The sequence below is a fragment of the Camellia sinensis genome, chromosome 14 (genome assembly GCF_055761805.1).
Source record: "Camellia sinensis isolate YWXY chromosome 14, ASM5576180v1, whole genome shotgun sequence".
In the NCBI taxonomy this organism is placed as follows: Eukaryota; Viridiplantae; Streptophyta; class Magnoliopsida; order Ericales; family Theaceae; genus Camellia; species Camellia sinensis.
The window spans coordinates 135,588,090-135,660,178 of NC_138974.1; the positions used below are offsets into that span (position 1 = coordinate 135,588,090).

Below are 72,089 nucleotides of genomic sequence, written 5' to 3' on the forward strand. Positions count from 1 at the left end.
TAAGAATCTTTGGCCTTGATACTCCTTGATGTGTACATCAATTAGTTTATTCCTCTTGTGGGGGGGGTACTGTTCAATGATTTTCTGCACACAAAGGGCATACAATGATGTACCAAGTATTTATATCGATGTTTGGTGTTAATGATTTGAATGTTCATCTGCTAATGGGGAGTTATGTTACTGATGTGAATGTTCACATTTCCTAATGGTGAGTGAAACTACTGATGTGAATGTTCACATCTGTTAATGTCAGGGATATTACTGGTGTGAATGTTCCCATTTGCTAATTGTGGGTGATGCTACTGATGTGAATGTTCACATCTGTGAGTGTGAGTGATGTTACTGATGTGAATGTTCACATCTGTTAATGTCAGTGCTATTACTGATGTGAATGTTCCCATTTGCTAATGGTGGGTGATGTTACTGATGTGAATGTTCACATCTGTTAATGTGAGTAAATACTGCTGATGTGAATGTTCACATCTGTTAATGTGAGTAATACTGCTGATGTGAATGTTCACATCTGTTACTATGAGTTATATTACTGATGTGAATGTTCACATGTGTGTATCATTTAAGTTTATCAACATAATAAGCATATAATATTCAATGCGAATGATGTGAATGTTCACATCTGTCAATGTGAATCTTCTCAAAGGTCATTTTATGTTTTTGTTAACATTCACATCTGCCTATTATTTAAATTAACAATGTAAGCATGTAATGCTGAGAATAGCATCCACATGTATTGAAACATAATCAAAATTAAAGTCTAGTGGTTACCAAACATGTGCTTGTAAAGATGAATGATGAATCTTCCAAACTTGGGTTGACTAGCCCTTGTAGTTCAAGTAGAATTTCACCATAAGCATCTATCACCTGCAGAACCGGAGGGGTGGCAGTACATTATTTACAGTGTCTTTACCCTATGTGTATGTGTGTGTGTGTGTGTGTGTGTGTGTGTGTGTTTTGTACACATTTACAGTTGCCATACGTTGTTGGTTATTGATTCTTCCTTGATGAGGTGTATGATGTCATCAAAATACACATGTTTAGTCTTTGAGTCCCCTCGCCACACTAGCAACCTGTGCATTGTGATTACAGAAAATGTTAATGTCAAGATTGCACATTTATGAAATGGTCTAATTCATTAAGTATGTATGTAAACTGAACATGATGGAAAAAAAAACAGTTGGGGATATGTAAGATCACTTACTCATCACCGTCGTTCTTGTGCAAATTTTGAACTTTTTGCTTGTTGAGTTTGTTCATGTTAGCCCAGACCTTTAGTTTGTTGTTCAAGGATAACTTCTTGGACTTTGTTGGCTGCTTTTTTGGTGGTTGCTTGTCTAAATCTTGTGCAATTTGGACTGCATGTGATTTCTGTTGGGCTCCCTCTTTCCCTTTCTTCTGACTAGGCAGGTTGGGGTATTTAAACTCGTCCAACCTGTGTTCTTTCCTTACCTTCTGCTTTATGCGCTTTACCCTTGATGGGGGGCTGATAATGTGTTCCAATGCTGCAGTGGGATTGTTGTTAAGGCTGTCATGAGCCTTTTGTGCTTCAACTTGAGTGATGATGTGTACGGACTGATCATCAAAAAGGTCTTGAAGTATTGTTTTTTCACATTCCAAGTTGATGACCAACTTTGTCAGCCGCTGAATTTCTGTATCTTTCCACTCCATGCAAGTCTTCATGTCCATGTCCACATTGGATGAGCCCGATTGGTCAAATAGTTTGGCTTCAAGGGCAGCAATCACCCTTGCCCTCAACTCCCATGATTCTTCCAACTGTTTGTATTTCGCTTCCCATTGCCGTACAAGAGCCCAAGCTTTTTGGTTTTCTTTCATGAGTACTTCCACAATGTCGGGCTCAGTTGGTTGTGCTATGATGATTCCTTTCTCAGCATTGGGGGTGCTACAGCTGGGGTTGATATAATGTCCAACATCATTCAGGTCCACTGCATCGACAGAAAATGCATCGCTGTCATCACTGCGTTGACTGTCTTTGCTTTGATCCTCATTGCTTTCATCTTTCTTTGCTACTGCACTTGACAAAATCTCAGGTTTTGGCTCCAAATTCAATTTTGTATGACGATATATCTTCGCTTCAGTTGGTGATGCCATTAGCTCGCCGCCATATACCTGCATTTCGAGACAGTATGTTAGTTAGATAGTTCCTCGTCTCACTATGTGAATAAGCACAATATATTTGGTTGTACTTCTACCTCATTTAAACCTAGCTTAGCCAGAGTTATGGACTTCATGTTGCTATGTAAGGCTGTGAGGTCCCATTTTACGCATCGTGGAATGGCATTGGGGTTGCGGGGTTGTAAGATTGTTATATGCTCACACAGCCAATACTGAAACAAATAACAAATATCAGTAATTTGAATGTGGATATGAATTAACATTGATGTGAATGTTTACACCACTGGTGCAGTAATGTGAATGTTCACAGTGCACCACTAGGCCAGTAATGTGAATGTTTACATCACTTAAAACTGATGTGAATGTTCACATCCGTTGATGTGAATGTTTACATCTGCTAATGTGGAGTAATGTTACTGATGTGAATGTTCACATTTTTTAATGTTGAGTGATACTACTGATGTGAGTGTTCACAACTGTTAATGTGAGTGATATTACTGACCTGAATGTTCCCAACTGTTAGTGTCAGTGAATATTACTGATGTGAATGCTCACATTTTGCTAATGGTGAGTGATGTTACTGATGTGAATATTCACATCTGGTAATGTGAGTGGTACAACTGATGTGAATGTTCACATCTGTTAATGTGAATGTTTACACCAGCATCTACTAATGTGTGTTTGTACATTACTGAAACAATAATGCGAATGTTTTCATCAATGTTGTCAACTTCCACACCAAAGCTGAGAAATGTGAACATTCACATCAGAGTGTTCAGAGCCCGTATATGTTCATATTAAACATAGAATAAGTTGTATGAGATTTGATTTACCATTAACAACATCACACATCCGGTGACTCGTCCTGGTTTTCCACAGTTCTGGCCCAATGAACCCATCAAGGTTGCCCGGATGCTCTCAGCCCAATCATACTCGATCATCTTGTGTAATGGGTCCATGTATGAGTAGAAAACCCATCCAATTGTTTCTCCGGATGTAGAAAAGAATAGCTTGACGCATGCATACATGCAAACTAATCTTGCGACCTCCTCATTGTCATGTTTTTTTGTGCCCTTCAATGCTTCCCTCAGAATTTCTCGTATTTTGGTAGCACTTAACCGACTAACATCCTTGCACATTCGGTGTATGATGCCGGTTGTTGGTTTTGCGCCATAAGAGAGGTCCATCGACTTGGTGCCGCAGTCCACCCCAAAAATCAGTGATACGTCGCTTCTAAAAATCTGGATGTTCTTATCCCCAATGTAAAACCTTCCACTAGATTGCTTGAATGTTTGTACTATACGCACAATGACATCATCATATTTCATGCAGTGGTTGAGGTCGATTTCGTTACTGATCAAGCTATCAAATAATGCCCAGAACGGTGTTTTTCTAAGGCACTTCAATTGGCCACTTGTAAATTTCATATCCTTTAACAGTTTGACCAATCCAGTTATATTTGACCGGTGGTTCACTTTTTTCATGTTCACTTCTTCAGGAACAGCTGTTTGATCAGGCTTGGTTTTGAAACGGGATTCCCCTCGCTTTCGCTTGCCATCAACTTTATGGGGAAGATCTGTGTGTTCAAATGAGCACATGTAATTGGTTGAAACACAGAGGATGGAACCCGAAGCACCAAACAACATTCAACAACCAACATTGACAGTAATTGGAACATTCACATCATTATACAGTGATGTGAATGTTCACATCAGTGTTTATTACTGTAAGTTTACACAGTAATCAATAGTAATGTGAATGTTCACATCATCCATGTTGGAAAAATAAATTCGAAAAACGACAACAGTTATTGGGCAATGTGAATGTTTACATGGGTGATCACATTATGTTATAATTTGCTAAAAATCAAAGGGGGGAACCAACAACGCCAAACTACACCCAATAACACAAACAACTTGGGCATTGATGTCACAATGTGAATGTTTACATCATACGCCATCACAGTATTGAGTGAAGTTTGGGGGTTCTGACATTAATGTGAACATTCGCATGATGTGAATGTTCACATCAGTGTGCACTACCCTAAACTTACCCAGTAATCAATAGTAATGTGAATGTTCACATCATCCATGTTTGAGAAATAAATTTCGAACACGACAACAGTTACTGGGCAATGTGAATGCTTACATGGGTGATCACGTTATGTTATAATTTTCTAAAAATCAAAGGAGGGAACCAACAACGCCAAACTACACCCAATAACACAAACAACTTGGGCATTGATGTCACAATGTGAATGTTTACATCATACGCCATCACAGTATTGAGTGAAGTTTGGGGTTTCTGACATTAATGTGAACATTCACATGATGTGAATGTTCACATCAGTGTGCACTACCCTAAACTTACCCAGTAATCAATAGTAATGTGAATGTTCACATCATCTATGTTTGAGAAATAAATTTCGAACACGACAACAGTTATTGGGCAATGTGAATGTTTACATGGGTGATCACATTATGTTATAATTTGCTAAAAATCAAAGGGGGGAACCAACAACGCCAAACTACACCCAATAACACAAACAACTTGGGCATTGATGTCACAATGTGAATGTTTACATCATACGCCATCACAGTATTGAGTGAAGTTTGGGGTTTCTGACATTAATGTGAACATTCACATGATGTGAATGTTCACATCAGTGTGCACTACCCTAAACTTACCCAGTAATCAATAGTAATGTGAATATTCACATCATCCATGTTTGAGAAATAAATTTCGAACACGACAACAGTTACTGGGCAATGTGAATGCTTACATGGGTGATCACGTTATGTTATAATTTTCTAAAAATCAAAGGGGGGAACCAACAACGCCAAACTACACCCAATAACACAAACAACTTGTGCATTGATGTCACAATGTGAATGTTTACATCATACGCCATCACAGTATTGAGTGAAGTTTGGGGGTTCTGACATTAATGTGAACATTCACATGATGTGAATGTTCACATCAGTGTGCACTACTCTAAATTTACCCAGTAATCAATAGTAATGTGAATGTTCACATCATTCATGTGTGCAAAAACAAATCCCGAAAACTACAACAGTTAGAGGCCAATGTGAATGTTTACATATATTTTTACAAAATTAATCCCGAAAACATCTATGTTTGATGACATTATGATTGAGAAGCAGAAGGAGGAATGGTATTCCTTACTTTTGTTCGTCATGGTTGGTGGGTATGGATCACACTCAGTGGATAAAATAAACTCAATGGGGCGACAAGAATCTTCGAACGACGAAGCACCCTCCTTCCGATGTGAAGCTTCGCAGTGGTGAGACGAAGAGGAATCTAGGGTTACTGGATGCAATATCAGTATCGTTTCGTCGATTGAGTTTTTGTTTTGGAAATTTTGTGGATTGAATATTTTGAATAGGAATAGGTTTTGGCAGAATCGGTTTCACGCGGGAGAGGCGGAGAGGGTTATTTCGTCCTTTAACAATTAATAGACCTAATGGAATATTCAGAAACAGTTTGGGTTTTATGGAACAAAACAGTTATAAATAGGACTTATCAAAAAATGGCCCATTTTTAATCTATTTTGTAAATTAAAAATCAATAATTTTAAAAAATTGATTAATTTTTTCTATTAAGTGATTTAAAATTTTGATAGATATGCATAAAAAAATACATAATTATATTATTAAATCATAATTTAAATTTAGATGTTATATCTTTTTGAGATCTATAGCTAAATTCTTATTTTTTTTAAAAAATTTTGTATGTAACTATAATGTATGGGAGAAATTGAAAAGGGTGTTGCAATAATTATGAGAGAAGTCAAAAGGGATTGTGGGTTGGGAGAAGTCAATAAATGCTGAGGTTGGGTTGGGAGAAGTCAATAAATGCTGAGTTTTTTTTTTAAAATCAAAAAATTAGAAAATTAGGATTAGGAGATTGGAACTCCCACAGGCCTTGGGGTTAAAAAACCCCTTTTGCTTAATATATAGTATAGATGTTTTGACTTATATTTTTACTAGTGTATCACTCATACTATTCACGAGATAATTATAAATGTTTATATTTGTTTTAGATTTTTTTTAATATATAAATTATGTTTTTTAAGATTTTTTATAAAAATAATTTAATAATCTTATCACTAACCATAGCGTATGGAAGAAGTTAAAAAGGGTATTGCAGTAACTATACACGGATTGTATCTATAATTATTTGTTTGAGAGGGTTTTAAATGCTGATCAGGAGGCTTTGACCAAATCAATAAATACAGGCATGCGAAAAGTCATGTAGATTGAAGAAAGTTAATAAACGCTGATTAGGGAATTTTGACCAAATCAATAAATGATGAGTTTTTTTTTTTAAATAAAATTTTAAAAAATTCAGATTGAAATATTGAAACTCCCATAAATCTTGAGAGTTAAAAACTCCATTATACTTAATATATAATATAAATTTTTATTTTTTTACTTTACTACGTCACTGAAGTTTATATTAGCTCCAATTTTAGAGCTCTCTGTCACTTTTCGACAATAATTTATCATTTTTATTTCCGGGTAATGCTAGAGACCTCTAATTTAGAGGCTCTAAACACACCTCTAATGAGGTGGAAAAGGCAAAATAAAAAAAAAACAAAAAAAAACCAAGACACAGGACCCACTGTCACATCACTAGTGGTACCTCTAATTAGAGGTCCCAAGCATTTTTCTTTTATTTCCATTAGAAGACGTGGAGACCACCTTGTCTAACAACGCGGACAGTCAAGATCCACTACTATGTCTGACACGTGGATGGTGAAGATCCCATATTACCAAGAGAGAGAATCGGAGCCAAAGCCGTCCACTTCTGCTTGCTTGCCTACAATTTCTTTTGAGAAAAAACTGAGTAGTTTGGTTTGTTTTTAAGAAAAAAAATTTAGAATGGAAATTAATTAGATAAAAAATAAATATTAAATGTTGCTTTATTTTTAAAAATTATTTATTTCTCTTTAAGATATAAATTAATATAAAAATGATAAGGTTTTTTTATTTATTTCACTAAATTAATTTTTAATTTTTAAAAAAATCTAAAAATCAAATAAAACATCTATCTATATGTTATATAAGAAAAATATTATTTTTATTGAGAAGCCTTGTGAGAGTTACAATATTTCATACTAATTTTTTTGATTTTTTTTTATTTTAAATAATTAAAAAAATCTCCATTGACTAACCTTTATTTGATAATCCCACATCGAGAAAAGAATGAAAAAAATGAGTTATTTTATTCATATATGTCACGACCCAAACCCACCCCTATAGGTTTAGTACTATAACCGGCCAGTAATCCGTGATTACCGGAGGCCTGCTTAACAGTAATGACAGTAATATAGAGTAAAGGGGCTGGCGAAAGCCAAAACAGTAAATAAAAGATGTCCAATAAGCTGTGACAGTCTGAATGCAAAAAGACTTTTATGAACCAGTCACATTCGTAACCAAAACACATTTACATATCAGATATACATACATACAAGTTAGGGATTCAATCCCTATGCCATAACTGTACAGTAGTGTAGACACCTCATTTTTGACCGCCTTTAAGACTTGGACGCGACTGATAGTTTTGGAAGTTGTGCAGTGCAAAGGGTCGATTTCTTCGGCAAGAGGAGAGTTCAATCTCAACTTCATACCCCTTTTTGGACCAAAACAATCTTGATCAAAATATTTTAGACCTTAAAACCCTCTATTTCAAAACATTTTTGAAATAAAATTCCTACAATGTTTCGAGGCTCACATTTTGTTAAATGTTGCGCTTTTCGGTAAACCGAGCAAGGATAAAGTAGAAATGAATGAAAGAGAGATGAAATCTTTGAAAAATCTCTCAAAACACCTTACTTAGGGGTTTGGAGTTGAAGAAAAGAAGAGGGAAGAAACTAGTTTGGGAGAAGTTCGGCATAAATCCGGTTAGGAGAGAGTCGAGCAGCCCTCGCTGAATCGGGCTTATTCATTTGCAAACTTGAATTCTAGCCATGAGTCCACCACCATTGGAAAGCTTACTTTCGGGGCTTTATTTTGCACTCAAGAATCTCCTAAAGCCAATTCCGGACGAGGGAGATATGATTGGTTGAAGTAGGGCATTACTCCGGTTGAACCGAATCTGCGCAGCTTCACCAAAACAGGCATAACTTTTTGCATAGGAGGAATTTTGATGCAAGGTTTGCACCATTGGAAAGCTAACTTCTGGGGCTTCAATTTGGACACCTGGTTGACCACTTTTGGACTTCCCAATCACTGGCCAACTACCATTTTTTCAGGAAGACCAATTTTTTGTCCTAAAAAACCAGGAAAAGTAGTAGGCCGACCATAAAAGGTGGTCGGCCGACCACTTATGCCCAGAAAGCTCAAAATTGATAGATATTTTCCCTCCAGCTGTCCTATAATCAGATATTTTCAAGCCAACTCTCTTTTTTGCTATATATGATGATATATCTCCCATTTTTCAAGGAGGAACTTCTTGGAGAAGCTTGGGAGCTTCTCACTCTAAAAAAAGTCTCTCTCTCTCTACAACTTCCAGACCTAAAACCTCTGCCTCTCTCTCATTCTCTTGCCCTTGTGTGCATAACAAGAGCTATACTTGGAGATATACCTCTCCTTTGCCTAGGCACCCTTGATCAAACTCAACTACCATTGGGCTGAGGTTCTTTGAGGATTATTTTGAGCTCCAAAATTTGGTTTTAGCTCAGAGTTTGGACCCCTTTTCCTGCTGTCTTCTTGAGCTTCAAGGGTAAGCACCTATTTCCCTTAAACTTGCATTTGTTTGCTCCACTGATTAGCCTTACTTGCAAGTATTTTTGGACTTTGTCATAAACTAAAAAGTGTCATAGTTTGAGCTCCTATTGAATATTGATTAAGGACACTTTTCTGTTTGAGGTCTCCTACATCCTTGTATGCTTTATCCCTCTTTGTAGGCCTATTTTGCATCATATCTTAATCCTACTTGTGAGCATTTTCGAGATTTGTCACAAACTAGAACAAGTTTCCTTTTGAGCTTATAAACATGTTTACTTAAGGTCACTTCTCTATTTGGGGTCATCTCCCCCCCTTTCATGCTTTATTTCTTCATGTTTTGAGCTATGCATGTGAGTATTTGCATTGGCCTTGGTTTGGCCTCTTAGCCACTGAAATCCAGTAGATTTTTAGTGGCTTGGATGTATTTTTGAGAGCTAAAATCAGAAGGGGGTGACCCCCTCTCTTCTTGTTTTGTTTGTTGGCCTTTTTGACCTTCCAAAAGCCCCCTCACTTGCATGTTGTGAAGTCACTTTTTGGGCCCGATTCGGTGAGTTTCAAGGTCTTCCCTAGCTCTGTTCGGGGCCTCTTTGACCATATTTTGTGTCCATAATGCATGTGTAGAACAATTTCATTCAAGACCTTTTGAAGGGGCCTTTCATTGTATGCTTCATTGACCCATTCCAGGGCCAATTTGGTGAGTTTTAGGCTTGTCATAATTGATTTCCAGAGTTGGTTTTTCCATGTTAAGTGTCCTTGTTGTATGTGTTGAGTAATCCCTTGCATAGCCCTTCAAAGGAGCTCATCATTTTTGCATGCGTTGGATGCATTTCAGTAGTTATTTGGGGCTTATTTGACATATTATGTTCCTATTTTTGGTTGGTTTGAGAACCTCTCTTACGCTTCATATACATGCCATGTAAACCAAGCTTACTAGCCTAGGTTGCGTGTTGTTTTGGCCCTTCATGTTAGCACATTTTGGCCATGTCTTAAACTGATAATGTGCTTATTTTGGACTTCCCTAGCTCTATTTTTGGGTCTCATGGTTGAATGATGTTAGTTTTGCATGCTTGTAGTTCAAGGTCCATGCTTAGCTTTGAGTTTTGAGATCCATTCCATGCATATATTGAGGTATTTTCATGCCTTGGGATCATTTTTCATCAAATTTCAGAGCTTATACGAATGCCATGTTTCCATGTTTTCATCTCTTTAAATGCGTTTGAGAGTCGGGCTTGTATGCCTCATTTACCGACAATTGAATGAGCTCCATTTCGTTGCATTCCGAGCCATCATTTTAGGCCATTTCCCCACTGTTTCAGACCTGCCTAGGGTCTGTTTGGGGTTGGTTTTGCCTTTGGTGCATTGCTTTGGGTACCTCTAGTGTAACGCACTTCACTAGTTTCGGTACCCGGGCCCCCTAGCTTGCATTGTGTGACATGTTTGCATGTTTCGAGACCACCTTTTATCACATTTCAGAGCTGTATCATGTGTCATTTTATGCCATATTTCATCTTTTGCCATGCTTAGTTAGAGTTCCATGTTATGTCTTAGGATCGGTCCTTTGCATCTGTGCATGTTTGCATGTGTTTCGGTTGTCTCATTTCCATCCTATGGCCACTGATGTGAGTGTGGTTGAAGTCCATTCATGTTGGTGTAAGTCCATCGTGCATTGTGTATGCCATTTCATAACATTGCGTATGCTAGGTTGCATGTTAATCGCATTGTGTATTCCATCTCATTTGCATCGTGTTTGGGATAGGAGTTAGCCCAAGCACGGGAAACGAGATACGTTTTGTACTCTGAGTGACGGAACGTGTCTCAATTCCCTGCCGCCGATACTCCGAATTACCCATGATGGAGTTTAGGTCTTATTGTGTTTTCATGTGCATTCATTTCATATTGAGTCGTGCAATTCGACTCCTCGGCCATCATGCATCGATATACGTGATTGGTGGCACGAGGATCGAGGACTACACTCCCTGAAGAGTAGTCATGCATACATATGTGAAAATACTTTGCCATGCCCCTTTGTTGCTCTCTGTTGCAGTAAATCAGAAATCAGCGGCCTTCTGGAGCGTTGCGTAATATTCCAAGAACAATTGCAAACAGAGGCAAACTGGGGCATCGTAATGGATTTCTGCGCAAGGTAACTCAAGCATGCATCATTCATCATTTGGAACAGAGCTGAGGCGGTCCATGGATTTGTGTACTAATTTACCTGCTTTCCTAAAGTAATTTGTTAATTAATTAGGATTTTGTATTTATTCGGACTATACTATTTATTCAGACTGTATATTATTTATTCGGACCCTCCGAGCGAGGGCACAACTGTAATAAGTGTGCGTGCGTGTAATGTATGTCTTCCAACCCCACGTCTTTCTCTCTTTTATTTACCAGCTTATGATGGTTAGATTAGGGCATGTTTCAATTAACATACAGCATGATAGCATGTTTGCATTCATTCATCTGTTTTGCATGCACCGGGCTCGGCGTATCATACTAACTGCATTTGTATTTCAATTCCGAGTTGAATACTTGTTAGTTGTAGCATTTCACATGCCATCTTTAGAATAGCCGAGCCTATCTTAGTTGCATTTTGCATGTATTGCATTATGCAATTCTGTATAGTTAGGACCATGCATGGATTTCTAATTAGCTTCTGTTTTGGCTTGGAGTACTCGGTAAGTGGTTATGCTTTAGCATTCTTGCACGCGTGTGAGTGACTACCATGATAGCATGCTTTACCATGAGGTTATTTGCTTGCATGATATAACTGTCTGAATGCCTGTGGGTGAAGGTTGGATTATCTAAATTGGAATAATGCATTGACTGTGAGTTTTAAGCCCACTAGATAGTGGCAAAACCATGTTTTCTAAGCCCACCCGAGGGTGGCAAAATCTGCATTTTTAGCCTACTTGCGAATAGCAAACCGATTTCAAAAACCAAAATGAAATGTTTTATTCCAATTCAGGCGATCCAGTCTATACTTGTATGTTGTGCGCATCACATAGTAAATCTAGGCTAATAACCGGAATAAGAACGCATAATGTTTTCAAAACTAGATATCATGGTTAGTAGAGGCCAATCTTTGATCGGGCGAGCGGGGGTGCTCACGAAGTGACCTTCCCCAATCGTACCCAAGTTCCCGAGCCGAGGCAACTTTGGTGATGACAGACACGTGGCCTTAGGCAACGAGTCAGGGTTTCCTAAATTCCCCCAAAATAAATATTTAGGTGGCGACTCTGTATCTGGCAAAGCAATCCATGTTTGGCACTTCTTTCTAAAAAATCTGTTTTCCAAAACGATTTGCCGGATTTAGACTCTTTGATGAGTCATCGGTCTTGCATTGCACTCTGCGAGATTAGATACAGGACCGTGACACAAATTGAGTCTGAACTGTAGTGAGGCCCGAGGGCACGTCTACAAGTAGGAGTCTATAACATTTATTACAAAACAGAAACAGAAGGGCGAATCCGAATACCCCAAAACAGCCGTAGCTTGAATGGACTTGGAACCTCGAGGCGAGGCACAAAGGTTGGCTTGACAAAACAAGAGCTAACCCGACGCTCCTAGCTCCGGTCTGGTGCCTAGGCACCTACATATATATATATATATATATATATATATATATATATATATATATATAAAAACAGTGAGCTAAAGCCCAATGAATAACAGTTATGTAAAGAGGTTAAGAATGAATGTCCTTTCAGTAATTAAACAGTCATATCAGTCACTTAGAGACCATAGCAGTTATATGTGGTGCATCCCATAGCAAAACAGTACAGTAGGTCTAAACAGACCGAACAGTCAGTTGACGGCCATCATAACAGTAACAGTAGTGGTTCCAAACATGGGAACCGACAGAGATCTCTGTGTTAGTAGCGGTAACAGTATAGTAACAGTAAATTGTTATGGATGCCACGAATACAGTTTACAAATAGGACAAATATTCATTCATTAAACAATAACGTTTCAATAAGCAGAAAAGTTGATCATTCAAAAAATAATCATAATCGAACATATATTTACAACATTGTTACTCACAGAGCACTAGGCTATAAGCAGCTAGTGGGCGTCCTCAGGTGCCAACCTTACACAGTTACAGAACGAACACACACTAAGTTACACGCTCGGGAATCAATAACTTAGTCCCTATCTTGACTCGGTGTGGTTCTACATTAATATCCTCATTAAGACGCCTTAAACATAGCTTAAGAATGCCTAGGATGGAAAGAGGATGCGAGGATGCAAGGATGCACTTTAAAACACTTTTCAAAATTGCTAAAATAGGGGTCCACGCTCGAGCGTGGCTTCTACGCTCGAGTGGACATGCAGACAAAGGAGTTCCGCTCGAACGTGACTTCCTACGCTCAAGCAGACTGCAAACTTCACGAAAAGTATTGGATGCATGCAATTCACGCTCGACGGACGCTCGACTCTCGCTCGAGCGTGAGACTCAGGTTATCGCTCGAGCATGAACTTTCTCGCTCGAGCGGACTGTAAAACACATGAACTTCTGGGCATATGCATTTCACGCTCGAGCGTGACTTTCCACGCTCGAGCGAAAGTGCATGTACTCAGAATGCACGCTCGAGCGTGAAGTCCTACGCTCGAGCGTGGGTCAAAAATCTGGAATTTCCAGATCGAACCTCAAGCATGAAATTCAACTTTTAAAGCTTCAAATTCGATCCCCTTGGGCTAATTTTCTGGAAAACTCTTGGAAACTCATAGTATAACATGTCTTTGAAGATCAATTTGTAAAATTAAGCCCAAAGGTAAGCCAATTGAACACAAATTCAAAGGAAATTTGAAGAACGATGCAAAAATCATACATGCATGAGTTCCCATGACCTCCAATGTTTCAAAACATGATCCAATGCAAGCTTTAGCTCAAGAACATGATGAATTCATGGACCTCTACTAAAATATACACATGCATGTAAGGATTTCATGCAAAACAATTTCAATTTTCAAGAACATGTACATATATGCATGGATTTACACTCAAATTCAACTTTTTAAACCCATTCTTGACTTAGATCACTAATTTACCATGAACCATGCAAGAAACAACTTAAATACACAATTGAGATGATGAATTCTCTACCTTATGCCTTGAATTCAAGATGTGGAAGCTCAAATATGCAAATTCCCTTCAATTCCTCTAAGTTTCAAGCCAATCTAGGTGAACTCAACTTCTTTCCTCTCGCTCTCCTCTCATCCACGGTTTGGTCTTCAAAAGATGAGCAAATGATATGAAACTAAGCTCTAAACAATGTTTAACAAAGTGGCCCACTAATGGCAATTTGGTAATAACTTAAACTAATATAATTTAATATTATTTAATCCAATTTAGTCATTCCAAATCAAATTTTAATTAAATCTACTATAAAATCACATAAATTCTAATTAACACATAACACCAATCGATTTCTGATTCGGCCGCCGATAAGACCTTCAATTTGCAGTTCGAAATTCAAAACATGAACAGATTGATCAAATGACAGACAGATAGAAATGTAAGTAAAACAATATCCTTTTGCAATCAGTTCAGAATTTCGGTCTAATCAATTACTTATCATTCTCAGTCACAGTTTAGCATTAATCAGAGGTAAGGGTTGTCACAATATAAAAGGAATTTTACACTCTCCTCTTATTTAGTGAGTAGCCTTGTAAGAGTTTCAATATCTCATACTAATTTTTTTGATTTTCTTAATTTTAAACAGTTAAGAAAATCTCTATTGACTAGTTTTTATTTAATAATCTCATATCGGAAAAAGAAGAAAAAAATAAGTTATTTTACTCATGTAAAGTGAATCTTATACTCCTATCATATTTAATATTATAGTGTTGTGTATATTTTAATTTAATATATTTTAAATTTTAAAAAAATTAATTAATTAATTATGACCTATCCGATTAAGCTAAATCATTTTTTATTTGATTGATTTATTGGTTTAATTGTGATTTTAGTGATTTTATCAAAATATATTGATTAGATTTGTTTGATTCAAAATAAATTAAAGATTGATCTGATTAAAGATTGAAAGACTCAGATTGTTTGATTAGAAATAAATTTTACATCTTAATAATTGTTAACTTTTATTTTATAATCCCACATTGGAAAAAAAAAAAAAAAAAGATGAATTGTTTCACTTATATAAAGTGAATCTTAATAGTGTAATATTGTGTATACTTCAATTCAAGAAAGTTTAAATTTTAAAATTAAAACAATATTTAAAATTTTTAATTAATTAATTTTTGTATAAAATAGTTGGCCATTTGACCTAATCAATTAGGCTGAATCATTTTGGATTTGACCGATTCGTCAGTTTAATCGCGATTTCTCATATTAATTTTAAACAGTTAAAAAAAAATTCATTGGCTAAGTTCTATTTAACTATATAAATATAAAACTCTAATTAGTTTATGATTTATTTTATAATCTCACATCGGGAGAAAAAGAAAAAACAAAGTTTGTTTCACTATCTATCTATATATTATATAAGGAAATGAGATTTTTAAGGAGAAACATTTTAGGAGCTGCAAACTCTTATTCTAAAATTATTAAATTTTCTTAATTTCAAACAATTAAGAAAATTTCGGTTGGCTATTTTTCATTTACCTTTTATTTTACAATCCACATTGGAAAAAGAAAGAAAAAGTGAATTATTTCACTTACATAAAGTGAATCTTATGCTCCCATTTATATATTCAAAAGGATATTTTTACCGAGAAACTCTATAATCAATATCTCACACTCATTTTTTTTTTCTTAACTTTAAACAATTAAAAAAATTCTCATTAGCTAGCTTCAATTTAACTTTTATTTTACAATCTCACATAGTTTTGATTTTAAAAATAATTTTGTATGAAATTTTGAAACTCTCTTAATATATAACTTTAAAATAATTACAATATCACATCGAGAAAATAAAGAAAAAGTGAGTTGTTTCGCTTATATTATATAAGTGTTATAATCCTACATCAAGAAAATAAAGAAAAAGTAAGTTATTTCACTTATATAAAATAAATCTTATAAAGAGAGTTTTAAGGGAGAAGCTTTCTTTCATTCTAAAATTATTAAATTTTTTTAATTTTAAACAATTAAGAAAATTTTCATTGTCTAACTTCCATTTACCTTTTATTTTACAATCCCAAATAAGGGGAAAAAAACGAAAAAAGTGAATTGATTCATTTATATAAAGTGAATCTTATGTTTTAATTTATACAAATTATTAAAATTTATTGATTTTAAACCATTAAGAAAATCCCTATTGGTTGCTTCCACTTAACTTTTATTTTACAATCCCACATCGGGAAAAGAAGGAAAAAATATAAAGTGAATCTCATTCTTTCATTTATATAAGTAAAAGAAGATTTTTAATGAAATATATTGGTTAAATTTGTTTGATTCAAAATAAATTAAAGATTGACCTAATTACAGATTAAACAGTTAAGATTACTTTATTCTAAATAAACTTCCCGCCCCAACAATTGTTAATTTTTAAATAATTAAGAAAATCTCCATTAGTTAGTTTTCATTTAACTTTTATATTATAATCTCACATTGAGAAAAGAATGAAAAAATAATTTGTTTTATTTACATAAAGTGAATCTTATACTCCCATTTATATAAACAAAATGAGATTTTTATTGAGAAATCTTATGATTAATATCTCATACAAATTTTTTTGACTTTTTTAATTTTAAACAATTAAAAAAAATTGATTAGTTAACTTCTATTTAATTTTTATTTTACATAAAATAAAAAAATTAAATATAATTATTATATTTTTATTAAATAATATATTATTTTATTTCGTACATTAACAGTACGGCTGATAGGTTAATAATATAATAATACAAAAATCAATTTGAATACGACTCTCAAAAATTAGTCTTATTTTTGTTGGGTACTATCTCTGTCTGAAGTTATTATGGGGTTGGTCAGTGTAACTCATGGAGCTACGCCGTCCACTTATATATTTTATTTTATTTATTTATTTTTTAATCTGTATCAAAGTGATTGGCACAGTTTTTATCTACGTCATATTAGATTGGTCTTATTTTCTTATGGATGCTGCCTCTATATGAAGCGATTCTGGAGTTTTTATTTTATTTTATTTTATTTTTATTTTAAATATTAAACTATTTAGGTTAGATTTGGTAACTTTAAAAAAAAAAAAGTAAAAAAATTATTAAAAAAGTTAAAAAATTATCACTATTTACTAAAAAAAATATAAAAAAATTAATATACAAATATTAAAATATAAATCAATTTTGCACCAACCTAGGTACTGACAAAAACCAAAGGCAATGAAAGGAAAAAAAAATTATTTACATGTATATATTCATTAAGTTGGATGGTAAAGTTAGGCCCGTAGGGGCCCACCATGAGTCCTGTTTGATAATCTGAACCGTTCAATATGTAGAACTCGTTTAATACTATATGTCTATAAAAAATCACGTCTATCGGATATCGATAATTGCATAATCAAATCAGTTTTGTATAAAAAATGAATGATGTTATAATTAATAGTTGACAAAAAAACTAATACGATCAGATAGCTATCGATATCCAATCAACGTGATTTTTAATAAGTATATAGTACTCGATGAGTTCTACATATTAAAACGGTTCCGATTTGAAAAACGGGACCCATGGTGAGTCTCTACGGGCTGAACAACACCGTTTAATCAAAACATGAAAATGAGGCAATCTTTTCCCAACTCCTACCCGACCAACTGCACTGCCCAACCCGTACGGCCTACTTCACTATTTTCTCCTACACACTTATTTATACAATTTTTTAATACACAAAAAGTTAAAAAAAGTCAAAAAATTAACTTAAACATTCATATTTTTTTCCTCAATTTTTTAGTCCAACAATTCAAAAAGTGCGTTTATCTGTTTTTGTTTTTAAAAAAGTCTGTTGGTTTGCTAAATAATTTGAAAAATAAATTACTTGAATAAATAGTTTAATTTTTTAAAATATTTAAAGGAAAAAAAACTTGCAATTATGAAATTATTTAGTGCAAGTTATGGAGTTATGTCGTTCACTTATAACCTTTTTTTTATTATTATTTTAAATTATATTAAAGTGTTTAGTAAAATTTTTATTTATCATTTTGAAAAATAAAAATAAAAATAAATTGATTATTGAATAGTCTTAAAGAAGTATTTTTATGTTCTATTATTAATTATCAATTCTTTAACTTACCAAAAAAAAAAAAAAAAAAAGTATACTGAAAAGATTTTTTGTCGGATTTTATAATTGATTTTGAAAAAAAAAATATTATTTGTTTGAGGTTTGTGAATTGGATCCTCAAATGTCAAATCTCAGCCCGCCCGACCTCTCCCCCTTTGCTTCAACCTCTGCCACTTGGGTTGTGACTCTCAAACGTGATTAGATAAATATATATTCACAATATAATTAAGCTAAGATGGATAGGCGATAAGGTCGATGAGGGGATAAGCACAAATGTCAGCAATTCTTTCGATAAAACGACAGTTTTTTTAACAAAACAAATATTAAAAGAAAAAGATATTTAAAAATACGAGAAAGAAACAGCATCGACATTGAGCGTCCAAATGGACCACCCGGATCGCAGCTCCTCATGCCCCCGTGGCCAATGGCCGTGGCTAAGTTTGCCTTTTTTTTCTTTCTTTTTAATTCAAGTGGGCCCCTATTCTTTTCAAATTTCTGGTAACTTTCAAAAACTGTTCGGAACCGTTAGAGGCAGAGATAAAACAGCTCTTCATTCAAAAACTTTGGATAAAAAACCAAACAAAAAGGGATACAAATAATTCATACTGAAAACTAACAGACAACAAAAGATATGCAAATCATATAATTTGTTACTTTAAGTCACTTATCATTAAATAAAATATAAATTAAGAAAACAGTGTTTATTTATGAAAAAATTATTTATAAGTTCTATTAGAGAGACTTATATTACATATGGTCCTACTAAAAAACTTATGTTCTTATAAGTCCAGTGTGACGTTTGTTGACACATTTATCCTCAATATTAGTTGTTAATATCATAAATAATGGTAAAACCATATATAGGAAATTGAATGTTACCATAGATTAAATTTGCGAAACGTAACGTGACATCTGTATAAACGTAACGTAACGTAACGTAATCATATCAAATGGGACATTACATAAACGTAACGTGACGTGACACCTACATAAACGTAACGTGACGTGATACCTACATAAACTTAACGTAACGTGATACCTACATAAACGTAACGTAACACCTACGTAAACGTAACGTAACGTGTCACGTTACATTTCACAAACTTACTAGATTTTTGATTTTTTTAATTAAATGTGAAAATGTTACTTTCTATAGTAACATTCAATTTCTTATATATGGTTTCGTCATTATAATGTATAATAGTATATTAATACCATTAATTTACAACTCGTACGATCTTGTGGAATACATTCCTATCTAAATAGGACTTGAGACTCTAAAAGTTTTTCTTAAAAAGTCCAACACATATCACTATTATGGAAATATTAAACTTTAAAATAATATAACTTTTGATCCAGATGTCAGTTTTTAATAAAATTAGTATTTTTAGAATCCTCTAATTAAAATTTATCAAATAAGATCTATGTTGATTATGAAATTTTTAAAAAAAATATAAAACAAAAATTATTACCATCAAAATTGATGTAAATAGTAATATATTATTCTATTTGACAGTAACATTTTACTCTAACAATATTATCTAAAAAAAAATAAAAAATATTTTACTTTATTCTTACTCAATTATGCACTTTCTCCTCAAATGATTTATAAAATAAAATAAATTGACTTGTCTTTTTCACCAAACAAAAATATAATAGAAGAGCTTTGACAAAATTTCTTATATTAACCCTCACTCTTTGTACCCATCACTTCCACTCATAAGCCCTCTATATAAAAAAATGCTTTAAGATTCTCTGTAATAGATTTTTTTCTACAATATTTATTGTTGTGGAAATCTAATTTTATTTTAGTTTTAAGGCAAATTTTTGACTTTGTACTTTAATGATGTGAAGTTATATATATATATATATATATATATATATATATAAACTCTAACTATCTAAACGTTTTTTTTAGTCTTGTTAATAAGTGTCCAGGGTGAATAATAAAGACAAAAAGACAAAAAGACAAAAAAAAAAAAAAGAAAATATATAAAACATACCCAATACACTTTTCACTCATTTTAATTTAATTTATTTTTTTTTTACAATTTTCGAAAGACTTTTTATACTCATCCCAACACTAACAATGTATAGAGAGCACTTTTAATTTTTTTTCCTTTTTGTGATTTTTTTCCGTTTAGGTCTCTATTATTAAGAAATTAACTCTAATAAAAGATAAATCATGATGATCATTGCCGTCGTCCTTTACTAACTGTGTACTTTAGTCAATTCCATTTTTCTATAGTGATTAACGAAAGACCCAAAAAAAAAAAAAAAAATTTATAACAAGCAAGGGCTTTAGTAAGACTAATATAGTCAGGATAATAATTATTCAAAGAAGGAATTTCATGACGTCCTCTTCAAAGGACGCAAACTGCATCCCTTTTGACCCCTCCATATCAACGGTGAAGTTTCAATATGAAAATATTCTATGGTATAAAGGGAGTGTACTATATATATATATATGCACTTCACTTATGAGAATTTATAATTTTAGTTATGAGGTTTTATGATTTTGATCCGATTTTTAGTGAACTTAATTACAAAGTTTTGTGATTTTTTTTTTTTTTTTTTTTTAAGACTCAAATTGATTTTAATTATAAAGCTTTGTAGTATTTGATTATGATCAAGTATACAATTAAGCTAGCTCAATTAGCTACCCCTATAGACGTTTATTTGGAAAGTTAGGGTTTAATTTTTAATAAAAGTAAATATTGATATTTTTTTTCTTCCTATTATGAGGGACTTTGTTGCATTGTTTATTTCTTTTCCAAAATGAAGTTTTTTCTCAAGTTGATTAGTTGTTGAGCCAATTGTTTCTTCCTCAATATAGTCTCCGTTTGGGAAGTGGGTTAGCTTTTTGACTTTTTGACTTTTTTGACTATTTTAGCTTGGGCTTAAAAGCTTGGTTTGGGAAGGACTTTTTGACTTTTTGACTTTTTTGAGTTTTCTTGTGAGAGAAGAATGTAATGATTATGGATTGGATGTGATGTTTTGTTTGTTATGGCTAAAATAGCCTATTTTATTTTTTGTGGTTAAAATAGCCAAAAAAACATGCAAACCCACTTACCAAACACAGGCATAGAGATTTTTTAGATTGAGCTTATTGTTGAATTTTTTATAGTTATAGGACTATGATTATTCTAATATAATTATAGTGAAAATAATCTTTTATTATTGATTGACAAAATAATTTATGAACAAGTGGCATATTATTATGAGAATAAAATCATAAGTTTTGTTATGAATGGAAAGGGAAGGCTTTTATATGGCTCAATTTAATGAAGTTTACAAGTCTAAAATTTTAGGTGTACAGGGAAGCGCACTTGTCAATATATGTACACGAATGCAGCAATTAAGGCTAGAGGGTCAAAAGAAGCCTTGGCGGTTACCCGTTTTCACAAACGGCGTCTTGGTTTGGTCCAATCCTCATCGCGGCTTGCATTCATTTATTGAAACAACACAAGGGCACTATTGTAACTTCAACTCTTTTTTTGTTTTATTTAAAGCCCAAGACACCACGAGAGAAAGAGAGAGGGAGAGAGAGACCCAGAGAGAGAAAAAACAGAGAAAGCAAGAGAGAGAGAGAGAGAGAGAAACAGAATTTTGAAAAACAAACAAGATGGGAGACGTTATTTTGTTTGTGGAGGATTTGAAATTAGCTCCTGCAATCCCTTCATGTAGAATCTGTCACGAAGAAGAGTTCGAGAGCTGTAAAAGCTTGGAAGCTCCTTGTGCTTGTTCTGGAACTGTCAAGGTATATATATATATATACATTTGGTCCTGATTTTGAATTTTTGTTGTATGAAATGTTCTGATTTTATGTTTTATTTTTCAGTTTGCGCACAGAGATTGCATACAAAGGTGGTGTAATGAAAAGGGCAATACCACTTGTGAAATTTGTTTACAGGTTTGAGTCTTTCTTGATTCTACAGAGAAAGATGATCACGGGTCCTTTGTTTTTGATTTTTTGGTTTCCTGTTTTCAAATTTTAGTCGTTTTCTCAAATTTTGTTGTGGTTCGAATTGGGTTGTAATTCGTCTTTTAAGTTTGAACCTTTTCAAAGCTCTGTTTACATCAATTTTGGTCTGTTTTTCACTTCCGAGTCTTCATATTTGTATTTTCTTTGAACTCTGTTCTCCGGTAGGATGTTATTTATTTAGAAGATAAATATAGAAATTAGAAAGCTTTACAATATTTATCTGGCTTTTTTTTCTTTTTTATTGTGAAATTATGAAAAATAAAAGTTTTATTTGTTTCTTTCAGACATTGACATGAAGAAACGTGTTGTGGTTTTTGTCTTCTTGGTTTTCTTGGTGACTAAAATAACCCATATTTGGCCGAACCTTCCTTTTTCTATCAAAAGAAAATAGATAATGCTTAATAGAGTTATTTACTAAATCTGAGTTCTTGTTTATTGAATTTGTGTTTCGAAAATATATATCATTTTTAAGCTGAAATTGTGTTTTAACTTATTATTAACTCTCTCGAGGCAAACACAACTTTTAACTTAGTTTGTGTTTTGAAAAGAATATGAGAAATCTAAGTTGACAAATTACCTATATGATTGAGAAATAAGATTCGACAAAAAAAAATTCATGCTTAATACATACATTTATAAATAAATATATATAGTGACATGTGTATATGTACATTCTTTATCTGCTCTTGCATCCAATGACAATAACTATAAGCTACGCAACACTTTTTTTTTTTTTTGAATTCTCTTTATTATATTTTTGTTTCCATACCAAGATGGTTGAAAGTTGAAAGTTTGAATTTTGAATTCTTATATTTTAGTCTTTATTGAAAAGGACATTTTGGTATATGGGTTACAGAAATTCGAAGCTGGCTACACTGCTCCTCCTCCCAAAAAGGCCCAGCTGGTTGATACCGTTGTGACCATTAGGTACCTTTCCTATCGACTCATACGCGTAGAAATATATGACCCATGTTACCACCTGCGCACAATAGAATTTCAACCTTGTTCTTTCTATACGGCACATTGTCATTGTATAGAATCCTCGTACCATACAATGTCACCGATGATTCAATTTCTTACTTTACTTAAATTACAAAATGTTGATGAAAAATACTAAAAACTGATATTCAAAATTACGAGAATTATTGAAAAATAATAATTATCATTGCGCATTTAGGCTTGACATTCTTGCATTATCATTTACGCATTCAAATTCAATAATGCAATTTCAGTATAAAAACCAGTACAAACTCTCTCTCTCTCTCTCTCTCTCTCTCTCTCTCTCTCTCTCTCTCTCTCTCTCTCTCTCTCCCTCCCTCCCTCCCCTTATCAATGAAGGAACAAGTTTTAATCAATACACTAACTCTTTAATAAATGTCCCATGAAACTCCCACTTTTACTCAGTCAAATATCATATTAATGTCTCATAAATTCTTTGATTATTCAATTTAATATTAAAATGCACCACCAACAATTAATATTTTTTGGGAGTGGATTACAACTAATAATTACAATAATGAATTGTATAATCTCCGACTAGCATAAACTAACATATTTGTAATTTTTTAATATCATGATGATTATAGCGGAAGTTTGGAAGTTCCAAGAAGAGAGCGACGACAGCAAAATCCAGAATTAGTAGCCATAGCTGAAGGACAAATGCTTGAAACCAACTATTCAGAATGCTCAGAGGCAGCCGTTCGGAGCACCACTTGCTGCAGATCAATAGCTCTTATTGTAAGTTTTCTCAACAATTTTTTCAATTCAAAACACCCAAAGACTATTATTAGGATTTAATTCAATGGTAAAAAAAATACCCAATGCCTATACTTCGACATAGAATTGTGTACTTGACTGCTCATTTCAGAGCCACGTGACAAACGTACCAATTGATTGAGGAATCTGCATAGATCTATGTTCAAATTCTGGAAAATGAATTGAATTCAAACCACATATAATGCTGGGCAGCCCTGTTACAAGGGGCAGACTACAGTAATTTTTTGTTCCTTAAATGGTTGTGCTCTGCCCTGGCACCAGCCACTATAACTATGCTTTGGCCTAAATCAGATTAAAATTTTTAACATACCACATCAGCTGGGTCCCCATAAATATGCTGAGTTTAGCAATGTGGGACATAATCAATCTAAGAGTTGGTTTGAAAGTCTTTTTTCTATTTCCTGAAGCAGTTAAAGTTCGTTAACTCAGCCTTCCATCCCCTCCAACCTCTAACCACTTACCAACAAACATAGATCACAATAAAATTGCTTTTCATCATCAACAAGCTTGTGATACATTTTAATAAGTTTAATTCAATTATCATTAGTGTTGGATAGATTCAAATAAAAAATATTATTATGCACTGAATGTTTGTTTGCTATGTAAATTGGGCAGTTCACGGTTCTCCTGCTAGCGAGACACCTGCTTGCTGTGCTTACAGGAGGAACAGAAGATTATCCATTCACACTTGTCACTGTAAGTACACAACTTTCCTTTCCTTTCTTTTCTTGCCTTTTGCCCCTAAACATAAGTAATTTATACCTAATGTTTAATTTGAAAGTTTCTCTTTTTAATCTGGTGTGAATGTTGTTGTATTTGCAGTTGCTTATTATAAGAGCTAGCGGAATTGTTCTCCCAATGTACATATTCATTTGGATAATCACAGCCATCCAAAACAACATCACACGTCAATATCAGGTTAGTTTCCTGATTGATGCTTACTCAAAACAAAAACAATAAAAAAGACGTGTAACTTCAAATAATATGTTGGTTGCAACTCCACAATTGAGATGGAGACGTGAAGTGCACTTCTCTCAACTTCAAAAGCTAATCACTTGGGAGTTAAAAATGGTTTACTTTTCATGGTTAATTAATTGCAGCCATGCCTTTCATTTTTCTGTGTTTATTAGGTATTGGATGAAGACAGATTGAACTCAGACGATGATGATGACAACAGCGACAACGAAGAGGATTAACAGCACAGAATTGTAGTACAGTCCTAACAGATCTTCCTTTGCTTCCACTTTATATTGTACTCAGAGCATTTTTACATATCTCAATGCTCATATGTGCGGAAATTCGCCCTTTCTTGTGGGCAGAAATGAAAATATTTTCAAGAAATTTTCCACTTGTATACAATACTTTCATTTGCCTCTCCAAATTATTTCTTACAGATTACATTCAAAATGAAAGGAAAGACAATAATATAATATAAAATTTAATGTAATACATGTAATATAGTTCCTTGCATTAAATATACAAGTTAGCTCAACAACCAACCAAATTTTGTATTGGGCATGGCCAACAACCTTTCAGCTTGTTTGTTAGAATTTCATTGCAAGTAGTTACAGTCTCTCCAATGGAGATAACAGAAGCAAATGTTCCTTGAGACCTCAGCATTTGACCACTAAAGTAAACCAACCAACATACAAAACGAGAATACATCTAATGGAAATGGTTTTTTTTCCTGAATTTGATTGCTGGTTAGCTTTAGATGTATCTCTGGTATCTTACACTGAGGGCTCTATGTCAGCCAGAAAAGTACTTCATCTATAAGTTCAAAACATCAAAAGCAACACTCTAATAACAGGGCTAAGAACAGCCTCATCACAACTCAAATTTGCTGCAACTTCAATTGAACATTGGATAGGACTGTTACCTTGTATTCCAACTCGACATCGTGTCCTCAGACCCCTTCCTGTGTTTACCATAAATCCCTTGGAACATTGCGAATCGGCATCAACTTTGTGCAGTACAGTGTCAGGGATGTCCTGAAATGATGATGCTAGTAAGAATTGGAATTTCATTACAAAGTTGTGATGTGACTAAAGCAGAGAGTAACCACCTCTGGTCGATGAATTAGAAGAGTACTAGCCTACCAGGGCATGTTCATCATAAGTCCTGAAAAACAAAAAAAAAATTAGATTAACAATTAGCAGAATGTCCTGGTGATTAACATTTCTGATGGAAAAAAAATGCTTCTTAGATTAAAAAATTCAAGAAAGTGCAACAATTAATCAATTGGATGAGCTAATTTTTGCATGTCAACTACTAATGCTCTGCTGTTTGTGTAAGCTAGATGACAGAACATATAAAATAATTGCCAGCTAGTCGTGCATGCCATAGCTTTTAGGGCATGCACTAGGGGTCAACCTTGAAAGAAAGGAAACTTCCTCCAGACCTCCAACTCCATTTCCAACTTGGTACTTCACATGGCATAGGGAGAGACCTGGACTTGACAAAGAAGATTGATCGGGCAAAATATTCACGAACTGAAGGGGCTAAATGTGAAATGGGTCGGGTCCAAGCCTTAGGTCGGCCCAATCCACTGAAGTCCGAATCCAAGTGGGCTGGATGAGCATATGGGCAAACCAATTAAGCCCAACTTCATGATCAACAGTCCACCCAAGTCCTCAAGCACTTGGACCCAACCCGCAGTGGAAAGGCTAGTCTAGACGTGGTTCTAGGCTGGGCCGAGCTGCGAGACTGAATCTATGGGCCGAACAGATGATAGGTCGAGCCCATACAAAGATACCCGAATGGACCAGTCCATCTCCATGAGTGATCCTGTAAAAGGCCGAGACAAGGCATAATGATGCCGAGCTGAGGAACATCGGTACCGAGCTGAGGAAACCTTGCAAGGAAACGTGGAAGTTGTGAATGTCTGCACGTGCAAGTTGCCACCTCAGCTGGTCCCCTACACCTAGAATCACGGAAGTTGTTGAACCAAAGGAATGTGGTTTGTTATCAGCATGACTACAATGAGTATATGCATTCAACGGCAACTACCAGGTGGTCCCCCACCATGAACAATGCTAAAAGGACACCTGGCAGCATCCAAGCTCCATGAACTCACCTTGAGAAACAAGCAAGGAACAATATATGTACAACATGAACTTCACATTGAAGGTAACTGAACAATTCCAAGCAAAAACTACAAACTCAACTCGATATACACTCTCTCCGATCACTAATTCCCACACCGGAGGGGTTATCCGGCCAACCCCGACTGGGCAGCTCTAACGGTGCTTCTTGTGGTAGGAATCTCAGTTCCTGGATAGTCCAACCGAGTGCAGGGCCCCGATCCACTTTCATCTAGTGCGAAATCCGGTACGCACAATTGGTGCGGTGAGCGTGGATCACTTCATCTCTGAGCTTTACACTCAGTTCCGGCGATGGGGATTGAGGACATTCCGCCGTCGACACATACTCCACAGACGGAGAAAACGAAGGACAAAGGTTTGGCACTCCCAACAGTCCCGGAGGAACAAACTGGAAACAATAATCGAACCCCCGAATCCGTCGAGCACCGACTACCCTTCGTTGGAGGTTCTTCTTATCACTTTCTTCTGGAAAAGGATTATAGAGATCGCATCATAGACTCCATGGAAATGGAGATACAGGAGTTGAAAGCCCAACTTAAGAGGGTGCTGGGCGATCTAACGGAAAAGAGGACGGAAGTGGAGCCCTCTCGTTTGCAACGGAGGAGCTCATCTAGAGAGCCACCAGTGAAGAAGTTCCCCAAGAATGAGTCTGGGCAACAAAGCCAGCCTATCCCGGTACAGAGTGAGGCAGCAAGAAGTCACACCCGTGGGTCACGCCGGAGAAGGGCCAAGTAGCAGAAGATAGTTAGCCAACAGGCTGAATACCCTCCTCAGGACCTTCGTACTTGGTTGATTGGCAATAGGCAGAACAAACAACATCGGGATCACCTAGACTGTACTATTCACCAGAGAGAACACCAAGTGCTGGACAGGCTCGTCTCTTCGCCATTCTCCTCGAAGATCGAGACCATGAGACCTCCAAAAAAATTCACCCCACCAAAGTTCACTTCATACGATGGGAAGTCGGACTCGCTAACACATATTAGCCACTATAGATAGATGATGTCCCTATGGAACCGGGATGAGGCGCTGATGTGTAAAGTCTTCCCATCCAGCTTGGGAGAAACTGGACTTCGATGGTTCGATCGTCTCCCCGCTGGATCGATCCATGGCTGGAAGCAGCTCTCCGAAGAGTTTCTAGCCAGGTTCGTCTCCAACACTAAGATCCCGAAGGAGCCGGATACACTGTTTGGCCTCTGAAAGGAGCATGAGGAAACGCTGCGCAATTATGCTAGGAGGTATTGGGAAAAGTACAATAACCTGGAGGAAAATGTGTGCAGTGAGCATATGGCCGTTATGTCCTTCAAACATGGTCTCGCCCAGAAAGTAAGCTGAGACAATCACTTACCAAGCGCCCGGCCACAGCTTTGAAAGACTTGCGTGCCAGGATTGAGCAGTACGCTCGCCTCGAAGACGATCAGATCCCCATCGAGGTAGCTTCAGCAGAACAAACAGCTCGGCACAAGAAGAGAACAGATCGAGGAGAATACCAAGGGATTGCAGTGAATGAAGTGGATAAGTCCAAATCCCACGAAGCCGTTGTAACTGTATTCAAAGAGCCAATCTATCGAATCCTGGAAAAGATCAAGAGAGAGCCCTTCTTTGTTTGGCCGCCGAAAATGTTGGAAGATCCAGCTCGGTGCAATCAGAAGCTCAGATGCATCTACCACCAAGACAAGGGGCACATGACTCAAAACTGCAGGGCACTGAAGCAACACTTGGAAGACCTAGTGGCAGCTGGACACCTGAGGGATTACATTGATCAGGATAAGAAAGTGGCCGAGCTGGGGAACCCACCGCCAAAACCAAATATTGAGCATCCACCTCGGCTGATAATAGATGTGATCCACAAGGCAGCGACTCAGGAATCTGAGGAGGCACTGAAGGAAGAGATCGCTAAGGCTGCGCAAATTCAGCGAATCATGTCAGTGGAGCCTGCATCGAAAAAGGTATGTACAGTACCTAAATCCCCCTTGTTGTTTCATTTACTAGCAAAGATTTAGAGGGCATACAGCACCCACATACTGATGCACTGATTATAACTGTGGGAATTGGGAAACGATTTGATGTAAAATGAGTCCTGGTAGATTAAGGTAGTGCAGCAGATATATTGTATTATGATTTGTTCAGAAAGCTTGGTCTCTCCGAGCAGCACCTCACCCCAGTAGCAGCCCCATTGGTTGGTTTCAATTCACAGCCAGAATGGCCGCTTGGCAGAATAGTGTTGCCAGTCGTGGCGGCTACAAAAACCCTCCAGATAGAGTTCTTGGTTATTAATACACCATCCCCTTACAACACCATACTTGGCCGTCCGTGGATTCATCGGATGGAGGTAGTCCCTTCAACCTACCACCAGCTCATCCGTTTCCCAACAGAACACGGAGTAGAGCAGATTTCAGGGGATCGAGTTGCGTCTAAACATTGTTTCATGGCAGCATTAAAGGCAAAGTAGCTCTGCAATTGGGTACAGACGGTAGAGGTAGACGAGCAGCCAATTTTGGAAGATGTAGGGGGAATCCCAGAGGAAAAGATGGTAGAGGATTCGGAGAAAGTCTTGGTAAAAGAAGATGACCCAAAAAAGTACTTCCTTATCGGTACCTCGCTAAGCGCCGATGAGAAACTTCAGCTGCTGGAACTGCTGAGGGAAAATATGGAGGTATTCGCATGGTCAGCATATGATACTCCAGGGTTGGACCCAGAATTTGCTTGCCACAAGCTTAACATCAACCCTTCAGCTCGGCCCATTGTGCAGAAAAGTCGGAGATCCTCAATTGAGCACACCAAAGCAGTAATTACCGAAGTCGAAAAACTCCTGACTTTAGGAGCAATCAGAGAAGTTCAGTACCCGCAATGGCTATCTAACACAGTTGTAGTCAAGAAAAAGAACGAAAAATAGAGAGTTTGCGTTGACTTCACTTGCTTGAACAAAGCCTGCCCTAAAGATAGCTTTCCGCTGCCTCGTATTGATCAACTAGTAGACTGAACAGCAGGGCATGAGCGCATGAGCTTTCTGGACGCTTATAGCGGTTACCATCAGATACCACTGTTTGGTCCGGATCAAGAAAAGACAGCGTTTATCACTCCAAGGGGAACTTACTGTTACAAAGTAATGCCATTCGGCCTCAAGAACGCCGGAGCAACCTACCAACGAATGATCACCCGGATGTTCAAGGACCAACTGGGAAAAACCATGGAAGCATATATAGACGATGTGGTAGTAAAAAGTAAGCTCGCTACAAACCACCTCACAGACTTGAGAGAAGTTTTTGGCATCCTAAAAAACCACCAGCTTCGCCTCAATGCCTCGAAATGCGCTTTCGGGGTAGGTACAGGGAAGTTCTTGGGATACATGGTCACTCACAGAGGAATTGAAGCGAATCCTGATCAAATCAGAGCAATACAGGGTCTTGAAGTACCAACAAAGGCTAAAGAGCTGCAGAAACTAGCCGGAATGGCGGCCGCACTGAATCGGTATGGCGGCCGCACTGAATCGTTTTATTAGCAAATCTTCAAATCGAATGAAGCCTTCTTCCAGCTTTTGAGGAAAAAGGCAGCATTTGAATGGAGTAGCGAATGTATCGAAACACTGCAAAGTCTCAAAAGATACCTCAGCACACCTCCTCTACTGTCCACTCCAGAACAAGGAGAGGAGCTGTACCTCTATCTAGTAGTCTCAGATCATGCCGTGAGCGCAGTATTAATTCGAGAAGTTGACAAGGAACAGAGGCCTGTATATTATGTCAGCAAGACTTTACTAGATGCCGAGACACGACATCTGCCGTTAAAAAAGTTAGCATACGCGTTGCTTATCGCCTCAAGAAAGCTGCAGTATTACTTCCAGGGGCATACCATTAACGTCCTCATTGAATTCCCCCTCAGATCTGTATTCAGCCGAGCCGATTTCTCTGGCTGTTCGGTAGAACTTGGTGAGTTTGACATTCGGTATCAACCTAGGACAGCGATCAAGGCCCAAGTCTTAGCGGATTTTGTCGCAGAATTTGCTCCCACCCAGAGTACCGAACCGGGGGATCCGAGTTTGGCGCAGGTGCCATGCACCATCAAACAAGGAAAACCCTGCGCTTCAGAAGCATGGAAACTCTTTATTGGAAACATCTGGTAGCTCTATGTTGATAGATCGTCCAATAACTGAGGCTCAGGGGTAGGAGTAGTTCTTATTTTGCCAGAAGGATTTATCTGGGAATAGGCTCTCAGGCTCGGTTGGAAGGCTTCAAACAACGAGGCCGAGTACGAAGCGTTATTGGCTGGCTTGCGTAACACCGAACACTTCAGTGCAGAACAGCTTCTTGTTTTCAGCGATTCACAACTAGTGGTAAACCAGCTTTCTGGGGTCTATAAAACACGAGATGAAAGAATGGCTATGTATGCAGGCAAGGCCAAGGACCTACTCAAAAAATTTCAATCCATACGAGTGGAACGAATCAGTCGGGATAAAAATAGCCATGCTGATGCTCTGGCATGCCTCGGCTCATCAGTGGATACAAAGGATGCCAGAAAAATTTGGGTTAAGTTTGTGCCAGAACCAAGTATTGCATCTCCAGTCCTCTGTAACAACTTAGAGCCGAGCTGGATGAATCCAATATTTGCTTTTTTGAAATCTGTCACACTCCCCGAAGACAAAAGGGAAGCCAACAAGGTTAAACATAAGTCAGCTCGGTTCTGGATCTCACCATCTGGGAAGCTTTACAGACGCTCCTATCTTGGCCCTTACCTCCTATGTGTACATCCAAATCTCGTCGAGAATGTTCTCTACGAAATTCACGACGAGATTTGTGGATGCTACGTTGGCAGAAAGTCACTGGCACACCGAGCCCTCACTCACGGTTATTGGTGGCCACGGATGCAACAAGATGCGCAGTAGTACGTACAGAAGTGTGACAAATGTCAGAGGTTTGCTCCACTCATTCATCAGCCAGCCAAAACTCTCACTCCACTCACCAGCCCATGGCCTTTTGCGTAATGGGGTCTGGATATTGTCGGACCATTGGGGCGAGGCACTGGGAACAGGCGATTCTTCATTGCTGCAACCGACTATTTTACCAAGTGGGTTGAAGTTGAGGTACTGGCAAGTATCAAAGAGGCAGACACAAAGCGATTTGTTTTGAGGAATATGGTGGTGCGTTTCGGCATTCCGCGGGTACTGATTGCGGATAATGGAACACAGTTCGATGGTAAGGTCTTCAGAAAGTTTTGTGCCGACCTCAGAATCGAGTATAAGAACTCTTCTCCAAGGTACCCACAGAGTAATGGACAGGCAGAAGCATCAAACAAAACCATCATCAACGAAGTAAAGAAGTGGCTTGAACATGCAAAAGGCAAATGGGTTGAAGAGTTACCTCACGTATTATGGGCCTACCGAACCACAACACGGCGTTCAACGGGGGAAACACCTTACTCCCTAACTTATGGAATGGAGGCCATCATCCCACTAGAAGTAGGTCTCCCAACCCTTCGATCTGAATTATTTGAAAGCTCCAGTAACGAGGAAGCTATTGCACAAGCACTGGATATGGCAGAGGGCCGAAGAGAAGCAGCGCTGATCAGACTTGAAGCGTATCAGCAGCAGCTCATCAGAAGTTTCAATCAAAAAGTTTTCCCAAGGCAATTTACACCTGGAGAACTGGTTTTGAGGAAAGTTATGTGTCACAAAAGGGTGCCTGGCGAGGGCAAACTTGGGCCTAACTGGGAAGGTCCCTACAAAGTCACAATTGTCGTTGGAAATGACGCTTACTACTGTCACGACCCAAACCCGGCCCTATGGGTTTAGTACCGTAACCGGCCAGTAATCCGAGATTACCGAAGGCCTGCAGAACAGTAATACAGTAAAACAGAGTACAGGGCCTGGCGGAAGCCAATACAGTAAATAAATAGTGTCCATTGAGCTGTGACAGTCTGTATGCAAAAAGGGTTTTCACACATTTATACATAAACAGTACGTACAATATTGACATTCATTCAATCTAGGGACTCAACCCTAGATAGCGGTACAGAAAACATTCCGTCTGTACAACACAGTATACAAAATTAACAGTCACACAGTACAGGGACCTAATCCCTGTATAACAGTACAGTAAACAGTCAGTCTATACAAAACAGTGAAACAGTACAAAAAGGGGGAAATTCTAAAGCACCCCTAAGCCTTAACAGTAGGCTCGGAACCTCGCAGTGAGGCACAAAGGCTGGCTTGACAAAACTGGAGTTACCCTGACGCTCCTAGCTCCGTTCTGGTGCCTGTACACCTACATATATATATGAGCAGTGAGCTAAAGCCCAGTGAATAACATAAAGCGTAAAGGGGGTTTAGAATGAATGTCCTTACAGTAATGAAAATAGTTCATTTCAATCAGTAATTCAGTTGCTCAGTACAGTAAACAGTCATATGTGGTACATCCATTAGCATAACAGTAACAGTAGGTCTTAAAAGACCGAACAGTAATGATGGCCATCAGTCAGTAAACAGTAGTGGTTCCACAAGGAAACCGACAGAGATCTCTGTGACAGTAACAGTAACAGTAAACCGTAGATACTAAGGATGCCACAGTACAGTTCAGAAATAAAGGACATACATTCATTCAGTAAATAATACCAGTTCAGTAAACAGTTCAGTTCAGTATTCAGAAGATAATCAGTTGAACATATCTTTACACAATTGTTACTCACAGAGTTCTGGGCTACAGTATGCTAGAGCGTGTCTCCCCAGTTGCCAACCCTACACAGTTCACAGGTTGAACACACACTAAGCTACACAGTTGGGAAATCTTATAACTTAATCCCTAATTTGCCTTGGTGTGTTCTACAACGATATCCTCATCTAAATGTCTTAAACTAGGCCTAAGAATGCCTAGGATGGGATGAGGATGGAAAAATGTACATTTAAAAGCATTTTCAGGATTTTCAGAAAAACAGAGTCCCGCTCGAGCGCAGGTTTCCCCACTCGAGCGTACAGGCAAACAAAGGTACACGCTCGAGCGTAAACTTTCCCGCTCGAGCGTACTGTAAAAGTACTGGATGGGTGAAATCCCCGCTCGACGCCCGCTCGAGCTTGAGACAAGACTCCGCTCGAGCGCCCAATCCTCCGCTCGAGCGGACTGCCAAACAGTGCAGAGAGATGCTGGTTGCTCGAATTCTACGCTCGAGCGGCACTTCCTCCGCTCGAGCGGAAGTGCGAAATCTGGAAAATCCAGATTCGAGCTCCAGGTTCAAAACCAAGCTCAAAAGCATCAAAACCAATCCTCTTGGGCCCATTTTCTGGAAAACATTTATAAACACATAGAATATCATGTTTCAAAGCTCAATTTGAGAAATCAAAGCCCAAGGGTGTTTAATTCAAACCCAATTTCAAATCATTTTCAAGAACAATCTTCAAACATGACATGCATGATCTTAAATCATTTTCAAAGCTTCAATGCTGTTTCAAAAGAGCTCAAACCTTCAAAAACAAGATGAACTCATGGACTTAGACATAGTTGTGAACATGCATGTAACATTTTGCCATGACTCAACTCCAAATTCAACCTCAAATTGCAACAATACCAACATGCATGCAAGAAATGATCTTCAATCCATCATTTATGGACCAAATCATGACTTAGCTCTACGAATTAACATGAATCATGCAAGAACTAGCTCAAACACATCAATAAAGGTTGAGTTCTCTTACCTAGAGCCTCAATTACTAGTGTAGGACCACAAAGCAACAATCAACCTTCAATTCTCTAAGTTGTTTAAGCCAAATCCCAAGAACTACACAAACTCTCACTCTCTCTCTCTCTAAGTCGGCAAAGCAAGGAGAAAGGCTGATGAAATGTTTATGTATGAGTGTAATGAGATGAGCCAAGTAGTGGGCCACTTAAGTGGCATTTAGGTAATTACGGCAAACTTTGCAATTAACTCATTTTAATCTAATTTAATCATACCTAATCAGTTTTCAGATAATTATACCATAAAATCATATTAATTATGAGGGTCACGGAACATCAATCGGTTTCTAATTCGGCCGCCGATAAGGCCTTCAATTAGCAGTTTAAACATATAAACATGAACAGATAATCAGACAATCAAACAGATAGAATGCAATTAACTAACATATACTCAGTTAATTCAGATTCCAATTTCAATCAGTCAGTTCAGTATTCACTCAGTTCAATTATCAGTCAGTTATCAGTCATTATCCGTTTCGTTTAACAGTAATCGGTGATTATCGGTAATCAATCAGTCCCTAATCAGTAAACAGTATGAGGGTTGTTACAGTCTCCCCTCCTTATAAAGAGTTTAGTCCTCTAAACTCGAGTTACCTTCATTCTGGAAGAAAACAGGATTCAGTGGAAACAGTTCAGGATATCGTTTAGCCATGTTATCTTCCCTTTCCCAAGTGGCGTACACGCCACCATGGTTCTGCCAGTCAACTTTCACTAACGGGATCTCTTTGTTCCTCAGTTTCTTGATCCGTCGGTTTACAATCTGTATAGGCCGTTCCTCGTAAGTGTAGTCATCACTCAACACTACGTGGGTAGGCTCTATTACATGGAAGGGATCCCGGAGATAGTCTCTCAACATAGAAATGTGGAAGACGTTATGCATATGCTCCATTTCAGGAGGAAGCGCAACTTGATACGCCACCGGATTGATTTTCTCAATAATCTCGTATGGTCCGACGTATCTCGGTGCTAGCTTGCCTTTGACTCCAAAACGAGTCTGGCCTTTCATTGGTGTCACTTTCACAAAAACGTGATCACCCACTTCATACTCTCTGTCCCGTCTTCTGACATCGGCATAACTTTTCTGTCTACTCTGTGCAGTTTTCAGTCTTTGCTGTATCAGTTTCACTTTTTCAGTTGTTTCATACACAATCTCGGGTCCAAGCAAAGGCCCATCTCCAACTTCTGCCCAGCAGATTGGAGATCTACATTTTCTGCCATACAATGCCTCAAAAGGCGCCATTCCAATACTCGAATGGTAGCTGTTGTTGTAGGCGAATTCAACTAATGGCAGATGACTTTCCCAGTCTCCCTGAAAATCAAGGACACACATTCTCAGTAAATCCTCCAGAGTTTGGATGGTCCTTTCTGATTGGCCATCTGTCTGAGGATGGTAGGCACTACTCAGTCTCAGTTCAGTACCCAATGCAGTCTGTAGGCTTTGCCAAAACCTCGATGTAAACTTCGAATCCCTGTCAGAAACAATAGACACAGGCACTCCATGCAGTCTAACGATTTCATCAATATAAATAACAACCAATTTGTCCGCATTATAAATCGTCTTGACAGGTAAGAAGTGAGCAGATTTGGTTAGTCTATCAACAATCACCCAAATTGAATCCATACCTTTTCTGGAGCGAGGTAATCCAACGATAAAATCCATCGTGATATGCTCCCATTTCCACTCTGGTATGGGTAGGGGTTGCAATAGTCCGGCAGGTCGTTGATGTTCAGCTTTGACCTGTTGGCAATGAAGACATTTGGATACAAAATCAGCAATTTCTTTCTTCATTCCCGGCCACCAGAAATTCTGTTTCAAATCTTGATACATTTTCGTATTCCCCGGATGGATAGACAATCTTGAGTTGTGGCCCTCTTGCAGAACTCTTCTTTTCAGTTCAGTATCATTTGGTACACACAGTCTTTCTTGAAATTTCAGTACATTATTCTCACATTTGAATCCTGGTCTCGGTTTAGATTCTCTTTCTTCGATGATCTTTTTCAAGAAGTCATCCAGTTGCTGTTTCTCTTTAATCTCTTCAACCAGTGCCGGTTGAGCAGAAATAGCAGCTAAGGTTCCACCTTGTTCTCTCAAAACAATTTCTATTTCAGATTTTTCAAGGTCACAAAGCAATTCTTTCTGTCCTGTAAGCAAACAGGCTAAGTGTCCAATCGATTTCCGGCTCAATGCATCGGCAACGGTATTGGCTTTTCCCGGATGGTACAATATCTGTAGATCATAGTCTTTAATCAGTTCCAGCCATCTCCGTTGTCTCATATTCAGTTCTTTCTGTGTGAAGAAATACTTTAAACTCTTGTGGTCGGTGTATACTTCACATGTCACCCCGTACAGATAGTGACGCCAAATTTTCAGTGCAAACACCACTGCAGCAAGTTCCAGGTCATGGGTCGGGTAGTTCTTTTCATGCGGTCTCAGTTGACGGGAAGCATAGGCAATTACTCTCCCATTCTGCATTAAAACACATCCCAAACCCTTATGAGAAGCATCACTATATACAGTATAACCATCCGTACCTGATGGTAAGGTCAAAACTGGCGCAGTCACAAGTCGAGTTTTCAACTCCTGGAAAGCAGATTCTCTTTGATCAGTCCAATTAAATGATGTCCCCTTTTGAGTTAACTGAGTCAATGGTAGGGCAATTTTGGAGAAATCTTTGACAAATCTTCTGTAATATCCAGCCAATCCCAAAAAGCTTCGGACTTCAGTCACATTTGTTGGTCTAGGCCAGTTCACTACAGCTTCAATTTTCTGCGGATCAACAGAAATTCCATTTTTGCTAACAACATGCCCCAGGAACATAACATGGTCAAGCCAAAATTCACATTTAGACAGTTTAGCATACAGTTTCTGTTCTCTTAAGGTTTGTAGGGCAAGTCTCAGATGATGTTCATGCTGTTCTATACTTTTGGAGTAAATCAATATGTCATCGATAAATACTACAATGAAGTCATCAAGGTACGGTTTAAAGATTCTGTTCATAAGATCCATAAATGCAGCAGGGGCATTCGTGACTCCGAATGGCATAACTAAAAATTCATAATGGCCATACCTTGTTCTAAAAGCAGTTTTATCAATGTCATCTGGTTTAACTTTCAACTGATGGTATCCGGATCTGAGATCAATTTTGGAAAATACTTGTGCACCCTGTAACTGATCAAATAAATCATCAATGCGCGGTAATGGGTATTTATTCTTTACAGTTACCTTATTCAGTTCACGGTAGTCAATGCACAGTCTCAGTGAGCCATCTTTCTTCTTGACAAACAAAACAGGAGCACCCCATGGCGAAGTGCTAGGTCTGATAAACTTCTTATCCAGCAGTTCCTGCAGTTGTACTTTTAATTCTTTCAATTCAGTTGGAGCCATTCGGTATGGAGCTTTAGAAACTGGTTGTGTTCCGGGAATCACATCAACAGTAAATTCAATCTCCCTGTCAGTCAAATCTCCTGGAAGATTATTTGGAAAAACATCTGGAAATTCCCTGACTATAGGAATACAATTCACATCAGTTTTAATGCTACCATCAGTAGGCACAGTCAGTACAGAACACAGATATCCTTTACACCCCTTTCTAATTAATTTAACAGCTTTTACTGACGAAATCAAATACGGAGGAGGTACTACTCCACTCCCATTAAACACAAATTCAGGCAAACCAGGTGGACGGAAAACAACTTGCTTGGTCACACAGTCAATAGTGGCATGATATTTTTGTAACCAATCCATCCCCAATATTACGTCAAAATGATCAATGTTCAATGGCAGTAAATCAATAAACAGATGCATATCCCCAACAATAATTTCACATGCGGGGTACATATAAGCACATGTCATGGATCCCCCTACGGGTGATGATACGGCTAGCAGATAGTTCATGGGTTCTAAGGGTCTATTCAATTTCCGTGAGAAAGCATGCGATACATAAGAATGCGTAGACCCCGAATCAATCAGTACATATGCATTTTGAGTACAGATAGAGAGAATACCTGACACAACGGTCTCGGTATTCTGGACATCTCCCGGTACTAGTGCGAACACTCGGCCTTGCCTCATAGGCTCTTTCCCCGTAACTCTGGGGTTAGGCTTTGGTGGAGCATTTGATGCTGCTGCGCTTGGTGCAGCTTTACCACTGGCTTGTGGAGCAGAGGGGCAGTCTTTAACCATGTGGCCCACCTTGCCACACCTGTAACAGGCTCCAGATATTCTGTAGCAAACCCCTTTGTGCTTCTTGCCACATTCAGAACAGGGTGGTATGAAACCACTCCCTTGGCTGGGGCTAGTTGTCGACCCCGTATTCTGTTTCTTGTTGGCTGGGTTGTGCTTGCCTTTCTTGAATTTGAAACTCTGCCTTTTTCCATGCCATTCAGTCGTTGGTGTTTCAGATTGTTTCACTGCTGCAATGTTCGACTCGGCCATCAATGCCCGGTCGAGAACACCCACAAAAGTCGGTAATTTCAAAACATTTATCCGGTCAAGTATTGCCACATTAAGGCCACCTTCAAATTTCCTGGCCTTCTTATATTCAGTATCCACCATATGCGGTGCATATCTAGCAAGCTCAGTAAATTTCGTCTCATATTCCGCAACAGTCATTGTGCCCTGCTTCAGCTGTTCAAATTCAGTCACTTTTCTATCCCTAACACACTGAGGGAAGTACTTTTCAAAGAAGGACTCCTTGAACTGAGCCCAAGTCATAACAGTGTTTGTTTCACGGATTAACATCCACCACCTTCTAGCCTCTTCTTGTAGGGTGAAGGTAGCTAACAATACTTTGTTTGCTTCTGAGCACGGAAACACTTCGAACAACTTTTCCGTTTCCAGAACCCAAGCTTCAGCTTTTAATGGTTCAAGGCCTCCCTGAAAGGATGGCGGTTTCATTTTGCTGAACTTCTGGGTCAGAGCAATAATATCCCCATCATTCACATTAACGTTAGGTTCCGGCTGAACCGGAGGAGGAGGAGGTGGTTGGTTCTGTTGTTGTTCAAGTCTAGCAGTTATCAGTTCTATCATTCTTTCCATTCTTTCCATTCTTGCCTCAGTAGATGAGGACTCAGGTTCATTTGCATTGTCCATTTCACTATAAGCAGTTATAACAGTTTTAAACATAAGCAGTCATTTGTTTAACGGTTTACCACATTAGCATGTATTCAGTCATAACATAACCACACACTTATCATGCTCATGAGATGCCTTAATAACTTTCTAGGACACCCTATAGCTCATTTGGACACGTGTGTGCGGTATAACTCGTGGTTAAGTATCGCTCTGATACCACTCTGTCACGACCCAAACCCGGCCCTATGGGTTTAGTACCGTAACCGGCCAGTAATCCGAGATTACCGAAGGCCTGCAGAACAGTAATACAGTAAAACAGAGTACAGGGCCTGGCGGAAGCCAATACAGTAAATAAATAGTGTCCATTGAGCTGTGACAGTCTGTATGCAAAAAGGGTTTTCACACATTTATACATAAACAGTACGTACAATATTGACATTCATTCAATCTAGGGACTCAACCCTAGATAGCGGTACAGAAAACATTCCGTCTGTACAACACAGTATACAAAATTAACAGTCACACAGTACAGGGACCTAATCCCTGTATAACAGTACAGTAAACAGTCAGTCTTATACAAAACAGTGAAACAGTACAAAAAGGGGGAAATTCTAAAGCACCCCTAAGCCTTAACAGTAGGCTCGGAACCTCGCAGTGAGGCACAAAGGCTGGCTTGACAAAACTGGAGTTACCCTGACGCTCCTAGCTCCGTTCTGGTGCCTGTACACCTACATATATATATGAGCAGTGAGCTAAAGCCCAGTGAATAACATAAAGCGTAAAGGGGGTTTAGAATGAATGTCCTTACAGTAATGAAAACAGTTCATTTCAATCAGTAATTCAGTTGCTCAGTACAGTAAACAGTCATATGTGGTACATCCATTAGCATAACAGTAACAGTAGGTCTTAAAAGACCGAACAGTAATGATGGCCATCAGTCAGTAAACAGTAGTGGTTCCACAAGGAAACCGACAGAGATCTCTGTGACAGTAACAGTAACAGTAAACCGTAGATACTAAGGATGCCACAGTACAGTTCAGAAATAAAGGACATACATTCATTCAGTAAATAATACCAGTTCAGTAAACAGTTCAGTTCAGTATTCAGAAGATAATCAGTTGAACATATCTTTACACAATTGTTACTCACAGAGTTCTGGGCTACAGTATGCTAGAGCGTGTCTCCCCAGTTGCCAACCCTACACAGTTCACAGGTTGAACACACACTAAGCTACACAGTTGGGAAATCTTATAACTTAATCCCTAATTTGCCTTGGTGTGTTCTACAACGATATCCTCATCTAAATGTCTTAAACTAGGCCTAAGAATGCCTAGGATGGGATGAGGATGGAAAAATGTACATTTAAAAGCATTTTCAGGATTTTCAGAAAAACAGAGTCCCGCTCGAGCGCAGGTTTCCCCGCTCGAGCGTACAGGCAAACAAAGGTACACGCTCGAGCGTAAACTTTCCCGCTCGAGCGTACTGTAAAAGTACTGGATGGGTGAAATCCCCGCTCGACGCCCGCTCGAGCTTGAGACAAGACTCCGCTCGAGCGCCCAATCCTCCGCTCGAGCGGACTGCCAAACAGTGCAGAGAGATGCTGGTTGCTCGAATTCTACGCTCGAGCGGCACTTCCTCCGCTCGAGCGGAAGTGCGAAATCTGGAAAATCCAGATTCGAGCTCCAGGTTCAAAACCAAGCTCAAAAGCATCAAAACCAATCCTCTTGGGCCCATTTTCTGGAAAACATTTATAAACACATAGAATATCATGTTTCAAAGCTCAATTTGAGAAATCAAAGCCCAAGGGTGTTTAATTCAAACCCAATTTCAAATCATTTTCAAGAACAATCTTCAAACATGACATGCATGATCTTAAATCATTTTCAAAGCTTCAATGCTGTTTCAAAAGAGCTCAAACCTTCAAAAACAAGATGAACTCATGGACTTAGACATAGTTGTGAACATGCATGTAACATTTTGCCATGACTCAACTCCAAATTCAACCTCAAATTGCAACAATACCAACATGCATGCAAGAAATGATCTTCAATCCATCATTTATGGACCAAATCATGACTTAGCTCTACGAATTAACATGAATCATGCAAGAACTAGCTCAAACACATCAATAAAGGTTGAGTTCTCTTACCTAGAGCCTCAATTACTAGTGTAGGACCACAAAGCAACAATCAACCTTCAATTCTCTAAGTTGTTTAAGCCAAATCCCAAGAACTACACAAACTCTCACTCTCTCTCTCTCTAAGTCGGCAAAGCAAGGAGAAAGGCTGATGAAATGTTTATGTATGAGTGTAATGAGATGAGCCAAGTAGTGGGCCACTTAAGTGGCATTTAGGTAATTACGGCAAACTTTGCAATTAACTCATTTTAATCTAATTTAATCATACCTAATCAGTTTTCAGATAATTATACCATAAAATCATATTAATTATGAGGGTCACGGAACATCAATCGGTTTCTAATTCGGCCGCCGATAAGGCCTTCAATTAGCAGTTTAAACATATAAACATGAACAGATAATCAGACAATCAAACAGATAGAATGCAATTAACTAACATATACTCAGTTAATTCAGATTCCAATTTCAATCAGTCAGTTCAGTATTCACTCAGTTCAATTATCAGTCAGTTATCAGTCATTATCCGTTTCGTTTAACAGTAATCGGTGATTATCGGTAATCAATCAGTCCCTAATCAGTAAACAGTATGAGGGTTGTTACAACTACCTAGAGGATCTGAATGGCAGAGCTATACCTCGGCCCTGGAGCGTAGCAAATCTCAAGAAATACTATCAATAGACTTATCTCCCAACTTCTCTATCAGAATGTAAAGGCATTTATCTGCTGCCCAATGTAAATGCTTCTCCACTTTTCTCAAATTTATCAAATTCTTGTAATTAGCTTTGATGTTTATCAAACGGAATTAGCTTTGGTTCTTACCAAACAGAATTAGCTTTGATGTTTATCAAACGAAACATCAAATGGAATTAGCTTTGGTTCTTGCCAAACGGAATTAGCTTTGATGTTTATCAAACGGAATTAGCTTTGGTTCCTACCAAACGGAATTAGCTTTGATGTTTATCAAATGGAATTAGCTTTGGTCCTCACCAAACGGCATTAGCTTTGATGTTTATCAAACGGAATTAACTTTGGCGTCTGCCCAAATGGACTTAGTTTCAGAACGACTGGACGGAATATAAATTTGGTTAGCACTCAAACATGCTAAATGGTATTGCTTGGTGGAATAATGTTTGGCAACTGAATTGGACTTTAGCCAAGTGGAATAGCTTGATGGAAACCACACTAACATATCTTAAGTAAACGTCTTTGAATCCACAGAATTCCTTAAGTACCAACACGTCGACACTTCAGTACTGACTCAAACAAGCAGAGTTGGAACAAGCATGACCAGGTTCTATCAGGGGTAAACTTCCAGCATTAGTCTTACTCAACTCCAAGTGGGGGCAAACAATTGTTTTTCAAAACCAACCTGGACCTGAGTAAGACACCTCTTCATGCCTTTATCGCATTCAAATGCCCTTATGCTATCAAAGTTGCAACAGACTTAAGCAGCTCTACCTAAAGAGCACAATCTTTAGTGTCGATCTTACTTAGCTCCAGGTGGGGGCAAGCAATTGTTTTTCAAAACCAACCCGGATCTAAGTAAGACCCACTTACGAACTCAAGCACAGCCGTACCACATATCCATTAGCCATACCGAGCATCAGTTCGGCCCCGAGGCCCCAACAGTGCTCGGCCGAGGGCAAACGGTACAGAGCCAGACCGAGCTCTATTCGGACCTGAGGTCCCAATAGTGCTCGGCCGCGGGCAGGCAGTATAGAAAACATTCAGACATAAAAGCCAAACAGCATCAGATTGCAAGTTCAAAAAGAAAATTCTATCATCCAACAAAAGGCATAAATGGCCTCATAACCAGTAGCAAAGAAAAGAAAAGTGAAAAGAAAAATTGTCTTGGCAAGTGCAGAAAGAAAGCTCGTCATGGAGACCGAGCCACAATACATCAAAACAAAAAAGCAAAAAAGTTTAAATCCTTTCAACATCAATTTTCATTAACAGAGGGCAACTCAAGAGCAGCATCAACAATTTTGTCCAGGCCGTTTGCGGGAGAAAAAGTAGAGGCAGCTCCAACTTCCTGAAAAGTAGAAGCCTCCTTAACCACATCCCCCACGGCTTCGGTCCCCAGGATTTCAATCCCTTCAACATCCACCGTTTCAACAGCAACATTACTGTCCTGGGTCTTGCTTGCAGAATCAGCTTCTGGGGAAACTTCGGTTGGAAGAACAGCAAGGATGGAAACAGTCTTCGAACCTAAGGATCTCGAAGGAACGGGGACATCCTGAAATAGGGAAGAGCCTTCAGGAACCAGCGCAGCAGCCAAAGCACTTGTCCAACCCTTTAGAAAGAGCCTATCTCGCAGCACTAGCACCTCTTCCTTTTAGGCGGCCCCAGCTTCATCCCAGCCCTATTGCCAGTGTTTGGCTTCCAGCGCAGAACGCTCAGCAGCCATTATGGTAATAACGGCTTCCAATTCGGCCACCTTCCCCTCGAGTTGAGCTTGTATCCCAATAGCAGCCTCCTTCGATTTTTCAGCTGAAGTGACAATCTTGTTCAAACGAAATGTTTCCCTCTTCGTGGTTCAGCGTCCCTCATTCTCTGTCTCCAAGCTTACCGACAGTCTTTCAACGGTCATTGCGGCCTCCAGCACAGCCCTTTCTAGCTCTTCAGTACGAGTAATTGACAGATGCAGTCTCTGGATACACTGCAAAGGACAACGAGGAATTAAGAGAAAATGAGATAGCGACGCAACAATAAAAACAAGTAAAACGAGGAAACACTTACAGCAGTCATTATCTGAAGGGTCTCCTTCAGGATAGGAATATCACGGGGCCCATTATGGTCAGCCATGTCAACCGGCAACAACAAAAACTTAGTCAAATCAATGGCAAAATCTTGTGAAGCAACAACTGAATCAGAAGTGGAAATGGGCCTGCTCTCATCCGACATTGGCGACTCTCATTTCTCAAAAGCCTCACCCTCAACAGGATCCTCAGAAGATTCCCCCACCATTGCTTTGCTAGCTGTAGACACCCCATTTTTGACCGCCCTTAAGACTTGGACGCGACTGATGGTTTACATGGTGGAGAAAGGTGTGCAGGGGAAAGGTTCAGTTTCTTCGGCAAGGAGAGAGTCAAATCTCAACTTTATACCCCTTTTTGGACCAAAACAATCTTGATCAAAAGATTTTAGACCTTAAAACCCTCTCTTTCAAAACGATTTTGAAATGAAGTTTTTACGATGTTCCGAGGCTCGCATTTTGTCAAATGTTGCGCTTTTCGGTAAACCGAGCAAGGACAAAGTAGAAATGAATGAAAGAGAGATGAAATCATTGAAAAATCTTTCAAAACACTTTGTTTAGGGGTTTGGAGTTGAAGAAAAGAGGAAATGAGAGAAGAAAACTAGTTTGGGAGAAGTTCGGCATGAATCCGGTTGGACTGAATCTGCGCGGCTTCACCAAAATAGGCGTAACTTTTTTCACAGAAGGAATTTTAATGCAAGTCTGGTGCCATTGGAAATCTAACTTCTGGGGCTTCAATTTGGACACAAGAATGACCTGAAAAGGAGTTCATATGAAGGAGTTATGGCCATTTGAAGTTGGACCTAGAAAGCAGAATTTTCCTAAACTAGCTGGCCGATCCGAAAAGGTGGTTGGCCGACCACCCTCTCCTGAAAAAGTGGTCAGCCGACCAGAAAAAGTGGCTGGCCAACCAGAAAAGTGGTCTACAGGTCCCAAACTCAGATATTTATCCTCCAGCTGTCTTCCACAACCTCCAGCTGTTCCAAACTCAGATTTTTTTGAACCAACTCTTGTATATGGCTATATATGAGTTATATCTCTCATTTTCAAGGACAATCTTCCTAAGCAAGTTTTGGGAGCTTCTCACTCTAAAAAATCCCTCTCTCACTAAAAATTCCAGAGCCAAATCTCTGCCTTTCTCTCATTCTCTTGCGTTTGTGTGCATAGCAAGAGCTATACTTGGAGATATACCTCTCCTTTGCCTAGGCACCCTTGATCAAACTCCACTACCATTGGGCTGAGGTTCTTTGAGGATCATTTTGAGCTCCAAAATATGGTTTTAGCTTAGAGTTTGGACCCCTTTTGCTGCTGTCTTCTTGAGCTTCAAGGGTAACACACCATTTCCCTCTTTTAAGCATTGTTTTGCATCATATCTTAGTCCTGCTTGTGAGCATTTTTGAGATTTGTCATAAACTTAAAAAAGTTTCCTTTTGAGGTTATAAATATGTTTACTTAAGGTCACTTTTCTGTTTGGGGTCACCTTCCCCTTTGTATGCTTTATTCCCTCATGCTTAGGGCTATGCATTAGAGCATTTGCAATGGCCTTGGTTTGGCCTTTTAGCCACTGGATTTTCAGTGGCTTAGATTTGTCTTTGAGCCCTAAAATTAGAGGGGGGTGACCCCCTCTCTCCTTGTCTTGTTTGTTGGCCTTTTTGGCCTTCCAAAGGGGCTCCATCTTGCATACTTTGAAGTCTTGTTTCAGGCCCTATTATGTGAGTTTTGAGGTTTGCCTTAGCTCTGTTCGGAGCCCCTTTGGCCATATTTTATGTCTATGATGCATGTGTAGAACAATTCCATTCAAGGCCTTTCAAAGAGGCCTTTTATTGCATGCTTCCTAGACCAATTTCAGGCTCTTTTTGGTGAGTTTTAGGGCTGTCATAACTTATTTCCAGAGGTGGTTTTGCCCTTTTGTTTGTCTATCATGTATGTGTAGAACAACCCCTCGCATGGCTTTCCGAAGGGGCTCATCATTCTTGCATGTGTTGACTGAGTTTCAGGAGTTATTTGGGCATATTTTGGCATGAAATACTTCTGTTTTTGGCTAGTTGGGTGAGCCCTCATATACTTCACATAGTTGTAGAACAACTCATAGTTCACTAGCTTTCTTTGCATGCTTTATAGGCCATTGATTCTAGCATATTTTGGCCATGCCTTAAACTGATAATGTGCTTATTTTGGACTGCCCTAGCTCTGTTTTTGGGTCTTGTGGTTGAATGATGTTAGTTTTGCATGCTTGTAGTTCAAGGTCCATGCTTAGCTTTGAGTTTTGAGATACATTCCATGCATATATTGTGGTGTGTTCATGTTTTGAGCCTATTATTCATCACATTTCAGAGCTTGTTTGAATGCCATGTTGTCATGTTTTATACTCTTCAAATGCATTTGAGAGTCCGGCTTGTATGCCTCATTTACCGACCATTGAATGAGCTCCATTTCGTTGCATTCCGAGCCATCATTTTAGGCCATTTCCCCACTATTTCAGACCTGCCTAGGGTCTATTTGGGGTTGATTTTTCCATTAGTACATTGTTTTGGGTACCTCTAGAGTAACGCACTTCACTAGTTTCGGTACCCGGGCCCCCTAGCTTGCATTGTGTGCCATGTTTACATGTTTCGGGACCATTTTGTATCATGTTTCAGAGCTAGAATTTGTGTGTTTGTCTGCCATATTGCATCATTTTCCATGCTTTGGTAGAGTGACATTCGATGCCTTAGGATCGATCCCTTGCATCGTGCATGTTTGCATGTGTTTCGGTTGTCTCATTTCCATCATATGGCCATTGATGTGAGTATGGCTGAGGCCCACTCATGTTGGTGTAAGTCCATCGTGCATTGTGTATGCCATTTGGGTCCATAGCATTGCGTATGCTAGGTCGCATGTTAGAGCATTGTGTATGCCATTTCATAGCATTGCGTATGCTAGGTTGTATGTTAGTCGCATTGTGTATGCCATCTCATTTGCATTGTGTTTGGGATAGGAGTTAGCCCAAGCACGGGACACGAGGGACGTTTGTACTCCGAGTGACGGAACGTGTCTCAATTCCCGATTGCCGACACTCTGGATTACCCATGATGGAGTTTAGGTCTTGTTGCGTTTTCATGTGCATTCATTTCACATCGAGTCGTGCAATTCGACTCCTCAGCCATCAAGCATCGAGATGAGTGATTGGTGGCACGAGGATCGAGGACTACACTCCCTGAAGAGTAGTCATGCATACATATGTGAAAATACTTTGTTGTGCCCCTTTCTTGCTCTCTGTTGCAGCAAATCAGAAATCAACAGCCTTCCAGAGCCTTGCATAGCATTCCGGGATTAATTGCAAACAGAGGCGAATCGGGGCATCGCGATGGATTTCCGCACCAAGCAACTCAAGCATGCATCTTTCATCATTCGAAACAGAGCTGAGGCGGTCCATAAGCTTGCATGCTAGTTTATCCGCTTTCCTAGTTAATTTCTTAATTAATTAGGGTTTTGTAATATTTAATTATTTATTCGGACTGTATTATTCTTTCGGACCCTCCGAGCGAGGGCACAATTGTAATAAGTGTACGTGTGTGTGATGTATGTCTTCCAACCCCACGTCTTTCTCCTTTTTATTTACCAGCTTATGATGGTTAGTTTAGGGCATGTTTCAATTAGCATACTTATGCTTGCATGTTTGCATCATTCATCTGTCTTGCATGCACCGGGCTCGGCGCATCATACTAACTGCATTTGTATTTCAATTCCGAGTTGAATACTTGTTAACTGTAGCATTTCACATGTCATTTTAGAATAGCCGAGCCTATTGTAGTTGCATTTTTGCATGTGTTACATTAGGCATTTCTGTATAGTTAGGATCATGCATGGATTTCTAACTTAGTTTCTGTTTTGGCTCGGAGTACTAGGTAAGCTTTTACGCTTTAGCATCTTGCATGCGTGTGAATGTTGCCATGATAGCATGTTTACCATGAGGCTATATGCTTATATGATATAACTGCCTGAATGGCTGTGGGTGAAGGTTGGATTATCTGAATTGGAATAATGCATTGACTGTGAGTTTTAAGCCCACTAGATAGTGGCAAAACCATGTTTTCTAAGCCTACCCGAGGCTGGCAAAATCTGCATTTTTAGCCTACTTGCGAGTAGCAAACCGCTTTCAAAAACAAACATGAAACGTTTTGTTCCAATTCAGGCGATCCAGTCTATACTTGTACGTTGTGCGCATCACATAGTAAATCTAGGCTAATAACCAGAATAAGAACGCATAATGTTTTCAAAACTAGATATCATAATTAGTAGAGGCCAATCTTTGATCGGGCGGCGGGGGTGCTCACGAAGTGACCTTCCCCAATCGTACCCAAGTTCCCGAGCCGAGGCAACTTTGGTGATGACGGACACGTGGCCTTAGGCAACGAGTCAGGGTTTCCTAAATTTTCCAAAATAAAATATTTAGGTGGCGACTCTGTATCTGGCAAAGCAGTCCATGTTTGGCACTTCTTTCAAAAAAATCTGTTTTCAAAAACGATTTGCTGGATTTGGACTCTTTGATGATTCATATTGCACTCTGCGAGATTAGATACAGGACCGTGACTTTGAGTCTTGAACTGTAGTGAGCCCAATGAACAAAATGGGGGATTTCCTCCTGGGACGTTCGGGGACGTCCACAGTTTCTGGCGACTCTGCTGGGGATTTAGAGAACTTGACTCGAACTCATGATATCTTGTTTTGACTACACTTATGTGTTTCTTTGCATTGCATGTGCATTGGTGCGCCTAGGACACTGTGTTTGCCATCTGCTATTCCTGAACGGCTTGCCAGAGGTTGCATGCCATAAGGCTGACCGGTTGCGGGCTCTGCCATGACGGGAACACAAACCCCGGTTTTTACCGGGGCACCCTTTTTTTGACCATTCGACCTAGTGCATATTCGGAATCCATAGTGACCATTCCAAGCTAGGACAGGTTGCTTACCCGATCATAGGTTGTTTGGAACCGCTGCGTGCGTAGTGAAACCCTAGCTCCTGACAAAATAGGACAGGGAAACCATACCCTAACATAGGGGTGTTTTCGCTCTCACTTGCTTGCTATGTGCTTTTAGAGTACGTCTCTACAGGAATGCATGTATCAGTTTGCAAGTCTGGGTCTCCAGCCCGAGGGCATCAGTATTTGGGGAATCAATTTTACCTGAGGGTATCGGTTTACAGGCAGAATTTGGGGCAGAATTCAGTAAAGAGTGCAGTCATTCAGCTATGCTCAAGTCCATTCTAGTGAAATCAGGCTGAGATGCTCTATATTTTCTCTTTTGCTAGGGTAATCCTGGAACCATAGCTTCAGAAGGCTTTGAGATCCCCCAGATTCATTGGACTTGTGTTGATAGACTTTGTTAGGTTAGAGATTCAATTCAAGGGCAACCAGTTTTCCTTCGCCAGTGGTAAGGCAAAGAAGGGCCAGACAGGGCTCATAGGTTCATCTGATCTGACAGTCACCAGTCACATCATCAGCAAACCCGTGATGGCACAGGGTTCGGAAGAATTTGTGGCCATGATAGCAGCGTTAAATCAGGGAACTACCATGCGGGATGAGACTAGTACTGAAACACAACGCCCATCTAGGGCACCTGCCTCACATCAAGCTTCGGGACCCCAGCCGAACTTTGACCCACTTCTGCCAGTTAAAGATTTACAGGGTCCAAATCCTCGAGAAGGGTTAGCTCAAGCTCGAGTTTTCAGACCCCTGGTGCAGCCTAATGAGAGGCTTTATCCCCTTGATACTAATGAGCTCGATCTGACTGCAGTGAAAATTGCGAACCTTGAGAAGCAATTCAAAAGGACATAGGGCCTTAACTCTATTCCCGATATTGAGGATGGGCACACTGAGGCCGCCATACGGCTCCCAGACAAATTCAAAATGCCACATATTGACCGTTTCAACGGGTCTGGAGATCCAATGGTACATGTCCGACTTTTCTTGGATGTCCTGAAGCCGATGGGTCTGACTAAGCCATAGAAACTCTCACTGTATGGAAGAACCCTATCTAGTGTAGCAGCCACTTGGTACGCTAAGTTGGAGGACAAAGTGAAGCAAGACTGGGAAAAGTTGGCTGAGGCCTTTGTCGATCAGTATTTCTACAATACCCAAGTTGAAATGACTATTGAAGAGCTTGAAACAACCCGCCAAAGCCCAACAGAGCCTTTTGTGGAATTTGTTGCAAGGTGGAGAGCAAAGGCAACACAGATGACAGATCGCCGTCCTTCTGAAAAGGATCAAGTGCAGATGATGGTGCGAAACCTCGAGCATGATATGTTGTAAAAGTTGATAGTCGCTCCGCTATTCACTTTCAAAAGTTTGCGTGAACTAGGGGTTCAGATCGAGAATGCGTTCAACAGTGGGATCATTCTTAGAACAAGTAAACCAGCAAGGAGGGAGATTTCAGGGAGTACCAATGCTGGTAGTAGCGCTATTCCCAAACCCACCGAAATCAATACAGTTGCCACAGCCAACCCTTTTGCCAAACCAAGCCTACAAACCGCCGGCCCAGCCCGAGCTCAGGGCAAAACTTTCACCTCTCTCTATATGAGCCTGATTAGGGCACTAAAAATCTTGATGGAAAGAGGATATCTCAAACCCCTTGATCCTCAACCTTTGCCTGACCCACTCCCAGCCAGACATAACCCCTCCAAGTACTGTGTGTACCATCAGTAACGCGGTCATGGCACCGATCGTTGCTACCGTCTGCGTCATGAGGTCCAAAATCTCATCGACAACCGGACGATAGCTCCACCTTCAGACCCCAATGACCAAACATCTCCTGCTCACCTTAATCTCATCCATATACTACCATCCACCATCAACCCCAGCATATACATCACCCCGGCCCATCTACCCAAGCCTAAGGTGTTCATTCCAGAAAGCATGGACTTATGCATGATGGATGCACCTGGACCCCAATCATCTCAAACCCGTGAGCCCACTACTTCTGAGTTGATGAGAATGATTGAAGATCTTCAAAGAACCGTGACAGATCTGGCCTCCGGGACATTGGCTCCCTCATCGACCACATCACATACCGGGAATTTCATGACAAAAGGCTCCCCAATCTTGGGACTGACCGCATTTGAAGAAAGCCAAACCCTTGGCAAAGGGGAAGCAGGTGGTAAGAACAAGGTAGGGGCAAGCATTGGTCCCCATGAGCACCTTCAACGGGCTATTGAGGCTTTGAAGGCCGAAAGACTAAACAAACAGTAAGTGCTTGCAGTGGTTGCAAAAACTATGGATGATACTTTTGCCACTCAAGTTGGGGGTAGTCTAAATCAAGGGGCAAGCCATGACAAGAGATGTTGTACCAGAAACACCCTTTTCAGCTCCAATCCTACACTCAGAAGAGATCATCAAAAGTCAGCACCTACAGACCCTTTCGCCGGTACATCCAACACAACCAGCTCACAACCTGCCAAATACCCACCTCGGGGCCAGAGGGTGTTCACCCCACTGGACATGTCTCTGTCAACGGCCCTGAGGGTCCTAATCGAAAAGGGGCATCTGAAGCCCCTAGAGCCGCGGCCATTACTGAATAAACTTCCTCTCTCCCACGACCCGACAAAGTACTGTGTCTTTCATCAACAAGCTGGCCATGACACTGACATGTGTCTTCGTCTTCACCATGAAATACAAGATCTGATTGATAAAAAGGTCATCTTCGCGTCAGGTCCTGCAAAGTCTATCGGCACTGGATCGGTGAACTTGGGGGATAATGTGACCATGTGATCAGGAGGATGAGCCAGCTGCGGGTAACGCTCGATTTACTCCAAACGTGGGAATGGCGCGCACTGTTTTGAGCATTTGCGAATGCTAGTTTTGTAGTTTCTGACTTGGGTGTTGAGTCAGTTTTGTGGTTTTGTTTTAAGTGTGTCTCTTTGTTTTGAGTCAGTCTTTTTGTTTCGGGTCTATCTTGTTGTATCGAGTCAGTCTTGTTTTGTTAGAGTCAGGTGATTCCGGGGGTGTTACCTCAGGCATTACTATTTTGTTTTGTGTTTGTCTTTTTGTTTCCTTTTGAGTCTGTTTCTGCCAAGGGGCCAGTTATGCCGACAGTTATGAATGAACAGCAGTGATTTTCACATTCTTGTATTCGCTTCTGCCTTGTGCCAGTTGTGCCGAAAGTTCTGAATGAAATGGTAGTGCTTTTCGCCTACTTTTCTGTGCCTCGAACTCATTGCATTGACCTAAGTTTTTTCAAAACCTTTTGAACACTGTGATGAAAACAAAGAGGAAAGAATTCCTCGGGATTTGTAAAAATTTGATCAAGTGAGAGAAAGAGAGGCATGCTAAGCCCTTAACGAATGAGATCATGCTTGTTAGTGTGAGTACTGGGAAGGATCCTGGTTTGATCCAGATTGGTTCCGCATTGTCTTTCGCGCGAGCGATTAGTCACTTTCTTAAAAGATTTCAAAAAAATATTTTGCGCAGTCCTGCGAAAACCTATGTGGAATCGCTCTTGAGATTGTGCAGCATAGAATCGCTCTCAGCCTCGAGACTCGACCCCCACTTTTGCTTTCTAACCTTGAACCTTAACTCAGAATGTTCAACGGTCAACCACAACGTAAGGCCTGTGTGGCCGGATCAGAAGCAGCCCTCAAACTAGGGGCAAGAAAGCCAAATCAAGAAGATCAGATGTCGTCAAAAGAAGCTTACAAAGCTAGATCAGAAGCAGCCCTCGAACTAGGGCAAAGATGTCAGATATGCTCGAAGAGTCAAAAAATTAGGATGTTTCTCAAGCTAACAAAGATCGGCAAGAATGCCAAATCCCAAAAGAGAGGAAAGAAGAAAGTATTGCTGAAGGATAACTGAGTTCCTATCCACGACACTAGGGGCAAATTCAGCCCCCCATTGGATGGACTCCTGCATCATCAGCGAACAACAGCCATTCTCTTGGATTCAGATGGCTCCGAGATCTCAAACCATTCAACATGGACAAAGCTACACTTTTACCCTTGAGAGGCTCGTTGGGCCGAAAACCCAGAAGGGCGACCCAGGCAAAAGTTAGAGCAAGAAAAAAAGAAAAAGAACAAAAAAAAAAAAGAAAGAAAGAAAAATGCAAAGAACAAAAAAGGAATGAAGAAAAGAAAATAAGAAAAATGAAGAAAATAAAAAGAAAAGATGAAAAAAGAAGAAAAGAAATGAAAAGAAAAGAAGAACAGAGCTCGTAAGGTTGAAAACCCAGAAGGGCGGCCTTGGCAAAAGTTAGAGCGCAAAAGGAGAAGTTAAATACACGAGTGTACCTTAACCCCGAACTATGTAAGGCTTGATTCCCATCTTTGGGATACGTAGGCAACTTCATTCTGAAGTCCAACTGTAAAACACTTCAAATTTAACTGTGTCCATGTAATGGTTTTGATTGTCTTTGCCTTCTCTATATTCTAGAGTTCGGTTGTGTTCGTCACTCTGAGGACTGACTACAATGTGCTGTGGTACCATTCAGACAAGGGGCAATTTTCCGTTGCCATACAGTGTGTCGCAGTGCTATTCAAACAAGGGGCAATTTTCCGTTGCCATACAGTGTCCTTCAGACAATGTGCAGTTTTCCATTGTTTTGGATCTGAGGTTGTGCATCTCGAGAGTAGGTTTCGTGCTCGTCCAGCAGTGGCCGTTTGCAAAAATAGTTTTTGAGAATTTTTACTGAGGTTGACTAATTTTCTCGAAAATTATTTCATTTTTCAAAACTGGACAATTTTTTGGATCCAAAAAAGGAAAATTTTCAGTGCTCATAGCCTGACTTGCATGATTTTAAATCAGAAAATTGAACAAGTATGTTAATCTAACCCTCATGTTGGTCAAAATTGTTTAAATAGAAGCCAAAAATAAAAAATGGTCAAAATAATGAACTAGGGGCACAGTTGAGTCAGGCTTCCTGTCTTTCCCCCGTTGTCAATGCATTTGCCAGAAAGGGCACCATACTTGCCGGAAAGGGCACCCTATTCGCCAAGAAGGGCACAGCGGAAGCTAACAGAAAAGGGCTAAAAGCTTTCATATCCTCCAAGCAACAAGGTATCAAGCCAAGTGCGAAGCACGAACTGGAATGGGGCAGGATATTCCATTCCCTCATCTGGACAGATCTAATCACGTCCAAACTCCCCAGTAGAGCATCGTCAACCAATGTCAATTGCAGATCTGCTACACATCCAGCCGCATCACAACCCCTTTGTGGGAGGAACTCACTAGTTGTGCGCAGAAGAAAAAGAATCTAGCAGAATGCTAGGGGCAGGAGCCCGCAATTTCTTGTTTATCCATCCACCACCTAGAGGAGGGATAAAAAATGAGAGATTAAAGAATAGAGAGATGTGCGCTGAGAGAAAAAGTGAGGAAAAGGGTTTTGTAAGAAAAGCCGAGCCTGAGGGTCGAGTGATGTGAGAATCAAAAATAAGAAAGGGTGGGAAACAATACCCGGAGAAACTGGCTCCTCGTGCACCGAGAGGTCTCTTGCCTTTGTAACACAGGTGAGTGTTGTGTCTGTGTGTTTTGTTTGTCTCGATTCTTGTTTTGAGTCGTTTGAGTGTCAATAGATGTGTTTAGGTTGTTTTACCTTGTTTTTCCTTTGTTGAGTTGTGTTTAGGTTGTTCTACCTTTGTTTTCCGTTGTTGAGTCGTTTTAGCTGTGGTCAGTTGTAGGCTCAATACCCGGTTGAGAACCCTTTTCTCATTTCAATTTCAAAAAGGAATCGTTTTGTGCTCAGAGTGCTGTGTTATTCTCCATATTTGTGCAAAACATGATTTGTTCTTTCATAAAACTGCAGGGTCCACCCCCGATAAGTGTCAACAGCAGAACAAGGACCTATTTGAATCTATTTAGGTTCCGGACTGCAAAGCAAAAGAAAAGAGGGAAAATTTGGAGCATCTTAGCATGTTTCAACTTTAGCAAAATCCGAGACTGTATTCCAGGTGCACCTTCTCAGGCCTCGCAATTTCTCTGGAGTATGAATGTATCTCGACCCCAAGTGTAAGCCTACTTCAAGTCAGAATGGCAGTCCAAGCAGCACCCGAGGGTTTCACATGCAGATGTTATCTCTCGCCAATATGAACAGGGTGTGCCTTTTTTGAGCTGAGTGTGTTGTGAAGTCCTCTAAGAGGCAAATCAGAGGCACCAGAGTACATGTTTGATGCTCCTCTATTGCATAGATTATGAACTTTCATATACACTGTTGTTGCATGCGTGCCACGCATCGTTATGATTCATGCATAGAACATGCTTGCTTTCGATTCCGCATACAATATGTTTTGCTTGTCTCATGCATAAAATGTGCTTCCATACTTGCATAGAAAATGCTCGTATCTTTTGCATAGAAAATGCCCCCATACTTGCATAGAAGATGCATTTTATCACACTTTCTTGTGCATTTTATCTCACTCGCACTGTTTTGTGCATTGCATATCAATCGCGCTGTTTAGCGTATCGCACTGTTTTGTGCATTTCAAATCAATCGCGCTGTTTAGCGTATTGCACTGTTTTGTGCATTTCAAATCAATCACGCTGTTTAGCATATCGCACTGTTTTGTGCATTTCAAATCAATCGCGTTGTTTAGCATATCGCACTATTTTGTGCATTTCAAGACAATCGCGCTGTTTAGCGTGTCGCACTGTTTAGTGCATTTCAAATCATTCGCGCTGTTTTGCGCATCGTGCTGTTTTGTGCAGGTTCAGGTTCGCGCTATTTTGCGCATTGCACTGTCTTGTGCACTTCCGCATTTGTAATCACTCGCGCTTTCTTGCGCATCGCACTGTTTTGTGCAGTTTACACTCGCGCTATTTAGCGTATCGCACTGTTTTGTGCAATTTACTTTCGCGCTTTCTTGCGCATCGCACTGTTTTGTGCATTACATTGTATCATTCGCGTTATCTGGCGCATCCCACCTGCACTTGTTAGTGCATTACATTTCATTTGCGTTATTTTGCGTATCGCACTATTTTGTGCACCTTACTTGCATTGTGCATGCATTTTATCGCTATCTTGCGTACCTTACCTGCACTTGTTAGTGCATTGCATCGCGCTATCTTGCGCACCTTATCTGTATCGCACTGTTTTGGGCATTCACCCTACTCGCACTGTTTTGTGCACCTTTAGCTCGCACTGTCTTGTGCACTCACCTGGTCTGGGAGACCTTAAATCCTCTGGTCTAGGAGACCTTAAATCCTGCATCTTTATTCACACTGTCTTGTGCACTCTCTGGTCTAGGAGACCTTAAATCCTCTAAAGGTACAATTCCTTTGGTGTTTGTCGTGCCTGAACGACTTCCGGCGGTCTGGTATAGCCACCTGCCTGTGTTTTCAGTGAGTTCCTAGGAGACCAACTGAGACGGTGGAAACTAGAGTTCGAATGGCTCTTGCCTAGAACGCAAAGGTTCGGGATTTCCGAGACTAAAGTCTGGTTTAAATACCCAGGGATATATCCTCGGCTTGAAATCTGTATGGCAGCCCCATAGATTGAGATAGCATATGTATGCACCTCAATTCTGGATACCGAATCAACCTAGTCTGTCACCCTGTTAGAGAATAGGGAAAGCTGCAACCATAGTCAAGGAGAAAAATAGTACATGTGGTTCAACTGAGAAGAAGAGGAAGATTCCCATATCAGCATGAGGTAGGACATTGCTGAGGTAAGTCATTTCCAATTGCCCCTGTAAGGTACCTCCCTTTTCCTAGCTATCACATTGCATTTTAGTCATTACAGTGCATTACATAAATCCTGAATTTTTAAACCGGCTTCGCGTAGCGTATAAGTCCAATTTTCAAACCGGCTTCGCGTAGCGTATAAGTCCAATTTTCAAACCGGCTTCGCGTAGCGTGTAAGTCCAATTATCAGACCGGCTTCGCGTAGCGTATAAGTCCAATTATCAAACCGACTTCGCGTAGCGTATAAGTCCAATTTTCAAATCGGCTTCGCACAGCGTATAAGTCCAATTATCAAAATCTTTCTGCATATCATTTTGCATCCTGTCCCTGAACTACGCTGGTTTGATTCCTTGCAGAGGGATACGTAGGCAGCCTGCGGGCGTAGCCATTTATTTGTCTGTACTTTGTTTGTTTGTCCAAGTCTTCAACCTTGTCAAAAATGGGTCGTCTCTGGGCTTTGACATTCACTCCCGTCACTTCTTGGCTTCCGAGTTCTGTCAAAGAGGGGCAACTGTAGACACCCCATTTTTGACCGCCCTTAACACTTGGACGCGACTGATGGTTTACATGGTGGAGAAAGGTGTGCAGGGGAAAGGTTCAGTTTCTTCGACAAGGAGAGAGTCAAATCTCAACTTCATACCCCTTTTTGAATCAAAACAATCTTGATCAAAATATTTTAGACCTTAAAACCCTCTCTTTCAAAACGATTTTGAAATGAAGTTTTTACGATATTCCGAGGCTCGCATTTTGTCAAATGTTGCGCTTTTCGGTAAACCGAGCAAGGACAAAGTAGAAATGAATGAAAGAGAGATGAAATCTTTGAAAAATCTTTCAAAACACTTTGTTTAGGGGTTTGGAGTTGAAGAAAAGAGAAAAGGAGAGAAGAAAACTAGTTTGGGAGAAGTTCGGCATGAATCCAGTTGGACCGAATCTGCGCGGCTTCACCAAAACAGACGTAACTTTTTTCACATGAGGAATTTTAATGCAATTCTAGTGCCATTGGAAAGATAACTTCTGGGGCTTCAATTTGGACGCAAGAATAACCTGAAAAGGAGTTCATATGAAGGAGTTATGGCTATTTGAAGTTGGACTTGGAAAGCAGAATTTTTCTAAACTAGCTGGTCGACCCGAAAAGATGGCTGGCCGACCACCCTCCCCTGAAAAAGTGGTCGGCCGACCAGAAAAAGTGGCTGGCCGACCAGAAAAGTGGTCTACAGGTCCCAAACTCAGATATTTATCCTCCAACTGTCTTCCACAACCTCCAGCTGTTCCAAACTCAGATTTTTTTGAACCAACTCTTGTATATGGCTATATATGAGTTATATCTCTCATTTTCAAGGACAATCTTCCTAAGCAAGTTTTGGGAGCTTCTCACTCTAAAAAATCCCTCTCTCACTAAAAATTCCAGAGCCAAATCTCTGCCTCTCTCTCATTCTCTTGCCTTTGTGTGCATAGCAAGAGCTATACTTGGAGATATACCTCGCCTTTGCCTAAGCACCCTTGATCAAACTCAACTACCATTGGGCTGAGGTTCTTTGAGGATCATTTTGAGCTCCAAAATCTGGTTTTAGCTCAGAGTTTGGACCCCTTTTGCTGCTGTCTTCTTGAACTTCAAGGGTAACACACAATTTCCCTCTTTTAAGCATTGTTTTGCATCATATCTTAGCCCTACTTGTGAGCATTTTTGAGATTTGTCATAAACTTAAAAAAGTTTCCTTTTGAGCTTATAAACATGTTTACTTAAGGTCACTTTTCTGTTTGGGGTCACCTTCCCCTTTGTATGCTTCATTCCCTCATGCATAAGGCTATGCATTAGAGCATTTGCATTGGCCTTAGTTTGGCCTTTTAGCCACTGAAAATCTAGTGGACTTTCAGTGGCTTAGATGTGTCTTTGAGCCCTAAAATCAGAGGGGGGTGACCCCCTCTCTCCTTGTCTTGTTTGTTGGCCTTTTTGGCCTTCCAAAGGGGCTCCATCTTGCATGCTTTGAAGTCTTATTTCAGGCCCTATTATGTGAGTTTTGAGGTCTGCCTTAGCTCTGTTCGGAGCCCCTTTGGCCATATTTTATGTCTATGATGCATGTGTAAAACAATTCCATTCAAGGCCTTTCAAAGGGGCCTTTCATTGAATGCTTCCTAGACCAATTTTAGGCTCTTTTTGGTGAGTTTTAGGGCTATCATAACTTATTTCCAGATGTGGTTTTGCCCTTTTGTTTGTCTATCATGTATGTGTGGAACAACCCCTCACGTGGCTTTCCAAAGGGGCTCATCATTCTTGCATGTGTTGACTGAGTTTCAGGGGTTATTTGGGCATATTTTGGCATGAAATACTTCTATTTTTGGCTGGTTGGGTGAGCCCTCATATGCTTCATATAGTTGTAGAACAACTCATGGTTCACTAGCTTTCTTTGCATGCGTTATAGGCCATTGATTCTAGCATATTTTGGCCATGCCTTAAACTGAATATGTGCTTATTTTGGACTGCCCTAGCTCTGTTTTTGGGTCTTGCGGTTGAATGATGTTAGTTTTGCATGCTTGTAGTTCAAGGTCCATGCTTAGCTTTGAGTTTTGAGATCCATTCCATGCATATACTGAGGTGTGTTCATGTTTTGAGCCTATTATTCATCACATTTCAGAGCTTGTTTGAATGCCATGTTGTCATGTTTTATACTCTTTAAATGCGTTTGAGAGTCGGGCTTGTATGCCTCATTTACCGACCATTGAATGAGCTTCATTTCGTTGCATTCCGAGCCATCATTTTAAGCCATTTTCCCACTGTTTCAAACCTACCAAGGGTCTGTTTGGGGTTGATTTTGCCATTAGTGCATTGTTTTGGGTACCTCTAGAGTAACGCACTTCACTAGTTTCGGTACCCGGGCCCCCTAGCTTGCATTGTGTGCCATGTTTGCATGTTTTGGGACCATTTTGTATCATGTGTCAGAGCTAGAATTTGTGTGTTTGTATGCCATATTGCATCCTTTTCCATGCTTTGGTAGAGTGACATTCGATGCCTTAGGATCGATCCCTTGCATCGTGCATGTTTGCATGTGTTTCGGTTGTCTCATTTCCATCATATGGCCGCTGATGTGAGTGTGGCTGAGGTCCACTCATGTTGGTGTAAGTCCATCGTGCATTGTGTATGCCATTTTGGTCCATAGGATTGCGTATGCTAGGTCGCATGTTAGAGCATTGTGTATACCATTTCATAGCATTGCGTATGCTAGGTTATATGTTAGTCGCATTGTGTATACCATCTCATTTGCATTGTGTTTGGGATAGGAGTTAGCCCAAGCACGGGACACGAGGGACGTTTCGTACTCCGAGTGACGGAAGGTGTCTTAATTTCCGGTCGCCGACACTCCAGATTACCCATGATGGAGTTTAGGTCTTGTTGCGTTTTCATGTGCATTCATTTCACATCGAGTCATGCATTTCGACTCCTCGGTCATCAAGCATCGAGATGCGTGATTGGTGGCACGAGGATCGAGGACTACACTCCCTGAAGAGTAGTCATGCATACATATGTGAAAATACTTTGCTGTGCCCCTTTCTTGCTCTCTGTTGCAGCAAATCAAAAATCAACAGCCTTCTAGAGCCTTGCATAGCATTTCGGGATTAATTGCAAACAGAGGCGAATCGGGGCATCGCGATGGATTTCCGCACCAGGCAACTCAAGCATGCATCTTTCATCATTCGGAACAGAGCTGAGGCGGTCCATAAGCTTGCATGCTAGTTTATCCGCTTTCCTAATTAATTTCTTAATTAATTAATTAGGGTTTTGTAATATTTAATTATTTATTCGGACTGTATTATTCTTTCGGACCCTCCGAGCGAGGGCACAATTGTAATAAGTGTGCGTGTGTGTGATGTATGTCTTCCAACCCCACGTCTTTCTCCTTTTTATTTACCAGCTTATGATGGTTAGTTTAGGACATGTTTCAATTAGCATACTTATGCTCGCATGTTTGCATCCATTCATCTGTCTTGCATGCACCGAGCTCGGCGCATCATACTAACTGCATTTGTATTTCAATTCCGAGTTGAATACTTGTTAGCTGTAGCATTTCACATGTCATTTTAGAATAGCCGAGCCTATTGTAGTTGCATTTTTGCATGTGTTACATTAGGCATTTCTGTATAGTTAGGATCATGCATGGATTTCTAACCTAGTTTCTATTTTGGCTCGGAGTACTAGGTAAGCTTTTACGCTTTAGCATCTTGCATGCGTGTGAATGTTGCCATGATAGCATGTTTACCATGAGGCTATATGCTTATATGATATAACTGCCTGAATGGCTGTGGGTGAAGGTTGGATTATCTGAATTGGAATAATGCATTGACTGTGAGTTTTAAGCCCACTAGATAGTGGCAAAACCATGTTTTCTAAGCCTACCCGAGGGTGGCAAAATCTGCATTTTTAGCCTACTTGCGAGTAGCAAACCGCTTTCAATAACAAACATGAAACGTTTTGTTCCAATTCAGGCGATCCAGTCTATACTTGTATGCTATGCGCATCACATAGTAAATCTAGGCTAATAACCAGAATAAAAACGCATAATGTTTTCAAAACTAGATATCATAATTAGTAGAGGCCAATCTTTGATCGGGCGGCGGGGTGGCTCACGAAGTGACCTTCCCCAATCGTACCCAAGTTCCCGAGCCGAGGCAACTTTGGTGATGACGGACACGTGACCTTAGGCAACGAGTCAGGGTTTCCTAAATTTTCCTAAATAAAATATTTAGGTGGCGACTCTATATCTGGCAAAGCAGTCCATGTTTGGCACTTCTTTCAAAAAAATCTGTTTTCAAAAATGATTTGCTGGATTTGGACTCTTTGATGATTCATCGGTCTTGCATTGCGCTCTGTGAGATTAGATACAGGACCGTGACTTTGAGTCCTGAACTATAGTGAGCCCAATGAACAAAACAGGGGATTTCCTCCCTGGACGTTCGGGGACGTCCACACCAGCCTCTCTTCTTCTCTTTTTTGCTCGCTCAGCGACCGAAGCTGAGGGCTCGGCAGCAGTCGCAGGGGTCCCAGAAGGTCCCACCTCCATCTTCACTTCCATGAGGCTCTTCGCCTTGGTCTTTTCCAGAGGGGTTTGCAAAGCATAGGAGGCTCTGAAAGCCTCGCCCTCTAAGTCTACCAACACCCTTCTAGTAATGACCCCGACCTCTGATTAATGCTAATTCATGATTAATTATGCTTAACAGTAATTTAGCAAGGATTTGGGATTTAATTGCATGTGTATTGCATTATTTACATGTTTCTATCTGTTTGCCATAAAATGATCTGTTCATGCCTTTGACTTTAAACTGCGAATTGAAAGCCTTATCGGCGTCCGAATCAGGAACTGACTTGATTTATGTTCTAGTTAGGATTTATGAAATTTTATGGTAGGTTTAATTAAAATTCGGTTCGGAGCGATTAAATTAGATTAAATAATGCTTGATGAAACATAGATTTAGTGAATGCTCGTAATTACATTTTTGCCCCTTAGTGGGCCACTTTGTCCAATCTTGATTAGGAGCTCTTGATTCATTTCCTCAGCCATTTTGGGACCAAGAAGAAACATAGGAGAGTGAGAGAGGGAAAATTGAGTTCAACAAAGTATTGGCTTGGGAACTAGAAGGATTGAAGGTTAATTATGCAAATTGAGCTTGTATATCTTGTCATTCAAGGTCTAAGGTAGGAGAACCAACTTCTTGAGCTTGCATTTAAGTTTAATTCTTGCATGGTTCATGGAAGTTTAGAGTTTAAGACAAGAATTGGTTGAAAATGTTGAATTGAAGCTTGTGTCATGCATGAATGTGTATATCATGAAGTTTGAGGTTGTTTTCATAGAAATTCTTGTATGCATGTCCACATGTTTGTTATAGTCCATGAACTCACCATGTTTTGAAGTTAAATCTTGCATTTGATCTTGTTTTAGAACTTTGGAGCTTCAAGGAACCCATGCATATGTTGAATTTGCATTGTTCTTCATGTTCTTGAAGTTTATTTGAAAATTGTGTTTAATCGAACTACCTTTGGGTTTTGATTTCTCAAATTGATCTTCAAAACATGTGATATTATGAGTTTACAAGTGTTTCCCAGGAAATTAGCCCGAAAGGATCGAATTTGATGCATTGTAGTTGAGTTTTGAGCTTGAGGTTCGAATCTGGAAATTCCAGATTTTGGACTCACGCTCGAGCGGAAAATTCCACGCTTGAGCGTACATACTGGGTTCATGCAGTACGCTCGAGCGGGAATTTCGTGCATCTAGTACTTTGCCTGTGTTTGCAGTCCGCTCAAGCGGGGTAATGCACGCTTGAGCGAGGACTTGTGTCTCACGCTCGAGCCGGTATCGAGCGCTTATCGAGCGTGAATTTCATGCATCCAGTACTTTTACTGTAGCTTGCAATCTACTCGAGTGGAGTAATACACGCTCGAGCGGATTCCTTTTGTCTGCATGTCCGCTTGAGCGTAGAAGGCCACGCTCGAGCGGGACCCCTGTTTCAGTAAAATTTTGAAAAGTGTTTTAAAGCGCATCTTTGCATCCTCATTCCATCCTAGGCATTCCTAGGCCATGTTTAAGACTCTATAGTGAGGATTTAAGAGATTAGAAACACACTAAGAGCCAACGAAATAAGTTTTGTACAATTAGAACGTGTGTTTCAAGTGTGTATCTGTTATGTGTCGTGTAGGTCACGTGCCACGTCCTGTCTGATCGATCTGCTCTGTTTGTCTGTCTCCAAGCCCACTGTGAGTAATAACTCATTAAAGTTATGTTCAACTTAAGTATTTTCTGACTGGTATTGTATGATCTGTTTTCTGAAATGCTATCTTACGAATTATAAATGAATGTCCAATCTTCTGAAAAGTATTTGTAGCACCCTTAGTTCACATGGCCCTCACCCGGGGGTAACAATATCACGGCCAATCTGCATGTAGCCCTCGCCCGAGGATAACAATACCGCGGCCAATCTGCACGTGGCCCTTGCTTGGGGGTAACAATACCATGGCTACTTGCGCGCACGTTATGGACCTTTGTGGTCGTTGGTACCAACTATGTATGTGGATCTCTGGACCAATCTGTTCCGATAGCTAATGGGTGTACCATGTATGATCTTATGCGAAATCTGAATATGTAAATGTATATGAATCTGTTTATGTTCAAAGTCTGATTATGCTCTGATTTAAATGCTGGATTCTAACTTGTGCTGGACATTATTCATATAACCCCTTTACCCTGTTATTATTCACTGGGCTTTCACTCACAGTTTATATTATGTATGTAGGTAAGTCGGCACATGACCAGGGCCAGAGTTAACGCCCTTTTGTACTGTTTTTGGTCAGCCAACCGTTGTGCCTCCCAAGGAGGTTCCGTCCGAAGTCTAACGGCAGAGCTGTTTTTATTTTCATGCTAGTCTCTGTAACTGTTTGTAAAGTCAGATCTTAGGAAGTTCACTTCTGTAAATATTATGTATCTGGACTAGCATGTTTGTATATATATAAGTAAGTTTGAAATGTTTTGTCCCATGTACGTTATCACAGCTCATTGGACTTTGTCTATTTTGTACTATTGCTTCCGCAGCCCCTTATTACTTGCTAATCTGTTCAGAGGCCTTTGGTAATCCACGGATTACTGGCCGGTTACGGTGCTAAACCTACAGGGGCGGGTTTGGGTCGTGACAGAGTGGTATCAGAGCACGTGTTTTACCGCACACGGAGGTCCGTATGAGCTTATGATGTCCTAGTAAGAGTTAGGGGCATTCCATCTGCATGTGTGAGTGTGTGGTAATTCAACTGAATGTAAAAATTGAATGTACATTTGAATCAAATGAATTACAGGAAACAAATAAGATTATGCCTGTGTTTATTATCATTTGATGTTTGTATAGTAAGATGGACAATGCAAGGGGAAGTGGTGAAAGTGAATCTTCAAAGGCTCGCATAGGCTGAATGGAACAGATGTTAGCAGCGTTGACTGAAGTCTAGACACAACAACAGAGACAATAACCTTTGCCCCCTCCGCCTCCACCGACACAAGCCAAGGTAGATAATGCTGACATCATCAATCTAACACAGAAATTTATGAAAATGAAACCACCAACGTTCTATGGTGGAATTGAACCTTTGAAAGCAGAGATGTGGCTACTTGAAATGGAGAAGTTGTATGAAGTGTTCCCTTGTACCAAAACTCAGAAAGTCCTCCTAGCCACCTACACTTTGAAAGATGAAGCGCGCAGATGGTGGTTACTGATACGAAATGGCAATGGGAATATGACATGGGCACAGTTTGATGTTATCTTCTACGACAAGTAATTTCCCCAATGTTTCAGAGATCGGAAAGTGTCAGAATTCCAAGAACTTAAACAGGGAAGAATGGTTGTAGCAGAATATGAAGCCAAATTCACTGAGTTGGCACGTTTTGCTCCACATATGGTGGATACTGATTACAAGGAAGCATGGAAGTTTGAGGGAGGGTTGGGCCTAGAAATATTTGACCGAGTGGGTGTCCTAAAGTTACCTACTTATGTGGGGGTACTTGACAGGGCATTGATGGCAGAAGCCACAATAGCAGCTAAGAAACAAACTACAACACCAACAACAAAATAGAGAGGAAAGAGGACTGGACCTAGTTTCAAGTAAGGCCAGTCATTTTCGAAAAGGAAATATACAGGATCCTCCGGCAGCTCTAGCCAAAGTAGCGGATCTATTCCAAACTGCCCCGATTGCGGAAAGAAGCACAGGGGTGCCTGTTTTCGAGCATCAGGTGCGTGTTTTCACTGTGGCAAGACTGGCCACATGGTGAGGGATTGCCCGATGAGATCCAATGAGGTTAACCGTCTTATGACAAGTTCCACTGGGTCTGTTTCTGTAGCAAAACCAAATGCAAGGGCCGATGTTAGAGAGAATGCAAACAATGAAACATTAAGGCAAGGAAGAGTGTTCGCCTTAGTGCCTGGTGACGTACCCAATACCTATACTGTGGTGTCAGGTACACTTTCTGTATGTTCTCAAAATGCATGTGTACTGATAGATTCTGGTTCTACACATTCCTTTGTATCGCATGCTTTCTCTCAAAAATTGACTAGGCCACTAGAACAAATGACATATGTGTTATCTGTATCCACACCGTCTGGGGATTCTATGATGTGTACTCATATTTATCTGGCGTGTGATATTATGATTGGTGATATGGTGTTATACGTGGATTTATTACCCTTGGATATTAGTCATTTTGATTATATTTTGGAGATGGACTGGTTGACTAAATACTGTGCTACCATTGACTGTACAAATAAAACTGTTGTGTTTAGACCACCGGGTATGCCTGAATTTACTTTTATTGGGAATGGGGTAGTTCCTCCCCTGTATTTGATTTCGGCTATGAAAGCTGTAAAACTCCTTAGGAAGGGATGTATGGGTTACCTGTGTTGTATACTGATTGCACCATCTAACAGTACTACTGTAGAAACAATCCCTGTTGTTTGTGAATTTTCCGATGTGTTTCCCACTGACTTGCCTAGGGACTTAGTTGATAAGGAGATTAAATTCACTGTTGAAGTGTTTCCAGGGACACAACCTATTTTCAAGACTCCCTATAGAATGTCTACCTCTGAACTGAAAGAATTGAAAACTCAACTTCAGGAACTGTTAGACAAGAAATTTATCCGTCCGAGTACTTTACCTTGGGGTGCTCCAGTCTTGTTTGTCAAAAAGAAGGATGGATCTTTGAGATTGTGAATAGACTACCAGGAACTGAATAAAGTGACTATCAAGAACAAATACCCTTTGCCCCGAATAGATGACCTGTTTGATCAACTTCAGGGTACCCAAGTGTTTTCCAAAATTGACCTCAGGTCCGGGTATCATCAACTAAAGGTTAGAGCTGAGGACATAGAGAAAACTGCATTCTGAACTAGATATGGACATTATGAATTTTTAGTGATGCCGTTTGGGATGACCAATGCACCTGCAGCCTTCATGGACCTAATAAATAGGGTGTTTAAATCATATCTGAATGATTTCATTGTTGTATTTATTGATGACATTTTGGTTTATTCTAAAGACAGGGAAGAACATGAGAACCATCTGAGAACCACTTTGCAGATTTTGAGAGAAAAGAAATTGTATGCTAAATTGTCCAAGTGTGAATTCTGGCTTGACAGTGTGGCATTTTTGGGACATGTAATCAACAAGGATGGAGTTTCTGTTGACCTTCAGAAAATTGAAGCCGTTGTGGATTGGCCTAGACCAACAAATGTGACAGAAGTCCGAAGTTTTCTGGGACTTGCAGGTTACTACCGGAGGTTTGTGAAAGACTTTTCCAAGCTTGCCCTGCCATTGACTCAATTAACTCAGAAAAATGTGTCATTTGACTGGAATGAACAAAGGGAGGTAGCTTTCCAAGAGTTGAAAACCAGGTTAGTAACTGCACCAATCTTAACTTTGCCTAATGTTACTGATGGGTTTCAAGTGTATAGTGATGCTTCTTATATTAGGATGTGTACTAATGCAAAACGGAAGGGTGATTGCTTATGCTTCTAGACAACTTCGACCTTATGAAAAGAATTACCCAACACATGATCTTGAATAAGCGGCTGTGGTGTTTGCTCTGAAAATATGTCGCCACTATTTGTATGGGGTAACTTGCGAGGTGTACACAGACCATAAAAGCTTGAAATACTTCTTCACCCAAAAGAAATTGAATATGAGACAGAGGCGGTGGTTAGAGTTAATCAAGGATTATGATCTACAAATCTTGTATCACCCAGGGAAGGCTAATACCGTAGCAGATGCCTTGAGCCGAAAATCCGGTGCAAGTTTGTCATGTTTGTTGTCCAACCAAAAAGAATTGCCAAATGACCTAGAACAAGATGGGCTGTTATCTGCTATTTCTGCTCAACCTGCTATTCTTGATGAGATCAAACAAAAACAATGTGAAGATGAATACTTGAAAAAGATCATAGAGGAATTTAATTCGAAGCCAAGGCCAGGATTTGTGTTTGAGAATGATGTGCTAAAATTTCAAAACCGTCTTTGTGTACCCGATTGCGATGATTTGAGGAAACGTGTTATGACCGAAGCTCACAGTAGTAAGTTTGCTATGCATTTGGGGAACACGAAGATGTATCATAATTTGAAACAGAATTTTTGGTGGCCTGGAATGAAAAAGAGTATTGCAGACTTTGTGGCTAGATGTCTACATTACCAACAGGTTAAAGCTGAGCATCAACGACCCGCTGGTTTGCTACAACCGCTCCCAATACCGGAATGGAAATGAGAGCACATTACTATGGACTTCATTGTGGGATTGCCTCGTTCTTCCCGAGGTATGGACTCTATCTGGGTTATAGTTGACCGTTTAACTAAGTCTGCCCATTTTCTGCCTGTCAAAACTATTTATAATGCTGATAAATTGGCCAATATCTATATGACTGAAATTGTGAGATTGCATGGAGTGCCAGTATCTATTGTGTCTGACAGGGACTCAAAGTTTGTATCGAGATTTTGGCAGAGTTTACAATAGGCTTTGAGGACTGAATTAAGACTAAGCAGTGCCTATCACCCACAGACAGATGGCCAAACTAAACGAACGAACCAAACTCTGGAGAACCAAACTCTGGGGGATATGCTCAGAATGTGTGTGTTAGACTTCCAAGGGAATTGGGAGACCTACTTGCCATTAGCTGAATTTGTGTACAACAACATTTACCATTCAAGCATTGAAATGGCTCCTTACGAAGATCTCCGCTATGTTGGGCTGAAGTAGGCGATAGACCTCTGTTGGGACCAAAACTTGTACAAGAAACAACTGAGAAAGTGAAACTGATCTAGCAACGCCTGAAAACTACACAGAGACGGCAGAAAAACTATGCTGATGTCCAAATAAGAGATAGGGAATATTAAGTTAGGGACCACATGTTCATAATGGTGACCCCGATGAAGGGTCAAACTCGGTTTGGTGTTAAGAGAAAATTGACGCCAAGATATGTTGGACCTTATAAAGTCCTCGAAAAGATCAATCTAGTATCGTATCGGGTAGCCTTGCCTCCAGTAATGGAACATATGTATAACGTCTTTCGTGTATCAATGCTACGAGAATATTTAAGAGATCCACTTCACGTCATCGAACCGACACGTGTACTTTTGAAAGATGACTACACTTATGAGGAAAGACCTATCCAGATTGTGAATCGCCGGATCAAAAGGTTGAGAAATAAAGAAATACCGTTGGTAAAAGTTGATTGGCAAAACCACGGAGAAACCTATGCAACTTGGGAAATCGAGGAAGACATGATGAAAAGATATCCAGAATTGTTCCCATTGGACCCAATGTTGATTCAAAATGAAGGTAATTCGAGTTTGGAGGACCAAACTCTTTTAAGGGGGGAAGACTGTAATGACCCCGACCTCTGATTAATGCTAATTCATGATTAATTATGCTTAACAGTAATTTAGCAAGGATTTGGGATTTAATTGCATGTGTATTGCATTATTTACGTGTTTACATAAAATGATCTGTTCATGTCTTTGACTTTAAACTACGAATTGAAAGCCTTATCAGCGTCCGAATCAGGAACTGACTTGATTTATGTGCTAGTTAGGATTTATGAAATTTTATGGTAGGTTTAATTAAAATTCGGTTCGGAGCGATTAAATTAGATTAAATAATGCTTGATGAAACATAGATTTAGTGAATGCTCGTAATTACATTTTTGCCCCTTAGTGGGCCACTTTGTCCAATCTTGATTAGGAGCTCTTGATTCATTTCCTCAGCCATTTTGGGACCAAGAAGAAACATAGGAGAGTGAGAGAGGGAAAATTGAGTTCAACAAAGTATTGGCTTGGGAACTAGAAGGATTGAAGGTTAATTGTGCAAATTGAGCTTGTATATCTTGTCATTCAAGGTCTAAGTAGGAGAACCAACTTCTTGAGCTTGCATTTAAGTTTAATTCTTGCATGGTTCATGGAAGTTTAGAGTTTAAGGCAAGAATTTGTTGAAAATGTTGAATTGAAGCTTATATCATGCATGCATGTGTATATCATGAAGTTTGAGGATGTTTTCATAGAAATTCTTGCATGCATGTCCACATTTTTGGTATAGTCCATGAACTCACCATGTTTTGAAGTTAAATCTTGCATTTGATCTTGTTTTAGAACTTTGGAGCTTCAAGGAACCCATGCATGTGTTGAATTTGCATTGTTCTTCATGTTCTTGAAGTTTATTTGAAAATTATGTTTAATTGAACTACCTTTAGGCTTTGATTTCTCAAATTGATCTTCAAAACATGTGATATTATGAGTTTACAAGTGTTTCCCAGGAAATTAGCCCAAAAGGATCGAATTTGATGCATTATAGTTGAGTTTTGAGCTTGATGTTCGAATCTAGAAATTCCAGATTTTGGACTCACGCTCGAGCGGAAAACTCCACGCTCGAGCGTACATACTGGGTTCATGCAGTACGCTCGAGCGGGTAGAATGACGCTCGAGCGGGAATTTCGTGTATCCAGTACTTTGCCTCTGTTTGCAGTCCGCTCGAGCAGGGTAATGTATGCTCGAGCGAGGACTTGTGTCTCACGCTCGAGTGGGTATCGAGCGCCCATCGAGCGTGAATTTCATGCATCAGTACTTTTACTGTAGCTTGCAGTCCGCTCGAGCGGAGTAATACACGCTCGAGCAGATTCCTTTTGTCTGCATCTCCGCTCGAGCGTAGAAGGCCACGCTCTAGTGGGACCCCTATTTTAGCAAAATTTTGAAAAGTGTTTTAAAGCGCATCTTTGCATCCTCAGTCCATCCTAGGTATTCCTAAGCCATATTTAAGACTCTATAGTGAGGATTTAAGAGATTAGAAACACACTAAGAGCCAACGAAATAAGTTTTGTACAATTAGAACGTGTGTTTCAAGTGTGTATCTGTTATGTGTCGTGTAGGTCACGTGCCACGTCCTGTCTGATCAATCTGCTCTGTCTGTCTGTCTCCAAGCCCACTGTGAGTAATAACTCTGTAAAGTTATGTTCAACTTAAGTATTTTCTGACTGGTGTTGTATGATCTGTTTTCTGAAATGCTATCTTACGAATTATGAATGAATGTCCAATCTTCTGAAAAGTATTTGTGGCACCCTTAGTTTACGTGGCCCTCGCCCGGGGGTAACAATACCGCGGCCAATCTGCATGTGGCCCTCACCCGAGGGTAACAATACTGCGGCCAATTTGCACGTGGCCCTTGCCTGGAGGTAACAATACCATGGCTAGTTGCGTACAAGTTATAGACCTTTGTGGTCGTTGGTACCAACTATGTATGTGGGTCTCTGGACCAATCTGTTCTGATAGCTAATGGGTGTACCACGTATGATCTTATGCGAAATCTGAATATGTAAATGTATATGAATCTATTTCTGTTTGAAGTCTGATTATGCTCTGATTTAAATGCTGGATTCTAACTTGTGCTGGACATCATTCATATAACCCCTTTACCCTATTATTATTCACTGGGTTTTCGCTCACAGTTTATATTATGTATGTAGGTGAGCCGACACATGACCAGGGCCAGAGTTGACGCCCTTTTGTACTGTTTTTGGTCAGCGAACCATTGTGCCTCCTGAGGAGGTTCCGTCTGAAGTCTAACACCAGGGCTATTTTTATTTTCATGCTAGTCTCTATAACTATTTGTAAAGTCAGATCTTGAGAAGTTCATTTTTGTAAATATTTGTAAATATTGTGTATCTGGACTAGCATGTTTGTATATATATAAGTAAGTTTTGAAATGTTCTGTCCCATGTACGTTATCACAGCTCATT

General features: G+C 39.7%; 2 protein-coding genes and 1 long non-coding RNA gene across 3 annotated transcripts in view; 2 read left to right on the top strand and 1 right to left on the bottom strand.

Moving 5' to 3' along the window:
• LOC114289055 (uncharacterized) overlaps positions 1–1,086 on the bottom strand; it is a 1,141-nt gene extending 55 nt beyond the window's left edge. The window contains exons 1-3 of the long non-coding RNA XR_014351221.1: positions 995–1,086; positions 784–879; positions 1–84 (exon numbers count right to left, since the gene is read on the bottom strand). The exon at positions 1–84 is cut by the window's left edge and continues 55 nt beyond it. This is a non-coding gene — a long non-coding RNA (uncharacterized LOC114289055). The remainder of the gene's footprint in view (positions 85–783; positions 880–994) is intronic.
• Positions 1,087–20,671: 19,585 nt separating this feature from the next.
• Positions 20,672–25,214, top strand: LOC114291710 (uncharacterized). The gene is made up of 7 exons (XM_028235573.2): positions 20,672–21,872; positions 21,954–22,025; positions 22,954–23,024; positions 23,684–23,834; positions 24,489–24,569; positions 24,696–24,791; positions 25,004–25,214. Exons 1-7 carry the CDS (start codon positions 21,738–21,740, stop codon positions 25,067–25,069), a joined length of 672 nt encoding a protein of 223 aa, XP_028091374.2. The 5' UTR covers positions 20,672–21,737; the 3' UTR covers positions 25,070–25,214.
• Positions 25,215–65,430: 40,216 nt separating this feature from the next.
• On the top strand, positions 65,431–65,901 carry LOC145807320 (uncharacterized). The gene is made up of 2 exons (XM_082905300.1): positions 65,431–65,579; positions 65,625–65,901. Exons 1-2 carry the CDS (start codon positions 65,431–65,433, stop codon positions 65,899–65,901), a joined length of 426 nt encoding a protein of 141 aa, XP_082761426.1.
• Positions 65,902–72,089: the final 6,188 nt, after the last annotated feature.

Bases quoted from the DNA above. Each gene is read 5' to 3' on its own strand.
- LOC114291710 (XM_028235573.2), top strand. From the start codon at position 21,738: ATGGGAGACGTTATTTTGTTTGTGGAGGATTTGAAATTAGCTCCTGCA. The intron at 21,873-21,953 runs GTATATATATAT...TTTATTTTTCAG, and splicing joins CTTGTTCTGGAACTGTCAAG to TTTGCGCACAGAGATTGCAT. The intron at 24,570-24,695 runs GTAAGTACACAA...TTGTATTTGCAG, and splicing joins ATCCATTCACACTTGTCACT to TTGCTTATTATAAGAGCTAG.
- LOC145807320 (XM_082905300.1), top strand. From the start codon at position 65,431: ATGTGGCTACTTGAAATGGAGAAGTTGTATGAAGTGTTCCCTTGTACC. The intron at 65,580-65,624 runs GTTTGATGTTAT...CCAATGTTTCAG, and splicing joins GGGAATATGACATGGGCACA to AGATCGGAAAGTGTCAGAAT.